Genomic DNA, 72,089 nt, shown 5'->3' with positions numbered 1-72,089 from the left:
CAGAAAAACTGGGAGCGGGGGAGAGTGTATGTACAATGGACAAGACTTGTATTGTGATTCAATGCCTCCAGAGGTTCTACATCAGGGAAAATGGAAGAACAAAACCATACACTGAAAGATGGGTGAATATTAGAAATATGATGATGAGCTTCTTAAAAGCAAGTTCCAAAACACTACATCTACTAGGCCATTTTTACATAGATCAAAAGCAAGCAAATCTAAACAATGTTTGTTGCTCAAGCATATTCTACATATGTGATCAAAGTATATAAAAATCCAAGCAAATAAAATGGTGGTTACTTCATGGGAGGAAGCAACGAGGTGGGATGGGAAGAAACATACAGGTAAAACGCAGGTTACTCCTGATATCCTATTTCTTTTTGGTGTTAAGTTGTATGTGTTCCTTATGTATTTTGGATATTAACCCTTTGTCAGATGTATCATTATTTTTCTCTCCCCCAGCTTTATTAAGGTATAATTGACAATGAAAATTATATATATTTAAGGTATACAACTTGATGATTTGAGATACATTGATAATCATCACACTCAAGGCAATTAACATATTCACACCTCATATAGTGACCTTTTGTGTGTGTGTGTGTGTGTGTGTGTGTGTGTGTTTATTTTTCTTGTATTGGGTGACAGTAGATGTGTCATTGTTTAACATCTTCTCCCATTGGGCTGGTTATCACATTCCCTATGCTGTGTTTTACATCCCCATGACTATTTGGTAACTACAAATTGGTTCTTGTTAATTCCTTCACCTTTTTCACCCAGTCTCCTCCCATCTGGCAGCCATCAGTTTCTATGAATCTGATTTTGTTTTGTTTGTTCATTTCTTTCTTTTTTTAAAAATATATTTTATTGATTTTTTACAGAGAGGAAGGAAGAGGGATAGAGAGTTAGAAACATCGACAAGACAGAAACATCGATCAGCTGCCTCTTGCACACCTCCTACTGGGGATGTGCCCGCAACCAAGTTACGTGCCCTTGACCTGAATCGAACCTGGGACCCTTCAGTCTGCAGGCCGATGCTCTATCCACCGAGCCAAACCGGTTTTGGTTGTTCATTTATTTCATTCATTAGATTCCACATATAAGAAAAATCATATGGTATTTGTCTTTGTCTAACTTACCTCACTTAGCATAATAACTTCTTGGTCCATTCATGTTTTTGCAAATGGTAAGGTTTTGTTTTTATAGCCAATATTCCATTGTATATAGGTGCCACCTCTTCTTTATCCAGTCATCTGTTGTGGGCACTTACGTTGGTGCAATATCTTGGCTATTGTGAATAATATGTCAAGGAACTTAGGAATGCATATATCTTTTTGAGTTCATGTTTTTGATTTCTTAGGATAAACACCCAGAAGTGGGATTTGGTAGCTCTATTTTTAATTGTTTGAGGAAACTCCACTCTATTTTCCATAGGGGTTGCACCAATTTGCAATCACACCAACAGTGCACAAGGGTCCCCTCTTTTTCCACATTGTGGCCAACATTTATTATTTGTTGATTTATTAATGATAGCCATTCTGATAGGGGGGGATGATATTGTGGTTTTAATTTGCATTTCTTGGTGATTAATGACACTGAGCATCTTTTCATATTGGCCATCTGTATGTTCCCTTTGGAGAAGTGTCTATTCAGGTCCTCTGACCATTTTTTAATTGAATTGTTTATCTTTTGGTGTTAAGTTGTATGAGTACCTTATATATTTTAGATATTAATTCCTTATTAGGTAAATTATAGTTGACTATCTTCTTTGACTCAGTGGGTTGTCTTTCATTTTATTGAGGATTCTCTTTGCTGTGCAAAACTTTTTATTTTGATATAGTCCCCTTCGTTTGTTTTTTGTTGTTGTTGTTTGTTTCCCTTGCCTGAGGAGACATTGCCCCCCAAAGTTACTAAGAGCATGTCACAGAGTTTACTTCCCATGTGTTCTTCTAGAACTCTTATGATTTGGGGCAGTGGTTGACAAACTGCGGCTCGCGAGCCACATGCGGCTCTTTGGCCCCTTGAGTGTGGCTCTTCCACAAAATACCACATGCTGGCGTGCACATACAGTGCATTTGAAACTTCGTGGCCCATGTGTAGAAGTCAGTTTTCGGCTCTCAAAAGAAATTTCAATCGTTGTACTGTTGGCTCTGTTGACTAATGAGTTTGCCAACCACTGGTTTGGGGGGTCTTATGTTTAAGCATTTAATCCATTTTGGGTTTATCCTTTTTTATGGTGGAATAATGTGGTCTAGTTTCTTTTCTTTCTTCCTTTTTATTGTTTTTGTTTTTGTGGGGGGTTTTTTGTTGTTGTTTTTTTGGCATGCATCTGTCCAATTTTCCCAACACTATTTAGTATTTATTAGACTGTCTTTTCCAGATTGTATGTTCTTGCCTTCTTTGGCATAGATTAATTGACCTATATAGGCATGGGTTTAGTTCTATGCTCTTTATTCTGTTCCACTGATCTATAGTATATGTCTGTTTTTATGCCAGTACCATGCTGTTTTGATTACTATGCCCTCGTAGTATGGTTTGATATCAGGTAGTGTTATACTTCCAACTTCATTCTTCTTTCTCAAGATTGCTGTGACTATTTGGGGTCTTTTGTGATTCCAAATGTACTTTTAGCTTATTTGTTTTAGTCCTGTGAAAAACACTATTGGTATTTTGATAGGAATTGCATTAAATCTATAGATTGCTTTGGGTAGTATGACCATTTTAATGATGTTAATTCCTCCTATCCATGAGCATTGTATATGCTTCCATTTATTTGTATCTTTTTGTTTTTGTTTTTTGTTAATCCTCATCAGTGCTTCACCCTGTGAAATCAGACAAGCTATAAAAGCTTCCTGATTCTTTTACATTAACACATCCCTCAGGCTCTCTAACTGAGAGGAGACCTGAGCAAAGACGACCCAGTACTAAACTGTTAGGTGCCGAGCCAAGATCGGTTTCCCTTTTATTCCCTTAAACTGAAGTTTAAAAAACTTTTTTCAATTACATTGGACATTCAGTGTTATACTAGTTTCAGGTGTACAGCATAGTGGTTAGACATTGATAAAACTTACAAAGTGATCCCAATAAGTCTAGGACCCACCTTCACGATACATAGTTATCATGATGTTATTGACTCTCTCCCCTATTCTGTACTTCACATCCCTGTGACTATTTTGTTGTCCACTAGTTTCTCTTCTTAATGTCTCACCTCAACTGCCATCAATGTCTCTGTCCCCAGTGGCTGCCACCTAAAACTCCCATGTCCTGCCCTGGGTGTACACAGCACTCACCGGGGTTCCCCAGATATTCAAGCCTGTCATCCGCCAGCCCCAGCCAGCACCCACTGCTCCACTCCTAGGAGCCCCTTTGCTCTGCCCACCTCCCCAACCCCACACACCACCACCTCCAATTGCTATACTAGGCCTTCGCTCCTGCTGCTCTCGTAACCAGAAATGTCCTCATTTCTCTTGGAGGCTCACATTCTAAATGTCCACCAGGCTGGAGCTCATGTACCATCACCTGTTACCATAAGCTCAGGTTCCAAACCCAAATAATGCTCAGAATCTGCCCTCCGGGAACTTAGGTTCTACTCAAGAAAAACAGACATACTGTAGGTTAATGACTTGGAGAACTGTGGGTTTCATGGACTTGGGCTAGAACACAGCTAGCTTTGACTCTCCACTGTCCCCCTCACTTGCTGTGGGCCCTTTGCCAAATTAGCCTCTATCCTAAAAATGGAAGTAGTAATCTAATTCACAGGGTGGTTGCAAAAACTAAATAAGATAATGTGTAGAAAGAACTTAGCACAGTGTCTGGAACACATGAAAAAAGTAAGTATTCAAAAATGAGCATAAAATATGAAATATAGAAAAAAATAATTTTTTGTGTCTCAGTTCTTTTTAAGAAAAATAGCATACCATCACATTTAGGGGGAGGCATCATGCCCCTCAGTGCTCAAAAGTCTGCTCCCCGTTCTTCAGATGAGGGGGAGGGAAGGCCTGGTGGTGCAGCTGCCTCCAGATGAGCAGCCTGGAATCCCAGCTCAGAGCCGCTGCCTGGAGCCCTCCCTCCACCTCCTGCCCCTGCTTCCAGCCCAGCTCCCTTGCTGCCCTCCACAGGAGGCTGCTGAGATTGGCATGGCTTGGCTGGGTGGTGGTCTCCCTCTACCACAAAGCTGGAAATGGGGGTGGGGGAGCAGGTTCTCATGAAATTCTTACATGCCTTTTTAAAATTTTATTTTATTGTTTAAGGTATTACAAATAGTAGTGCATATGTCTCCTTACCCGCCCGCCCTCCGCCCATTGACCTCCCTCCGACCTCCCCTAGCCCCTGGCACTTGCCCTCACCACCCACCCCCCCGAAAAGTGTCTTGAATCTGTTGGCTGTGCTTATATGCATGCATACAAGTCCTTTAGTTGATCTCTTACCTCCCCCCCAAAAAAAAACCTCCCGCTGTAGTTTGACAGTCTGTTCGATGCTTCTTTGCCTCTGTTTTTTGCTCAACCCTTTATAACAGTGGTCGGCAAACTCATTAGTCAACAGAGCCAAATATCAACAGTATAACGATTGAAATTTCTTTTGAGAGCCAAATTTTTTAAACTTAAACTTCTTCTAACGCCACTTCTTCAAAATAGACTCGCCCAGACCGTGGTATTTTGTGGAAGAGCCACACTCAAGGGGCCAAAGAGCTGCATGTGGCTCGCGAGCCGCAGTTTGCCGACCATGGCTTTATAATGTTCTTTATTATCCATAAATGAGTGAGATCATATGGTATTTATCTTTCACTGACTGGCTTATTTCACTTAGGATAATCCTCTCCAGTTCCATCCATGCTGCTGCAAATGGTAAGAATTCCTTCTTTTTTATAGCAGCATACTATTCCATTGTGTAGATGTACCAGTTTTCTAATCCATTTATCATCTGCTGATGGGCATTTAGGCTGTTTCCAAATCTTAGCTATTGTAAATTGTGTTGCTATGAACATAGGGGTGCATATATCCTTTCTGATTGATGTTTCTGTTTTCTTGGGATATATTCCTAGAAGTGGTGTTACTGAGTCAAAATGGCAGTTCCATTTTTAATTTTTTGAGGAAACATCATACTGTATTCCACAGTGGCTGCACCAGTCTGCATTCTCACCAGCAGTGAAGGAGGGTTCCTTTTTCGCCACATCTTCTCCAGCACTTGTCATTTGTTGATTTGTTGATGATAGTCATTCTGACAGGTGTGAGGTGGAACCTCATTGTTGTTTTGATTTGCATCTCTCGGATGATTAGTGACTTTGAGCATGTTTTCATATGTCTCTTGGCTTTCTGAATGTCCTCTTTCAAAAAGTGTCTATTTAGGTCCTATGCCCATTTTTTGATTGGATTGTTTATCTTCCTTTTGTTAAATTGTATGAGTTCCCTGTAAATGTTGGAGATTAAACCCTTATCAGAGATAATATTGGCAAATATGTTCTCCCATGCAGTGGGCTTTCTTGTTGTCTTGTTGATGGTTTCTTTTGCTGTGAAAAAGCTCTTTATTTTGATGTAGTCCCATTTGTTTATTTTCTCTTTAGTTTTCATTGCCCTCGGAGCGGTATCAGTAAAGATACTGCTACAACAAATGTCTGCTATTTTGCTGCCTATGGCTTCTTCTAAGATTTTTATAGCTTCACATCTTACATTGAAGTCCTTTATCGATTTTGAGTTTATTTTTGTGTATGGTGTACGTTGATGGTCTAGTTTCATTTCTTTTACCAAGTATCTGTCCAATTTTCCCAACACCATTTATTGAAGACACTGTCTTGTCTCCATTGTATGCTCTTGCCTCCTTTGTCAAATATTAATTGAGCATGTAGGGTTGGGTTGATTTCTGGGTTCTCTATGCTGTTCCATTCATCTATATGTCTATTCTTGTGCCAGTAGCAGGCAGTTTTGAGAACAGTGGCTTTGTAATACAGTTTGATATCTGGTATTGTGATCCCTTCAACATTGTTCTTCTTTCTCAAGATTGCTGCAGCTATTCGAAGTCTTTTTTTATTACAGATGAATTTTTGGAGAATTTGTTCTAGGTCTTTGAAGTATGCCACTGGTATTGTAATGGGGATTGTGTTGAATTCATAGATTGCTTTGGGTAGCATGGACATTTTAATGATGTTGATTCTACCAATCCAGAAACATGGTGTATTCTTCCATTTGTTCATGTCTTCCTCTCTCTTTTTTCAGTGTCCTGTAGTTTTCTGCGTATAGGTCTTTTACCTCCTTAGTTAAGTTTATTCCTGGTATCCTAATATTTTTGGTGAGATGGTAAATGGAATTGCTTTTTTAGTCTCTCTTTCTGTGAGTTCATTATTGCTGTATAGAAAAGCCATAGACTTCTGGCTGTTAATTTTGTATCCTGCTACATTGCCGAATTCATTTATTAAATCTAGTGGTTTTTTTATGGAGTCTTTCGGGTTTTCTATGTACAGTATCATGTCATCTGCAAAAAAGGACAGCTTTACTTCTTCTTTTCCAATTTGGATGCCTTTTATTTCTTCTTCTTGTCTGATCACAATGGCTAGTACTTCCAGTACTATGTCAAACAGGAGTGGTGAGAGTGGGCATCCCTGTCTTGTTCCTGTTCTTAGAGGAAATGGTTTTAGTTTTTGCCCATTGAGTATGATGTTGGCTGTGGGTTTGTCATATATGACTTTTATTATGTTGAGGTATGATCCTTGTATTCCCACCTGCTGAGAGTTTTTATCAAGAAAGGGTGTTGGATTGTGTCAAATGCTTTTTCTGCATCAATGGATACGATTATATGGTTTTTAATCTCTCAGTTTGTTTATGTGGTGTACCACATTTATTGATTTGCGGATATTGTATCATCCTTGCATCCCCAGGATAAATCCTACTTGGTCATGGTATATGATCTTTCTAATGTAATGCTCTATTTGATTTGCTAGAATTTTGTTGAGGATTTTGGCGTCTATGTTCATGAGGGATATTGGCCTATAATTCTTTTTCTTTGTATTGTCTTTATCTGGTTTTGCGATTAGGGTAATGCTGGCTTTATAGAAAAAGCTTGGAAGTGCTCCTTCCTCTTGAATTTTTTGGAGCAGTATGAGGAAGATAGGTTTTATGTCTTCTTTGAATGTTTGATAAAACTCCCCTGAGAAGCTGTCTGGTCCAAGGCTTTTGTTTGTTGGACATTTTTTGATGACTGCTTCAATTTCCTCCATAGTTATCGGCCTATTCAGATTTTTTGATTCCACCTGGTTGAGTTTTGGAAGGTCGTATTTTTTTTTTTAGGAATATGTCCATTTCTTCTAGGTTGACCAATTTATTGGAGTAGAGTTGCTCATAGTATTTTTTTTTTTTTATGATTCTTCGTATTTCTGTGGGGTCTGTTGTTATTTCATCTCTTTTGTTTCTGATTTTGTTTATTTGGGTCCTCTCTCTTTGCTTCTTGGTGAGCCTGGCTAGAGGTTCATAAATCTTGTTTATCCTTTCAAAGAACCAGATCTAGTTTTTATTGATCTTTTGTACTGTTTTTGTTTGTTTGTTTTTCAGTCTCTATGTCATTTATTTTTGCTCTGATCTTTTATTATTTCCTTCCTTCTGCTCACACTAGGCTTTTCTTGTTGCTCTCTTTCTAATTCTTCAAGTTGCACAGTTAGGTGGTTTATTACCAGTTTTTCTTGTTTTTGGAGGTAGGCCTGTAGTGCTATGAACTTCCCTCTCAGGATTGCTTTCACTGTTTCCCAAAGATTTTGGATTGTTGTGTTTTCATTGTCATTTGTTTCCAGGATGTTTTTAATTTCTTCTTTGATCTCTTTGGTAACCCACTCATTATTTAATAGTATGCTATTCAGCCTCCAAATGTTGAATTTTTGTGATTGTTTTTACTGTAGTTGATTTCTAATTGTATGACATTGTGATCTGAGAAGATGCTTGATATGATTTCAATCCTCTTGAATTTGGAGAAACTTTGCCTGTGTCCCAATATGTGGTCTATATTTGAAAATGTCCCATGTGTGCTTGAGAAGAATGTATATTCTGTAGTTTTTGGGTGGAATGTTCTAAAGATGTCAATTAAGTCCATCTAATCTAGTGGGTCATTTAGGATTGATGTTTCTTTGGTAATTTTTTGTCTCTAGGATTTATCCAGTGATGTTAATGGGGTATTAAAGTCTCCTACTATGATTGTGTTGTTGTCCATCTCTCCCTTGATATCTTCAAGAAGTTTTTTTATGTATTTGGGTGCTCCTGCATTGGGTGCATAAATGTTTACCAGAGTTATATCCTCTTTTTCTATCGATCCCTTTAGAATTATGAAGTGGCCTTTCTCGTCTCTTGTTATGATCTTCATTTTGTCATCTATTTTGTCAGATATAAGTATTACTACCCCAGCTTTTTTTTCATTTCCATTTGCCTGATAAATATTTTCCCATCTCTTCACTTTCAGTCTGTGTCAGTCCCTTGTTCTGAGGTGGGTCGCCTGTAAATAACACATATATGGGTCATGTTTCTTATCCATTCAGTCACTCTATTTCTTTTGATTGGAGCATTTAATCCATTTATGTTTAATGTTATTATTGATAGGTACTTGTTTGTAGCCATTTCTGTACTTTATGCCTGTGTTCCTTCCTCCCTTTCTATTTCTTCTTTTTACAGCATTCCCTTTAGCATTTCTTGCATTGCTGGCTTGATAGTGATAAACTCCCTTAGTTTTTTTTTTTTGTTGTTGTTGTTTTTGTTTGTTTGTGTTTTTTTTTGTCTTGGAAGCTCCTGCTTTCCCCTTCAATTTTGATTGATAGACTTGCTGGATAGAGTATTCTTGGATTCAGTCCTTTGCTTTGCATCACTTTGTATACTTACTTTCGTTCCCTTCTAGCTTGATGTGTTTCTGTTGAGAAATCATTTGATAATCTATTGGGGGATCCTCTATAGGTAACTCTCTGCCTTTCTCTTGCAGCCTTTAAGATTCTCTCTTTGTTGTTAATATTTGCCATTGTAATTATGACATGTCTTGTTGTAGGTCTTTTGGGATACATCTTGCTTTGGACTCTGTACTTGTGTAACTTTTTTCTTCCCCATATCCGGGAAGTTTTCTGTCATTATTTCTTCAGATAGATTTTCTAATTTTTGCTGCTCTTCTTGTCCTTCTGGTAGCCCTATTATACATATGTTACTTCATTTTGTGTTGTCCCAAATCTTTCTGAGGCTCTCCTCCTGCTTTTTAATTTTTTTCTCCAGTTGCTGTTCAGTTTGAGCTTGTTTCTCTACCTTATCTTCTAACTCACTAATTCGGTCCTCGGCTTCTTCTAGTCTACTGTTGAAACCTTCCATGGTGTTTTTGAGTGTAGCTATATCACTTTTGATTTCTTCCTGATTTTTGCATAAGTTGTTGATTTTCTCATCCATCCGGTGTATGAACTGTACAACCATTACTCTGAATTCTTTTTCTGTCATGCCGTGTGCCTCCGTTTCACTTATTTCTTTTCTTGGTGATTCCTCTTTTTCTTTCCTTTGGGTATTGTTCCATTGTCTCCCCATTCTAACTATCACCAGAAGGTTCAAATGCTGAGTTGCAGGGGCCTAGGCCATGTGCAGTGGGAGCTTTGCGCCACTGAGTGTCACTGAAGAGCTCCAACACCAAGATATGTGGCTCCCATGGGTTGGTGGGAGTCACGCTCGCCCAGGATCAGAGTCACCGGCACTCAGTGTGGCCTTGTGCGTGCACGTAGAACAGCCGTGGGCAAACTACAGCCCGCGGGCCGGATCTGGCCTGTTCGGCTGTTCTATCCGGCCCGTGGAGCCAAAAGAGCGGAGGGTTCTCTTGCTCTCCCCTCCGCTCCTTTACTTTGAATTTATATTAGTTCACACAAACACTCCATCCATGCTTTTGTTCCGGCCCTCCGGTCCAGTTTAAGAACCCATTGTGGCCCTCGAGTCAAAAAGTTTGCCCACCCCTGATGTAGAATCAGAGACCCGGACTGCATGCGCTGAAAAAGAGACCCCACTGGCATGTGCCAAAAATCAGAGTTCCCTAGCATGTGCCAGGAGTCAGAGTCCCCCTGTGCCCATGCCGAGAATTGAGTATCAGAGTCTCTGTTGCTTGGTGCAGCCTTGTGCTAAGAATCAGGGTCCCTGTGGGCACATGTGCCAAGAATTGGAGTCACTGGCTCTTAGTGTGCATGCACTGGGAATCAGGGATCCCAGGCACATGCGATGAGAAACAGAGTCAAATCACTGGTGCTCAGTGCTGCCTCTCACATGGAGAATCAGGGTCCCCAGTCTGCTTGAGGGACAAGGTTGCACAGATGCCCTCTGTCAGCAGGAGGTCCACTTCTGTGCTGCAGAAAACAGACTTCTGTGTGCACTTGACTAGAATCAAAGTCAGGTGTCACTGTCGCACTGTGTGGGCGTGGGGTCTGGTAATGTGATTGTGTGCTGCGGGAAATCGATTCCCAGTGTCCGCACACCCAGGCTCAAAATCAGGTAGCAGAGCCACCCTGTGTGGGTAGGAGGCCTGCTTGCAGTGGGTGGGTCTAGCAGTTCCTATGGTGCTGCAGTGAGCCTGCGAGGGGTAGGGGGGTTGGATGAGTTCTGGGACTCACAGAAATCTACAGCCGGGATGTCTGGATTCTTGGTGTCTGTGGGTCTGCAGCTGTGGTTGCCGGTCTTTGTCCCTAGTGGCTGTAGGGTCCCAGTTTGCATCTGAGACCAGATTGGTTGGTGGTGATCCTAGTCTCAAGCAATTCTGTTTTTCAAGATGGCATGGTCTCTGTGCCCGTGCTGGCCACCCCAGATTGTCTGTGGTGGCACTGGTTTTGCTGTCTAAGACTGCACAGTTTAGCAGCTCCTTGGAAGACCTGCAGGATCTAACTGTCCCTAGCTCACACACACACACACACACACACACACACACACACACACACACACACACCACACATCCACACACTCCTTTATTGCTCCCTCACTCTCTCACACTCTCTCCCTCCTTACCTTCTTGCAGGTCACCATCTTTTTTTGATTACCCTTACAAGCCTATTTAACTGGATTGCTATGAAAAAACACATCCCATGAAAAGAGAAACAATAACCTCGCTTTGAGATTTAGCTCCACTCAAGACTAGTCTATGCAGGAGAACCACCTTTTTACATTGGACCCCATGGTCTGAAAAAGCAAACCAGGGCACACCCTGGCCCCACTGGCTCTAGTTTGCCACTTGCCAATTATAGGGATCTGGCAATCAATCATATAAGACTAAGCTCAGCACAGCAGCAGAGACTGGGGTCCACAAAATGGCATCTACAGCTAGATTTTGCTATCGGAAGTTTTAAAAATGATGTTTTCTAGCCAGCAGGAATCACTAGAAGTGCCGAGGAGCACCCGGGAAGCCGCCACCCACAGACTCTGCCCCTTCCAGCAGAACCCTGCCATCATCAGCAAGGCAGCTGCCTAGGTCTTCCCCTCCACTGCCCTACAGGCCCCAAACACAAGCTCTGATCCCAAAGAGGCCACCCATGAGCCCTTCTGCCCTCCTCAGGCCCAACCTGCTGCTGGTTGGAGTCAGTGATGGGCATCAGGCTCTCTGAGAAACCCTGAGCACGGGGCTTGCTGCCCTTGTTCACTTCCTGATGGTAGAGCTGGGGGTGGGGATCATTCCCTGCAGCATCTCTTCAGTGAAGCTTGTTCAAAGGAAGGAAAGCTTAAATTCTGGTATCTTTCAAAGAGGAAATCTTATTTAACACTTTTGTGTTCTATATTTACTTACACACATAGCCTAGAATTCAGTTTTCATTTTAACAATGTGAAAATAGTAAAAGAATCTTGTAACTGTATTTTCTCTATTTCCTTAGAAAATTTAAACCAATTGTATAAAATAAACAACGCTCTGGTAAAGACTTATACAAACACAAAACAGACCTTTACCATAAGCGCTTAATAATCAACTGAGTCCTTAATAAATATGGACTTTACAACTAAGAATATAACACATTTGCAAATGTAAGAAATACCCAAACTTGTGAAGAATTTTTCTGAGTTTATTTCAGCCAAATGCTCTACAATTGCCAAGAAGCAAAATCTCAACAGATTGAGATAATGCTTCAGAGCATGGCAGTTCAGCACATTATGTTATACATTACAATCAAAAGAGGAGACGTATGTGGGTTATATGAAGTTCATTGGTGATAGATTTTGGAGGCGGGACAAAGCAAAGTGGAGAAACCTCTGCGATTGGATAACAAAATGATAGGCACATACTTCTTTTACATAGGTGGGTACATGATAGTTAAGTCAACAATCAACTCAACGACAATGTGGGCATTTGTGCTTGTGCTTTGGGGTGCGGGAAAAAGGAAAACTACTTTGCCATTCCAACAATATCTTATCTTAGATACAAAAAGACAATAGACAGGCTCAGTTAAGGTAATATTGACCTTTGTCAGGGAAGGTATGACTACCCACCATAAGTTGCTTTTTGGCCAAAGAAGTTTTAATTTCAGACCATACTTTGTGGTTACTTTCAGTCTGAGTTTCCAAGTCCACCATGCAGGCCTTCCCTGAGCTTGTCAGGTTAGCATGTGGCCCTTTTTAATCCACACATTTGAAAACAATCTGTAACAAAACAGAAAAAAAAGGGGGGTAATTATTGAAAAAATTACAAAATAAATAAAGCATATCATTATAGAATGTGAAAAATCCTATCTAATAAAGAGGGAATATGCAAATTGACCATCACACCATCACAAAGATGGCTGCGTTCACAGTGGAGGTGGAGTTTCCGTAACACAAGATGGCTGCACCCACAGCAGAGGCTGAGTTCCCTTCATGAGCTTTAATGAGCAACCAGCAGGGACCTGAGGCTGTGTGGCACTGGGACGGGGCAGCGGACCTGAGTCTGCGCCCCCCTCCCCAGTGGGACTTGACAGAGGACCTCAGGCTGTGCCTCCCAACCCCGGCACCAGGCTGCGGGACCCCAGGTCAAACCCCTTGCCTGGTGGGGCTTGACGGGGGACCTCATTCCATGCCACCGGCCCAGCAGGGCTTGACAGAGGACCTCAAGGCATGCCCCCTGCCCCAGTGCCAGGCCAAGGGACCTCATGCCATGCCCCAGCCCCAGCACCAGGCCTGGGAACCTCAGGCTATGTTCCCTAACCCCAGCACCGGGCCATGGGACCACAGGTCACACCCCCTGCCCAGTGGGGATTGATGGGGGACCTCAGGCCATGCCCCTGGTCTGGCAAGGCTTGACAGGAGACCTCAAGGAATGCCCCAGCCCCAGCGCCAGGCTGGGGGACCTGAGGGTACACTTGGGGATCTAAGGCTGTGCCCCCCACTTGGCGGGGCTTTACAGGGGACTTGAGGCTTCTCCCCCACCCAGCAGGGCTTGAAGAGGGATCTAAGGCTGCTCCCCCACCCGGCAGGGCTTGAAGAGGGACCTGAGGCTGCACCCCCTTGCCAGGCGCTGGCCTAGGGTATCTGAAGCTGCAACCCCCCCCTCCCCCCGCCGCCCGGTGGGGTTGACAAGGATAGGGCCAGCTGGGTCTGGATCTCCCCCAATGCAGGTGGGCCAGGCTGGGGCTGGGTCTTGCATGATTTTGAGGTGCTGAGGGTGGGCAGGGACTTGACTCTGGGTCCCATGGACTGCCCCAGACTCTGACAGGAGGAAGATTTTCATATACATTTTACTAATTTTCTTTCATCTCTGATACTTCTACCGTATTATAGAGAAAGGGCAAAGGGCAATATTAAAATATTTCCCCTAATTAATCCCCTTTTAATGTGCATGAATTTCATGCACCAGGCCACTAGTAAAAGAAATAAAGAAAGGAAACCAGGTAACCAAGGCACACATGTTGTGAGGATGTTCCTTGAGAAAGATGTGAAATGCATGATAAACAATGGGCCCATGACTGGAAGAAGCTTCATTTAAAAATTCACAAGACATTTAAACACCCTCATGACTAGCAGTTCAGGAATACTGCCGGATGAACTCTCATGAAAAGGTGCAGTCAGAACAAAAAAGAGTTCCCAGAAATTAAAAATGTACACAGAAAAATTTAGTGTAATTGCTGAATAAGTGGAAAGTAATTGCTGAAAGACTAAGTGAATGATCTGGAAGATACAACTAAGGAAGCCAACCACAACATGAGGAGAAAGACAGAGATGGCATGGGAGAGAAGTGGTGGCGGGATAGGTGCACCTTTGTTTAGGGTTCGGTGCATGCGGGCCCTGATCTGACGCGTTACTTCTGTGAACTCATCTAGTCTCAGACAGCTCTACGAGGAGCATATGGTTCCCCTTCCAGGTATTAGGAGACATGTGATTTTTGTTCATGAATTAAGCTTGAATTTGATCAAATTATTTTATAAAATCTATTGATATCAAAATTTTATACTTTTGTTTGTTGACATGAAGAGTTCCATGATGATATTAAAACACACTTGCATTCATGATATAAACCATACTCCATCATAGTAACATTTGTTTGTCTCTTATCAATTCTAAATTTGATTCACTAATATTTCATTTGATTTTGTAAGTTTCATTCATAATTTTGTATCTGGTTTGGTATCAGCTATAGTAGCCTCTTAAAATGAGTAAGAAAATGTCCTCTTTTTAAACCTTTGAATTCTCTGAGAGACTTTGCTGAGGATGACCTTTAACTTGAAGATGTATTAGAACTAACTCACCATGAAGACACCAGGGCCTGGCATTGTTGTATTAGCAGAGAGACAATACTGGCTCTCATGTTAATTTCTTTAATGGTTAATGGTCTATTAGTATTACCAATTTTTTGAGTCAGTGTTAGTGCTTGACATCTATCTAGATAACTAACTGTCCATTTAATCTAACTTTTAAGAAAATAATGGCATCTTTCGAGGTTGTCCCCTAATAAATTATAAAATATCTCCTGTATCTCCTTCATATGTCCTCCTTAAATTTACATCAGTATATCAATTCTCTATCTCTCTATCTCCCTCAACACAATGGTTTGGAGGTGAATGCTATCTCTCTATGTCTCTAAACAAATGGTTTGGAAGTGAATGCTACAGGATGGAGAGAAACGTGTAATAAAGATCCTCTCCTTGACCAGACTTATTCAAGCTCCTCTGAGCCCTCTACTCAACTAAGACTGGCCTTTTGCTTCCATCTCCATCCTTGTAGAGCCCAGATTTGCAAGAATCACCCTAAATAAGTTTAGACAGCATCCCCTGCCCTTGGTATCTAATCAGCCTTCATATCTGACCTCACCATTTTTTATCATGTTGGCCTGCCTCCAATAAGAATGCTGTTAGGTCCATTTAGCAAGAATTACTCCACCATCCTGGTAATTTTTCATCCACTGATGGCCCATCCTGCTCCTTAGCTTTAAATCCCCACTTTTCTTTATGGATTCAGCTTTGAGCCAAATCTCTTTCCATTGCTGCAAACCCCAGTGCAGTAGTTCTTCTGGATAGTGTGCCTTACCGTCTTTCACAAGTGAGAGAATAATTTGTGATTTAACACATGTAGACAAATAAGTGCAACATGGTTGAGGAGTGCTATAAAAAGTTCATAAAAAGGACCATAGGGTTACCCCGGAATCAATTAAATGCATGGTAGGGTTTGTGGAGGTCTAAGAATTTGGAAAATATTGAGAAAGGTGGTAGTACCCAGTCTTGGTGGGGAGTTGGGCACAGGCAGTGCTAGGCACTGTTAAGGCCAAACTGATAGAGGGTGTTTGGGGAAGTTCAATAGCACTCAGTTACACATGTGCACATCCTAAGAGGGAGCAAATACACTTGTAGACACTGCCTCACAGAAGGAACAAGCACGCCGCATCAAACATCCATGGAGTTCACTGCAGCCGCATCTGAATGGTCATTGAATCAGTGCCACTTGAGTCCCAGATACAGCAAACAGCATTGAGCATTTGCTGCTGCGCAACAAGGCATCCCGTTATCAGCCTGTGATGGAGGTGTGGCTGCTAACCCCAAACTCAAGCCTTTGCACATTTTAGGGTTCTGTCCTGAGGATGAATTTCTGGGTCAGTTAGCACCTACATTTGTTTATGAATAACCCAGCACAAGCTGATTTTAGCTGCAAAGGGGACTGTGTCAGTTCATGGAACTGGAAGTCTGGCTACGAACTGCGCTTGGGCATGTGGATGTGGTCCAAGCAACTCTCCTCCAACAATCTCACTGCCTCTCCTGACAGTAGGGGAGGTGGTGGATCATAGTATTAAAAAAAATTGTTGGCGGGAATGGACAGTGTGGAGCGAAGGACAGGAAGAGGCTATAAGTCTTTTCACCTTGGACTCTCCAAACTCTGCATCACTTTGTTTCCGGTCCTTCCTTTAGTCTCAGTGCTGCGTGCACTTCATCCTGTGACATGGTGTTGATGGTGGATGGGTGAGTCATGTGGCTGAAATTTTAGGAACTAGCGGTCTCCAAGGACATGACCCAGGATGTGGCTCCTCGAACCTCTCCAGACATGATACTGGAGAACTACAGGCACCTGCTCTGAGCAGCTAAGGACAGATTCCACATCCTCACACAGCCCCTTGTGGTGGGGTCTCTATCTCCTCGGGTGTCAGGGCTGTGGGAGGCTTGAAGGGCCCATAAAGGTCACAAAGTCCCAATCTCATAACTTTAGGTCTAAAATTGAGAGACTACGGTGTATGAACCCTAACAAATAGAGGAAGAGACCTTCTTTTTCACACTTGGGCAAGGATTTTTTTTTGGTAAAGTTGTAATGGGGCCATATCACTGGATTGCTTCTGAAGCCTTATCTTACCTGTCTTGTAGAGATTTCAAAGATCATGTGTGGCTAGTACTACATTTGGGTAACTTGTCTCCTGCATGCTTTCCCAGGCCCTTATGGCTTCCCTCATTCTCAGGGAATCTACTCTTTACAGCAGACTTTGCATCCCAACTGGTCCCAGAAGAACAGCTTTGCATGTTGGAGTGAGAACCCTCCCAAGAAACATGACCTGGTGAGAACCTTAGGCTGAGAGTTCTGTCAGTTAACACTCAGGTCAGCCCTGTCCAGGGGAGGAGTCACTCCCTACATGTGGTTACTGAGCCCTTGAAAAATGGGGGCTTCAGAGCTGACAGTAGTATTTTTATACCCTATGAATCCAGGTATCTCTATTTCATTGCTTGGATATTGTGGGTTTGTTTTATACATTAGGATAAGCAGGACAAATTTGTAGATCCCCTGTATCTCATAATATGGACACATCTGACCTTCTGGTGGAAGTTGTGAATTATACAATTAAGGGAAATGTTTCTCAAATTTTCAGTGTTCTTGAAATTACCTGAAGGGCTTTTTGATATGGAGAGCCCTAGATCTATGTCCTTAGGGCCAAGCCTGAGATAAATGGGACTGGGGTGGGGCTGTGTTGCCCTCTAGTGGGAAGACCTGTAAGGGGCAGGCAAAAGGGTGGGTGTGTCATTCTAATGTAGAAGGCAAAAAAGGTAAGTCATTCCTTCTACAAAGTGAGCCTTTGTTAATTAGATGTAGAAGACCTGACCATGAATCCTTGCATTTAAAATAAATATTTGTTGACTGGCTCTCAAATCCCCTTACCTTTAGATTCACAGGTGTGCAGAGGTACATCACACAAAGAGGCATGCGCATGCGCGCGCGCACACACACACACACACACACACACACACACACACACACACACACACACACAAAACACTCCAGGAACCTTCTTGTTCATGGACAGCACCAGGCAGCCAACAGGAGCAAACAAATTGAGTGAATGGCCCACATGATGTGCCTGGAGCAGACAGCTCAGAATCTGCTCTGAGGGCTGAGATGGGGCTGGGAAGGTGCAGCGCATGCAGGAAGTGGGGTGGGGACCAGGGAGCTGGGAACTGCTGTCCAGAAAGGAGCGCTATTTTAAACAGAGAACACATCTCTCTGCAGCCCAATGAATACAGAGGGGCCCCTGGAACTGGCTGTCCCTGCCTCATTCCAACACCAACCCTGAACCAGGGTGCTGAATTTGCAGTGGGTGGGATGGAGGTTAATGGTGACAACCAGGGAAGCATGTAATTCCAAACTCAAAAGCATGCCCTCCAAAATAAGAAAATATCCATGCATTCTCTGTTAAATTACAAAGGCATACACTCCTGACATCGAAATGAGCAGGAAGTTCTGTCATTCCCTGGGTTCCTGCCCCACATGTCCACTTGCAGACACACAGGACATGGAGCCTGAGAGCCTGGTCTCACAGCTGACCTGGGAGACAGGACTGGGCCCCCACACTGGTGGGGTCAGGGGCAGCACTGACCATTCTGCAGCCCTGGGGGGACAGGGCAGTTGGGCAGACAGGACTGCCCGAGGGTGAGGGGGACAAAGAGTTGATGCAGGACTGAGTGGGGAAGGACTGAGGCCTCAGCTGGGAGCACTGAAGGGGAGGGAATGGAATGTTCACAGGGAAAAGGCTGGATTCTGCAGAGGAAACGCTCTGGCGCAGACTCAGCTGCAGTGGCTAAGCAGGCTGTGTGCCTCCTGCTGGGCATCATCACACAGCTCCCACTTCTAGGAATAAGGCTCTCTCCTCACATCCACCTGCCCTCCCTCACCTGTGCTCCTTCATGGTCCACTCTACATGAAGGGGCTATGGGTCCCTGTCCTATACTGCTGGGCGGGGGAAGAAAGGCTGAGTTCCCCACAGAGAGCCCAGCAGTGGTGTCCTGAGGAGGGTGGGGAGGGTCAGGGAGGTCCTCACCCTCTCACCTCCTGGGTCCTGATCTGAAGTTGATGGCAGAGTCCAACACCACCTGCTCCCTGAAGTCCTGAGAGAACCTCACTCACTACCCTGAGCAGACCTCTACCTTGACTGCAATCATTTGGTCACCTTCTCATTTCTATGGGGGTCAGCAGCTTTCTGGCCCTTAGGGAACATGTGACTCTCTGTGTACAGGAATGAGTAACAGAAATGGGCAGAGAACTTGCTTTACTGTTCACAGAAGATGATCTAGCTCAGTGGTCGGCAAACTCATTAGTCAACAGAGCCAAATATCATCAGTACAACGATTGAAACTTCTTTTGAGAGCCAAATTTTTAAACTTAAACTATATAGGTAGGTACATTGTCATTAACTTAATTAGGGTATTCCTAAGCTGGCCTTTGCTAAAATCTCAAGGGACCAAAGAGCCGCATGTTTGCCGACCACTGATCTAGCTGACCCTTTGAAAGCTTAAAATCCTAGGAGTGTCTACATAAAATCAACATTTTGAGATAAAACACGAAGGTGGCTTTCACCATTTCCTTAAGAGCACAACTGCCAAAAGGACATTAATAATGAATTAGACGTATATGCATCACAGTTATTGGTAAAACAAACTTATTTCTTTGTCTTTAAAAGAGCATTCCAGTGCATTATCTTCATGTTCACCATGTAGAAAGGGATTGCCCCAGTATGTCTTCCCACCATCCTGATGCAGCTGGCTCTCTGTAACTGTTGTGACTGCATAGAAGTGACCCTTTCTCCTTTAAATATCAAACACAAGACTAGAGGCAGCTCTTGACCCATCTCCCAGAACCAACTTCCTGCGACCATGTTCTTGGGGTACTGCTGAACCCTGATGTCTCTGTGTCTGCCAGGTACCGGCCTGGTCAGTCCTAAGCACCATCCTATAGCCCACAGTCACCAGAACCCTGCCCACCTCACTCAGGGCTCATCCAAGCCCTTGGGACTTTCTGGAAGCCAAATCCCTGCACCAAGGCACGCACCCCGCCACCTGCTCCTCCAGGTCAAGGTCAACAGCAGAAGTGAGGGTCCTGTGCCTGCCTTTCCAGACAAGTGGTTGCCACCTAGGCTTGGAGGCACTTTTCAATGCACGGGTCTGATCCCACAACCCAGATAGGACCCCAATGCTGGGAAGGTTACTAGAGTCAGAGGGTTTGGTCTGCTCTGCACCAAGAGAAGAGTGCGGAACCTCAAGCTCACTCGTCTGAGCACAGAGGGGCCCCTTTCCCTGTCCTCGGGGAAGGCACCCAGATCTGTAGGGCCTCCACTATCAGAGGAGCACCCAGACCTCAGTGCCAGGGAGACTGTGCTGAGCGCTCAGGAGCCTGAGGTTTGACCAGCAATGGCTCTTCTTCCAGAACCCATTGGCGATGAAGCCCCAGATGAGAAAGGGGCGGTCCTTTCCTTGTGCCCTGAGGGGTCTCTGAACAAAAGCCTTCACACCTGTAAGGGAGGATGAGACCCAAACTGCTGTGGGACCACACCAGCCCAGGCCCCAATCCTCAGCTGGTTGAGGACTCAACTCGAGGGCCTGGGGCCTGACCTGAGTCTGCAGTAGTGGCCACAAGTGGGGACCATTGTCTGCTAAGAACACCCACCTGCCAAGTCCCCCCAAAACCACCCAAAGGTCCAGCCCTTCCAGGCACCTCTGGAGACTCCAGTCCCAGCTGCTTCACCTGCTGGGCCTGCATCTCACCATCTCACCACCAGGGGCCACTGACCACCACGGGCACCTGCACCAGCTCCCACTGACAGGCTGCCTACCTCTCAGACTCCTGTCCACCTCCTGTGGAGCCCTCCAAGGAAAGGATTTTGTTTGGAATTATGAGATCTCAGTCCCCAGCATCCTGCTCTGTACTTCCTCTGGGCACTCTGCTTCTCCCATTAGAATTCACATTGGGGCCCCTCAAAAGAAGATTGGGAGCCGCTTGTCATCTCCATCCAGTCCCAGCCACAGCACCTCGCAGCCCTGCCCTCCCACCCTCCTCAACACCTCAGCCCCTACCTTTGCCAACCCCAACGGCATCACACCACCAGGGGCCTGTGTCCCTAACACACCATCCCCAGCTCAGACCTCAGCTGCTGCAGCCTCTTCCGGGTCTGTGAACCGAGCACTCCCAGGTTCCTGCCCCAGCCATCAAAGAGGTAGTGCTCACCACAGGGCTCCTCACTCATTTGTCTAGAAGCTGGAAGGCCTCTGTGTGAACCCAGGCGAGGCCAGATAGGACCTCTTTGGATATGAACTCTCCTCTTGTGCACACTGGGGAGAGTTGTTCCTATCAAAAGATTTGCCATCTGCCTGCCTGCCCCCTCCTTCCTGCCTTCTTCCTGGGGAGCAAACTTGCCAGGAAGACTCACTTTCCCCACCTCTCCATTTGCACATGGACAGTCTCAGCCAACAGACACAGAGAGAGGGTCTCCCTGAAATTGTCCTCTGTGGACCAGGGAGCCCACAGCCACATGACCTTCCACCAACATCTTTATTCCCAGGACATGATGGGCACCTCTCCCTTCACACCCGGGAACTGCAAGCCCTTCTGAGACACCCAGGCCAGGAAGTAGAGGCCTGGCTGCTGGCATCTGGAAATAGAAGTTAGGTCCCATTTCAGTTATCACCCAGCTTTCCCTCTTCGCACTCCCAGTATCCTCTCTGGGCCTTCCTGCTGGGAGGAAATCCAACCTTCTCAGAGCATTTGAGAACACAGGGAAGACCCAGTGCCCAGCTGGGTTGAGTGTTACAAATGGAAAAAAATCGCCAGGTTAGGGGGCCAGAGGGGCTATCTGAGTGGTGCTGACAGACCCAAGACCAGGACACAGCAGAGGCCAGTTCTGGGGTGAGGGGGACATCCTCTCAGGTGAAGGGGTCTACATGAGCCTTGCTATTTCAACTGTGTTCCAATGCTCTCATAATGTTTAAACAAACAAATTTAGATGTTTACAAAAAATGTCAAGTGAAACGCTCTCATGGATTTATTAATAAACATTGGATTTTCACTTCTATGTTATGTGGACTTATGCCCAGCTATAGTGCTTGGGAGAGCAGTATAAACTTAATAAATATGGGATAAATGACAAAAAAAGAAAGACAATGGGCTCCACAGACCAGTAAGATCCACCTCCCCTGAGAGTTGTTAGATGCAGAGTCTCTGTCCACTACACACCTGCTGAGTCAGAATCTGCATTTGTCTTTGGCTTTTTTATGTTTTTTTAATTGATTGACTTAAGAGAGAGAGGAAGGGAGTGTGAGAGAAAAATCGATTTGTTGTTCCACTTACTTATGCATTCATTGGTTGATCCTTGCAGGTGCCCTGACCTGGGATCAAACAGGCAACCTTGGCATATCAGGAGGAAGCTCTAACCAACTGAGTTCCCCAGCCAGCGCTCTCAGAATCTGCCTTTGAACAGGATCAGCGACACTGCTGTGCACAGGAGAGGGGTGGGGCTACCCCACCCCCAGTTCACAGAGTCTCGGCTTGGTGGGCTTCCAGATTAGCTGGGCAGCTGATAAGCAGCATTTCTACTGTGTCCTGTAGGCATCTCCGTCTTTACCAAGTTCCACAGGTGATCCCATGCACAAGGGGGTGACATCCCCGTGACAAGAGTTCCCCATGTCACCCCAGGCCAGAAGGGATAAGAGAGGCCCCAGGGGGCACTACTGGGCACTCAACTTGAGCTCTAGGGAATTCCCCCCCCCAACCTCCATATCCAAGGCTCAAGCTTATCTCAAAAGGTAATGCGCCTATGGGGGTGGGGGTGTGGGTGGGGTGGAGAATCACTGAGGAGAAAGAGGCCTCAGCAATTCCCAGGATCTGACATTTAGGTGGAAGGTAACCAGGAAGGTGGGAGAGCTGAGGCAGAAAGGAGGGGAGGATGAGGGAGGGTCCCAGGAACCGACCCCGCCTTCTGCCCATGTGACCAGGGAAGTGATCTTGTTCCTAGAGGAGGCTTAGCTGGTCCCACCAGTAGGGAGAGCAGTGCCTGTGAGTGAGTGTTTCTGGATCTCAAGCTCTTCTCACAGAGGGAGGAACACAACAGACAGCAGAAACCATGGAGTCCCCCTCAGCCCCTGCTCACAGAGGGTGCATCCCCCCGCAGGGGCTCCTGCTGGCTGGTAAGGAGGGAAGACAGTCCCTGGGGGTGGACAGAAAAGGGGAGGCAGAGACTGGCTGGGGTTTCCTGGGGGGCACAGCGCTCAGAGAAGGGACAGAGGGCTTCTGTTTGGACCTGAGGGGAGAGGACAGGGGAGCAGAGTAGGATGGGGAAGGGGGCTCAGCAGCAGGACAATCCCATGATCTGGAGGTGGTGAGGGGCGGGAAAACCTAGATTATGGTAAGTTTTACAAGTTATTCATCACTGAAATTCTTTCTGAAAACTAATTATAATAATATGAATTTGTGTCAGGGTGACACAAGAAAAAATGAACCTGGGGCACTAAGCGTTGTCCTTACCACCAACCTCAGAACTGGGCACATGCACCCAGGGGGTGCAGGACCCAGGGAGCACTCATTCATTCACCCACAGGCATCTCAGCTTGCTGCAGGCCCTGGGGGTACAACAGAGCAGACAAGCCCCTTCCCCCATGGAGCTTACCTTCTATGGAGAGGAGACAGAGAAGGAAAGATCTAGATGTGAGGTCAGGTCCCCACAAGTGCCATGAGGAGAACAGAACAGGGACAGGTCAGAAAGTGGAGACACGGGTCTTTAGTGTCAACAGGGGTCTGAGCAGTGCCTGTGAGCATTTCTGACCTCAGGAGCCAGGAGCCAGGAGCCAGGCAGCCACCTGGGAGTTTACAAGCAGGAAATAAGGTCAGAGGTGCTGAAGTCATGGTGGCCATGCTGCTGCACTTCACCACAGAAGATACACACACACACACACACACACACACACACACACACACACACACACACACACCAAGGCTGAGAGATGGAAAGACCTGCTCAGAACCCAGGGCCTCATCTCTCCATCCCAATACAGTTCTCCAAATATTGATCAACTTCTCTCTTCCCTCCTAGCCTCACTCCTCACCCTCTGGAGCCTGCCCACCACTGCCCAGCTCACTATTGAATCAGTGCCCCCTGATGCTGCCGAAGGGAAGGACGTGCTTCTCCGTGTCCACAACCTGCCTGGGAATCTTGGAGGCTGTATCTGGTACAAAGGGGAAAGTATAAAAAGCGACCTTAGAATTCTATCATATACAGCAGACACTCAAGCAATTACCCTCGGGCCTGCATACAACCATCGAGAGACAATGTACCCCAATGGATCCCTGCTGTTCCAGAAAGTCACCCTGCAGGACACAGGATACTACACCCTACTAGCCATAGACAAAGATTATGAGGGCAAAGAAGTAACTGGACAGCTCCGTGTATACCGTGAGTGATGGCTCTTTGTCCTCTGGGTGTCGGGTGGGGCATATTCTACTTCAGACACAGGACTGACAGCCCTGGACTCACTCTGCCTCCATCCCCCTCTGCCTCACATTCCAGGTTGGGTTTGGGCACTTAGTGCAGGACTCACACAGTGGAGACAAACTTCCTAAGGTCAGAGTTCCCTTTCTGGATTCCAGCCCTGCAGACATTCTCCCCAGAGAGAAGGGCCAGTCTGAGGGGAGTGACTCAGCAGAGGGAGACCAGTCTCATCCAGGCCCCTGGGCTTCTCCCAACCATGACCCAGAGAACAACCCTGCAGGGCTCATACAGGGCCTGGCCTGGGGGGCCCTGGGATCCTCACAGAGAAGTTCAATCCAGGCAGCTCCTCCTCCTCCTCTCCCAGACCTCTGTCCCAGGGCTCCTGACTCCAGGAAACCCAAGGAGCCTCTGGGCAGTTGGGTTTGATCTGTGGGCAGGGCTGACTGGCAGCAACAATTTCCCAGGTGCCCAAGTCACAAGGCTCCTGAGGTGGTCACCAGCCAGGGCTCAGCCTCAAGAGCCACATTGGGGAGGGATGGAGCCTGCTCCTTCACCTGAGACCATGCCTGGGGAGTATGTGGACAAGGTCCCCAGGCCATTAGCTAACTGCCCTGGGGGACACAGGAAGGAAGAGGAAGATAGTCTCCCCAGGGAGGAAAAGAGAAGATGTTCCTCGAAGCTCCTAGTCCACCAGGGCTCTGCCCACGGCATCCTCTCTCACGGACACAACTGATAACAGAGGCTGTTAACTTGGGCAGCTCCTCTATTCCAAGCTTTAGGTTAGGAAATTGTGAAAGATTTAAGGTTCATTCACGGGCAACATGGCAAACCTGAGACCATTTACCATTTATCCTGTTCTATTCAGGGAAAACTGAGTTACAGTCACTCAATCAGAATCACACAGATTGTGACTCACCAATGTGAGTTATGCCAAGGTCTCTCTTCTACTTGAAGGGCTTTATTATGCTCACTGCACCCCTGACTCGTGACTCACAACCTCGTCCTGGTGTGAGGCTCCCATTCTTCCCAGCGGCTCCTGAGACCTTTCCACGGTGGGCTGGTGACCTGGCACGATCTGACTGGTTCACTGCCTGTTTCACACACATGTTCTCATGATGACACCATGACCACAGCGTAGGATCCTCTCAGAGGATGAGATCCACCAGCCACTCTCCTTTCTCTTAGACGCTGCCCAATTTGAATGAATTTGACTCAACTCCAGTTGTTTCCTGAGTGAGAAGGAAAAGGAAGAGCACATGCCACATGCCGTGTGGGGGCTCCTCCCCATCTGCCTGACTGTCCATAGAAACAGGGAGGGACCTTCTCCCCAACTTTACTAACATGGCACATGTCTTTTCTACCATTTTGGTGTCATCCCTCCCTTTATACAGCAGAGACAGTTGGACTTGCCTCCCGATCACTTCTGTTCTCTTAGCAGGACTCACCTTCTCTCCATCCCAGGGAGTCCCTCATTTCAAACCCAATGTGGCATCTTCCTTTTTCACAGTGTGACCTGGTGGGACTGCAGAACTTGGTCTATGACCTTCGTGCTCTCTAGACAGAGATTCCTCCAAAAACTGGTCTTAGATCTTTGGGGCATGAATAATGATTTCACATATTCTTTCACCGTTTAATTCAAAATCTATTTCATAACTGCCAAACACAAATGGTCCATGAGGGCCATATTTTCAGTAAGTTCATGCTCTCCCACCTTCCACAAGTCTCCCTTCTGTGCGTGCTGCTGTCTTGAGTTTTGAGGAAGGATCCCTGCCTTCTGCAGTGGCAGAAAGGACATTACAGACCAAGGGCAGAGAGCATGGCTCTGCTGCCACCACCAGCCAGCTCCCCGCAACCCTCACTCTTTTCTAAATCATTCCTGGACTCTGCTCTTCCCTTTCTGGGGTCACTGTCTCATGTCAGTCATCAGTGAACTGGGCAGACAGCCACACCTCATGGCCCTGCAGCCTGGGTACTGAACTGACAGCCAGATTTGCTTCTGGTCTCCCGTGTATTGTTTCTGCTCAGACACCCAGTTCAGGGCCACCCTGCCCAGTCCTCTGGGGTTTAAGAACTATGCTGTGGCCAATCATTACTCATCTTTAGGTTAACCTTGGCATGTGAAGTTTCAGGGAAAACACATCTCGACCCGGCAATGCAGGTCTGTGTTGCTGGAGGGGACTCAGCACCTGCAAATTCCAGCTGAGACCCAACATCAGCCAGGCAGTCAGCTGGTCAGTGAGGAACCAGGATAGGTGCCAGGTGGTCTCTGACTCCCAGTACTGTGTCTTTCTGTGATCAAACCCTGATAGTTGTCTGACACCTGAGAAAGCCTGTGCTTTTTCTCCCAGATATAAAGCAGGTGGCCTTACAATTTCTGAGCGCTCAGATCCTCATGCATTTGTTTGTCTTGTGATGCACAGACCTGCCTTATTCTTTTAAAAACTCGGGTTGGCTGAGAGGCAAGAGGTGTCAACTCTGATGAAAGAAGCCTTTGGAGGAATCCAAGGTACCACACAGGGCAGTGCTCTCTCTGTTACCTGCACAGAGGACTTCCCCAAACCCAGCATCACAAGCAACAACTCCAACCATTGAGACAAGGACCATGTAGTGTTAACATGTGAACCTCAGGCTCAGGACACCACCTCCCTGTGGTTGATCAACAATCAGAGTCTCCCGGTCAGTGCCAGGCTGCAGCTGTCCAAGGACAACAGGACTCTCACTTTACTCCGTCACAAGGAATGACACAGGACCCTATGAGTGTGAAACCCAGAACCCAGTGAGTGCCGGCCACAGTGACCCATTCACCCTGAATGTTCTCTGTGAGTACCTCTGTCCCTGCCTGGGCCAGGCTGCCCACCTGAATCCACACTGCCAGAGGCCAGGCTATATCTGTCCCTCTCAGGTCCACATACACAGACACGAACTCCAAACACCCAGTGTGGCCAGGAGTTCCTATACTACATCTGGGCAGCTCTTGGGACTGGGACAAACTAGTTAATGTCTCAGGCTCAGGTTTAGTAAACACAGGGGGTTATGGTCGGGGCTTTATATATATATATATATATATATATATATATATATATATATATATTTATGTTTATTGATTTCAGAGAGGTAGGGAGAGGGAGAGAGATAGAAATATCAATGATGAAACAGAATCATTGATATTTCTATCTCTCTATTTCTGTGTCTTCAGATCGGCTGCCTTCTACACATCCCACACTGGGGATAGAGCCCCCAGCCCAGGCACGTGCCCTGACTGGGAATTGAACCGTGACCTCCTGGTTCATAAGTCAATGCTCATCCACTGAGCCACACCAGCTTGGCTGGGACAGGCATTTTAAAACCAGGCTGGGGTTGGGTTTGGTGTGGGGTGTAGGGGGTCAATGGAGAACAAGGGGGACACTATAGTATTTTCAATAGTAAAGATAAATTTGTATAAATATAATGGGAGATGGAAGTTTCAGGATAGCTAAAGTTGACCACCAGCGCCTTCTTCTTTTTGTTTGGAGGGGTAGGGAGAGTTGTGTGTGGGACATATACATAGAGGGTTTTGCACATAAACAGCCATTGCTTCATAGGAGGGCAGTTATTCTAACTCGTTTTATAACTGCTCTCAGAGCAGAAATACTTGGCAACGATGCTATCTACTCAGAAGGCAATATCACTGAGGAAGTGTCAAAAGGCAAATCATTCTCTGTATTTCAGTAGCAAAATCAAGGAGCAGAGACATGTATTTAGGTAGAGTTTTCTTATGTTACATGCATCCCAATAGCTGTTTGATTTTTTGCAAGTTGTGAAATGCATCTATCAAACAGCTGCATACATATGAAAAATATTTTATGTTTTTCCCCAATAAGGAAAAATCAATTAATTTCACATTCACACTAGTGTTAGGAAGTCTTCTTTAGACCCCAGAAGGAGAAGTTGGGCAAGCATTCTGCATAACACTTATGTAATTCAAATTGATTGTTAGTGTGAATTGAATTGGATCTAAAAACAAAAAACAAACAAACAAAAAAATGGGCTGAAAATAAGCTCAGAGGGAGAGTGTGGCCCTTACAAGACCAGGAGCTTCCCCTTCCCTCTGATTACATCATGTGTGGCTTTGTTCTCTTTGCTCCAGATGGCCCTGACCCCCCACCACCAATTCCCCCTCAGAGGACCCTTACCTACCAGGGGCAAACCTCAGCCTCTCCTGCCACTCGGTCTCTAACCCGCATAAAGAGTATTCTTAGTATATCATTGGGAGGCCCAGCACCCACACAGGAGCACTTTATCCCCAACATCACTGCAGGTGACAATGGATCCTATAATTGCCTCACCCATAACTCTGTCACTCATCCCTATAGGACCAAGTTCAAGACTCTCACAGTCTCAGATAAGTGCCTCTTGCATTATTAGCACCAGGCTGTGGGGTGCAGGGCTGTATGGTTTTCAGAACAGAGCCTGGAGGGTTGTTGTCTCCCATCCTGTGGCCATGGACACAAGCAAATCACAAAGTCTTCCCCTGAGCCCTCCCACTACATCTCTGTAGACTCTCCTCCATTAGTCTTCTTGTTTCACATGGCAGAGCTGGGGTCCAACCTTGGAAAGTGAGGAGGGGGCTCTCTCAGCCTGAGAAAGAGTCAAGTGGTGGAGGGAGGGAGCTTCCCAGAGGGGAAAACAAAGGTCCTCAAGGTCAAGTAGCTTCTTCTGTCACTAACACTTTCCTTCTGTCCCCTCTTGTCTGTTACCTGCTCCATGTGCTACAAGGAACATACAAGGCTTTGAACAAGCTCACCTCTTGTCCCCAAACTAAAGGAGGACACCACCTCTGAGGAGGGGTGAGCAGGACAGACCCCTGTTCCCTGCGCTGCTCCAGGCTCACCTGGTGACTGGCTGCTCTGTGCCCTCTGTGGTGGGACAGGGGTCTGTGGTGAAGGTGCATGGGTGGTCTGTCCTCAATCTGGCCATTTTGAGTCACCCTCCAACACCACAGCCTCCCTCAGACCAGGCTGCATGGAAATGTAGAGAGAGTGAGCCACAGGGGAGCCTCCTCTGAGCTGTGTCCTGACTCTCAAGTCACCAGCTGTACAACACTGTGTGACACGAGCGCATGTGACATTGCTGAGGACAGCAGTGAGCAGTGGTGCATACTTGACAAGTAGGTAGATTCATCCACGAAGACCCTTCATGGGACAGAAGGAGCAGTGCCACAGAGTTTGTAGTTTACGGAGGACGCTAAGAGTACCAGCCTTTTGTTCAAACTGTGACTACTTCTCTGCAGGCGTCCTCAAACTACGGCCCGCGGGCCACATGCGGCCCGCCGAGGACATTTATCCAGCCCGCCGGGTGCCGCTGCCTGTCCTGCTTAGCAGCCGACTCGTCCTGGGCCCGCAGTGCGCAAAGGAATTTGTTCATAGTTTTTTTTTTTAAACTATAGTCCGGCCCTCCAACGGTCTGAGGGACAGTGAACTGGCCCCCTGTTTAAAAAGTTTGAGTACCCCTGCGAGTCTAGGGGTTTCCTTCTCTGTGATATTCCATCCACAGGCCAGGAAGTGAAAGCCCTATTCAGACTGAGAAATCCTTCAGATTGAAACTTCTCCAGGTCCTAAGGTCATGGCTGGGCCAGTCTCATTCTCTAATAAATTATTTAACAAAAAGGGAATGCCTTTCCATCTCTGTGTGTAGCCACCATACTAGAGAGTGGGTGTGAGTGTTTAGAAATTCACAGGAAGGTCTGGGAAAGAGTCACACAAAAGTCAATGGGTGGAGCCCATCTGATGTGGCTCAGGGGTTGATCTGTGACCATTGACCTTGAACGAGGGGGTCATGGTTTGATTCCTGGTCAGGACGCATTCTGGAGCTTGATCCTGAGTAGGTGATGTGAGGGAGGCAGCCAATCAATGATTCTTTCTCATCATTGATTTTTCTCTCTCTCTCTTTCCCAGTCCCTTTCCCTCTGAAATTAGTAAAAAAATATATATTTTAAAAGTCAATGGGTGGAAAATTTCACCTGATGATGAGGATACTAGATACACGGTCTGAGAAGAGGTTCCTGGTACTGATACTACAGATGTCCAGGAAGACAGGTCAGGGGTCATCCTTAGGTGATCTGGAGGGAGGAGGGGAGGCATAGCCCTCTCCTTACAGACTGTCACCTGAACAAAGGTCCTCACCCTGCAGAGGTCAGAGTCCTCCTCTGGTGACCTTTACAAAGATCACTGTGGTCTGTGAGTGGCTGACATCTCTGAGGAAGGAGCCCACTCTCAGTCGGTCACCTCCTCTGTTGTCCACAGAGCCAGTGGCGAAGCCCGTCCTCCGAGCCAGGAATGCCACAGTCACAGAGCATAAGGACGCCGTGGTCCTGACCTGTCTCACAAATGACATTGGGATCTCCATCCGGTGGCTCTTCAAGAACCAGATTCTACCTCATAAGGACAGGATGAAGCTGTCCCAGGGCAACAGCATCCTCACCATCGACCCCGTCAGGAGGGAGGATGCTGGAGGTTTTCAGTGTGAGGTCTTCAACCCTATCAGTTCCAGCAAAAGTGACCCTCTCGAGCTGAACGTACAATGTAAGTGATCCCTTTCCTCATCCTACATCTGCCTGGGAGGATTGCTCTACCAATGGTGTGATAAATGGACAGAGGACACAGGGAGCAGATTGTGAATCAGGAGACATTACAGTAAACAGAATGGCAAAGTGGTTAAGAGCTCAAGTTTCCGACCCTGGGTCTGGCATTCACTGTGACCTTGCACAAGGCTGTTTTTTTGTGCTCATTTTTTATGTGAAAAACTATACATAAAATTTACCATTTTAACTTTTAAGTGTACACCTCAGTGGCATTACAATCATTACCACTATCAATCGGGAACTTTTTCATCTTACCACACTAAAACACTGTACCCATTAAACAATAGCTCCCCAATCCCTAACTCCAGTCCCTGGAAACCACCATTCTATTTCTCTTTCTATGAATATGAGTACTCTAGATTCTTCATATAAGTGGAATCCTATCTAATAAAGAGGGAATATGCTAATTAACCATCACTCCATCACAAAGATGGCTGCACCCACAGCTGAGGCCGAGCTCCCATATGGAACCTTAACAAGCAACCAGCAGGGACCTGAGGCTACGCCCTCCCCCGCCCCCGTGGGGCTTGACAGGGAATCTCAGGCTGTGCCCCCCCACCCGGCAGGGCTTGACAGGGGACCTCAAGGTGCGCTTCCCATCCTGGTGCTGGGCTAGGGGACCTCAGGCTGCTCCTCCCGCCCCAGCACTGAGCCAGGGGACCTGATGCTGCACCCCCCTGCCTGGCAGGGCTTGACAGGGGACCTCAAGGTGCACCCCCAGTGCTGGGTTGGGGGAACTCAGGCTGCGCCCCCTGCCCATGGGGGACCTGAAGCTGCACCCCCCAGCCTGGCAGGGCTTGATGGGGGACCTCAAGGCACGCCCCCCAACCCTGGCCTGGGCTGGGGAACCTCAGGCCACGCCCCCCGTCCTGGTGCTGGCCAGGGGACCTGAGGCTATGTTCCCTGCCCGGCAGGGCTTGACAAGGGTGGGACTGGCCAGGTCTGGATCTAGCCCAATGTGGCGGGTGGGGGGGGGGGGAGCCAGGCTGGGTCTGGGTCTCACGTGATTTTGAGGCACATGTGCGTGGGCGGGGACTTGACTCTGGGTCCCGTGGTGTGCCCCAGACTCTGTCAGGAGGAAGGTTTTCATATACATTTTACTAATTTTCTTTCATCTCTGACACTTCTATTATAGAGAAAGGGCAAATAGCAATATTAAATTATTTTCTCTAATTAATCCCCTTTTAATGTGCACAAATTTCGTGCACCGGGCCACTAGTCATGTGATATTTGTCCTTTTGTGTCTGGCTTTTTTTTTTTATTTTTAAAATAAATCTTTATTGTTTAGATTATTACAGGTGTTCCTCTTTTTCCCCCCCCATAGCTCCCCTCCACCTGATTCCCCACCCTACCCCATGCCCTTACCCCCCACCACTGTCTTCATCCATAGGTGTAAGATTTTTGTCCAATCTCTTCCCGCACCCCTCACACCCCCTTCCCCCTGAGAATTGTCAGTCCACTCTCTTTCTATGTCCCTGATTCTATTATATTCACCAGTCCATTCTGTTCTTCAGATTTTTTATTCATTTGATTTTTAGATTCACTTGTTGGTAGGTATGTATTTTGTTGTTCATAATTTTTATCTTTACCTTTTTCTTCTTCTTTCTCTTCTTAAAGAATACCCTTCAGTATTTCATGTAATCCTGGTTTGGTGGTGATGAACTCCTTTAGCTTTTTCTTGTCTGTGAAGCTTTTTATCTGACCTTCAACTCTGAATGATAGCTTTGCTGGGTAGAGTAATCTTGGTTGTAGGTTCTTGCTGTTCATCACTTTGAATATTTCTTGCCACTCCCTTCTTGCCTGCATAGTTTCTACCGAGAAATCAGCTGACAGTCGTATGGATGCTCCCTTGTAGGTAACTCACCGTTTTTCTCTTGCTGCTTTCAAGATTCTCTCTTTGTCTTTTGCCCTTGGCATTTTAATTATGATGTGTCTTGGTGTGGTCCTCTTTGGATTCCTCTTGTATGGGGTTCTGTGTGCTTCCTGAACTTGTAAGTCTATTTCTTTCACCAGGTAGGGAAAGTTTTCTATCATTATTTCTTCTAATAGGTTTTCAATATTTTGCTCTCTCTCTTCTTCTGGCACCCCAAAAATTCGGATGTTGGTACGCTTAAAGTTGTCCCAGAGGCTCCCTACACTATCTTCATATTTTTGGATTCTTTTTTCTTTTTGTTTTTCTGGTTGAGTGTTTTTTGTTTCCTCATATTTCAGATCTTTGGTTTGATTCTTGGGGTACGTTGATCTACAGTTGAGTTTCTGTATATTCTTTATTTCAGACAGTGTATGCTTAATTTCTGACTGGTCCTTTTCCATTTTTTGGCATTCTCATTAAGATCCTTAAAGGTCTCACTAAGTTCCTCAGCAGTTTTTAGAAGATTCTTGAGTAACCTTATAAATGTGGTTCTGAACTCTATGTTGTCCAGTAGTTTGCTTTCCTCCATTTCTTTCATTCGTGACATGTTTCTTTGTCTCCGCATTTTGCTGCTTCCTTGTGCTGATGGAGTGGCTTTGTGTGGTAGGTGACCTATAGGGGCCAGTAGCTCAGCTTCCCCAATCACCTGAGGTGGACGCCTTTGGTACACCCCTTTGTGGGCTGAGTGCAAAGTCTTGGTGTAGTTAAGCCTTGATTGCTGTTGGTACACTGGGAGGAATTGACCTCCAGGCCAATTGGCTGTGAGGACCTGCTGTGTCTATAATGGAAGAACTGCTGTGCTGGAGACACGCTTATGGTGCAGGACTTGTTTCAGTGGGGCTTTGGTGCTCACTGAGTCTGCCTCTTGAATGTGTCACTTAACGGATGTGAGGAGTTGAAATCTGGTGTCTCACACTGACCACTAGGTACACTGGCTTCTGGATCTTTAATGGGGTGCAAGTCAGCTACTGTCTGAGGCTACCCAGCAGGCGCTACAGTGAGAACTATAGTTTTCTCCTCTTTGCTTGGGGTTTGGAGGTTTTGGAGCTGTCTGACCAGGGCTGCAAGTTTGCTAGGTTAAGCTGCGATAAGGCAGGTCATTCATATGCTAAAGCCGCTGCTTGGAGCTTGGGTGGGTTTGTAGATTGTGCGGGGAGGTTTCTCAGGGCGTGACTAGGCTAGGGCATGGCAAACAGCGATGGCTGCCAGTTAGCCTGCTCTGTGTCTCCAACCGCGTCCCCGCGTCCCGCGCCCCAGCATAGTAAATAGTTATTCCTGCACGCAGCCCTGCAAGCAAGCCACCCTCACTTTCCGACCCCACGGCAGACAGTCCAGCTTCTCTCCGTAGGAGTTTGGGTCCCCCGCGTCTCCCCAGAAACTGGAGTTTGGAGTAATCGGAGCTTGTCTCCCTTCGGGTTGAAAAAAGCAGCGCTCCCAGTCGCCCTTCGCTAGCACAATTCGCGCGTCTCCGTACCTCAGCTTTTCAGCGCCTGTGCACCTCTCAATACTGTTTGCTCTTTCCTTCTAGTTGTAGAACTTCCACTCAGCCAGCTTTCCCGTGGTTCTGGGTGATAGATGTTTTGTCTTTTAGTTGTAGTTTTGAAACTGTTGTGCGAGGCAGCAGTTTAGGTGTTTACCTACGCCACCATCTTGGATCCTCCCCCTGTGTCTGGCTTTTTTCACATAGCATAATGTCTTCAAGTTTCATCCATGTTGTAGCATATATCACCACTCCATTCCTTTTTAAGGCTGACTGGTATTCCGTTGCATGTATCCATCACATTTAATTTATCATTCATCTGTCCATGAATTCTGGATTGTTCCTACCTATTGTCTGTTGTGAATAATGCTGCTATGAACAAGGGTGTACAAATATCTGTTCAAATACCTGCTTTCAATTCTTTTGAGTATTTACCCAGAAGTAGAATTACTAAATGAAATAGTAATTTTTGTTCACTTTCTTGAGGAACTGCCATGTCATTTTTCATAGTGGCTGCACCATTAAATATTCCTGCTGGCAATGCACAGAAGTTCCAATTTTCCCCATCCTTGCCAACACATTGTTTTCTGGGTGGTTTTTGTTTTTTTGTAATAGCCATCTCAGTGGGTGTGAGGTGGTATCTCATGGTGGTTTTGATTTGCATTTCTCTAATGATTAGTGATGCTGAGCATCTTTTCATGTGCTTTTTGTCCATTTCTATATCTTCTTGGAAGAAATTTCTATTCAGTTCCTCTGGCTATTTTTTTAATCTGATTGTTTTGTTGTTGCTATTGTTGTTGAGTAATAATTACTTATATATTCTGGATATTAATCCTTTATCAGATATATGATTTTCAAATATTTCATCCATTCTCTGTGTTGTCTTTTTTCTTTGTTAACATTGTCCTTTCATAAACACAATTTTAAAAATTTTGATAAAGTCCAATTTATCTATTTACTAGAGGCCTAGTGCATGAAATTCTGTGCAAAGGTAGGGTCCCTAGCAGCTGCTGGCTGTCAGCTGGGACCTCCCTTCACCCGGCTACCTGCTGCCACCGACCAGGACATCCCTTCACACCTGCCTTGGCCTGGCACCGTCCAGTCATCTGCTCCACCATCCCTCCGCGGTCCCCCTGTTCTCGGCACCCATCGGGGCCGGCAGAGTCTCCACTGCTGCCCACTGCAGTTGCCACATCACCTATTCTCTCCATGTTCCGAGCCACCCCCTTGTGCTTAGCATACATCGAACTCCCAGTTGGTAGAACCCACACCCATGGGGACAATTTGCATATTAGCCTTTTATTATATAAGATTCTTTGTTGATTATGCTTTTAGTTTCCTATCCAGAAATGCATTGTCAAATCCAATATCATAAAGCTTTCATCCTATGTTCTCTTTTAAGAGTTTTTTTAAGTTTAGCTCTCACACTTAGATTTTTGGTTCATTGTGAGTTAATTTTTTGTATATAATATTAAGTAGTTCCAATTCATTCTTTTGATCGATATACCATTTTCCCAGTACCATTTCTTAAAAAGACTGTGCTTTCCTTCTTATATGGCCTTGGCACTTTTTTTAAAAATTGATTCTAGAGAATGAAAGAGAGAGAGACCATTGCTGTTAGAGTGAAACATCAACCGGCTGCCTCCCGCACATGCCCTGCCTAAGGATCAAACCAACAACCTGGGTAATGTTTCCTGACCAGGACTAGAACGCATCATCTTTTAGTGTATAGGACGATGCCCCAAACAACAGAGCTACACCTTCCATGGAAGGTCTTGGTACTCTTGTCAAAATCATTTGACCACATATGTGAGGGTTTATTTCTGGGCTTTCTAATCCATTTCTATATGTCTGTAACCACACTTTTTATTACCCCAGCCTTGCAGTAAATTTTGGAATAAGGAAGTATGAATCCTCAAATTTTGTTCTTTTTCCAGTTTGTTTTGGTTATTGGGGGTCTGTTGAAATTCCATATGACTTTCAGGATTGTTTTTTCTGTTTTTGTTCCAAAAATGTCATTGGGATATTGATAGGGATTGCATTGAATCTGTAGATCACTTTGGGCAGTATTGTCATCTTAACAATATGAAGTCTTCCAATCCATGAACACAGAGTGTCTTCCCATATTTTTCCAGCAATGATTTTTTTGCAGTTGTTCAGTATATAAGTCTTTCACGTCCCTGGTTAAGTTGACTCCTAAGTATTTTATTCTTTTTGATGCTATTGTAAATGGCATTTTCTTAGTTTCCTTTCTGAATTGTTCATTGTTCATATATAGAAGCACAACTTATTTTTACCTGTTGATTTAGTATCCTGCAGCTTTGCTGAACTTGTTTATTAGTTCTAACAATTTTTGTGGGACTTTAAGGTTTTCTACATAGAAGATCATATTATATGCAAACAGACATAATTTTACATCTCCTTTTCCAATTTGGATGCCTTTTATTTCTCATTCTAATTGCTGGCTAGGACTTCCAATACTGTTTTGAGTAGAAATGGCAAACGAAGGCAGATCTTTGTGCCTGATCTTAGGAAAAAACTTTCTGTCTTTCACCATTGAGAGTCATGTTAGGTGTGGGTTTGTCATAAATGGCCTTTATAATGTGGATGTAGTTTCCTTCTATTCATAATTTGAGCATTTTTATCAGGAAATGATGTTGAATTTTGTCAAATGCTTACACTGATTCAATCTCCTTATATTTATAGGTCTATTCATATTTTCTGTTTCTTTGTGATTCCATCTTGGTAAGGTTTTATGTTTCCAGAAATTTGTCCATTTCATCTAAGTCATCCAATTTGTTGTCATATAATTATTCATAGTACTATTATAATTCTTATTATTTCCATAGAATTGGTAATAATGTACCCAATTTCCCTTCTGATTTTAGTAATTTGAGTGTTCCTACTTTTTTTCTTAGTCAATCTAGGTTAAATTTTGTCAATTTTGTTAAACTCTTTTGAGGAACCAACTTTTCATTTCATTGATTGTCTCTCTTGTTTTTTTATTCTGTAATTTTTCTATCTCCACTCTAATCTTTATGAGAATTTAGTTTGTTCTCTTTCTCTAGTACCTTATGTTGTAAAGTTAGGTTGCTTATTTGAGATCTTTCTTTCTTTTTAAAGTAAGCATTTATAATTACAAATTTCATTCACAAGATTCTCAACTTCCCTGAGCCTCAGATTCCACAAGAGAAAATTACAATAAGAGTACCTGCTTCATGGTATTGTTTGAAATATTTAATGTGCTGCTGAATTAAACCCTTAGCAAAAATTCACACACAGCAGAAATGTTCCATGGTGTTAGCTGCTATTATTACTTCTGTTATCACCAGCCTCTATGAAGTCAGGTGGTCCTAGAGTCAAGGATCCACCGCTTACTAATCATATGACTTTGGGTAAATTTTTCACCACTCTAACCCTCAATTTTTTCATCAGTAAAAAGGAAATAATGTCTATATGACGGGGTTATTATATGAATCAGATGAGATGTAACTAAAATATTTAGCACAGAGCCTGGCACATAGTAAGTACCCCATAACAGCAGCTAAAATTAATATTAATCCTTCATCTTGAGTTGCCTTCTAGTGAGGGCAACAGAAATGAAAAAAAGACACAGAGATGCAAAATGATTTAAATTCGGGATTAGGGAGGCATTACACAAAAAATCATTGGGACATGTATACAGACTAAATATAGAAAAAGAAAAGAGGAGTTGAGTGCAAAGTCTGAAGCCTGGTTTGTTAGTTTTCGTCCCCTGAGAGGCAGCCACGATGGGATTAGACATACAAATATTTATTTGGGGGAAAGAATCCCTCTGAAGGAAAGAAAGTGGGATGGAAGTGGGTGGAGCCTGGAAGATTCCTCTGGCAAGGATGCAGATCTGGTTATTGTGTAGGAGAAAGAAAAGGAAGATTTAGGTTGCGGTGCCATCTTTGTTGTTTGCTTGTTTGTATTTACCCATCTTTGTGAATTAACCTGGGAAGACAGCAAGCCATCTGAATGAGAAGTTTTGAAACTATGGAAGATTATTAGATAAGAATACTTAGAGAACATTTAAAAGATAGAATATTACTGTTTAGGATTCACTTGGCAAACTGAAGAAGAAAACTCCTGACATTAGGCCCCTTTCAGACAATTATTTTCAAGCTTTAGTTTGCACAGGAAATCTTTAGGGTGCTTGTTAAAATTTCAGATTCCTAGGCTCTGCCCATAAAAGATCTGACTCAGAATGTCTGGAGTGGGACCCAGAAGTTTGCATTTTTAGAAAACATCCCAAAGAATTCTGTTGTAGATGGTCTTTGAAATACAACATTTGGACATACTGTTTTAAGGTCTCAAATTACTCTACACAACATCTGTAGACAAAACATAGGCCATGGTAGTGAGTGTGTTCTTCCTAGAATCTCTGTGGATCTCATGGAAAAGCCAAAGGAACACAAACTCGTAGGATTCGGTGACTATGGAGCTAAAGATCCCTCTAACCTAAAGAGCCCTCCCAATTGCCCATAAAGATCATCCAGGATGAATATCTGTGATGCCCAACCCATTATTTTCACAAGAGGAAAGTAGGAGACTGCCCTTTAGCTCTGCTTGGGCTTTTGGAAGCTCCAAGAGGCTTCCTAAAATGTGATCTTTCTCCATGAGCCGTGGGCCTATGAGATGAGAACCTATCACTTCCCAATGCACCATCTCTCTGCTAGGTCCCCTTGAGCACCTCTGCTTTCCAGGATGGAATGCTGTGGAACAAAACAAAGGTGGGTGTTAGTGGTGACTGTTTGGGATGGAATCATCTACTTCTCAAGGAATTACACATGCCCCTCTCAGGATGGTTGGAGAGCATATGCCTGTTTGAGGTTAGAAAAGGGAGCTGGGGGTTCACAGACTGCCTAAACAGCAACATTTCCACAACCTATGCTCAGTGCGTCTCTGGGTTTGCCACCACCCTCCTTAAATGGAAACTCTTTTTTCACGGACCAGGAGCTGGCAGAACTTTTTGCGCTAACAAGAATAGGAAAAAATTCTCCTGCACAAGACAGCTTTCGGTTTATGGGGGGGGGGGGGGGGGGGAGGTGGGGCGGGAGGGGCGGGGGGGCGGGGGCGGTTTAAGCCTCAGGAAGAGACCTTTTTAAATTTTTTTTAAATTCACCCCGGAAGGAGTGAAGGGAAGCAGGGTGGACGATACCTTTAGTTTTCCAGAAGCTCTCATTTTAAAGCATGTTGGAAACACCTCCAGAGCCATCTTTTTTTATTTCTTTCTTTATTGATGAAGGTATTACATATGAGTCCTTATCCCCCCATCTCCCCCTCCCCCGCTCATACCCTCATCCCCCTGGTCCATTGGTTAGGCTTATATGAATGCATACAAGTCCTTTGGTTGATCTCTCCCCCTTATCCTCTCTCCTCCTACCTTCCCTCTGATTGATGCTTCTCTGTCTCTGGATCTGTTTTTGTTCATCAGTTTATATTATTCATTATATTCCACAAATGAGTGAGATCATGTGATGATTATCTTTCTCTGACTGACTTATTTCACTTAGCATAATACTCTCCAGGACCATCCATGCTCTTGCAAATGGTAGGAGTTCCTTCCTTTTATAGCAGCATAGTATTCCATTGTGTAGATGTATCACAGTTTTTAATCCACTCATCTGCTGATGGGCACTTAGGCTGTTTCCAAATCTTAGCTATTGTAAATTGTGCTGCTATGACATAGGAGTGCATAGGGGTGGTATATGCTTTCTGATTGGTGTTTCTAGTTTCTTGGGATATATTCCTAGAAATGGGATCACTGGGTCAAATGGGAGCTCCATTTTTAGTTTTTTGAGGAAACTCCATACTGTTCTCCATAGTGGCTGCACCAGTCTGCATTCCCACCAGCAATGCATGAGGGTTCCTTTTTCTCCGCATCCTCGCCAGCACTTGTCATTTGTTGATTTCTTGATGATAGCCATTCTGACAGGTGTGAGATGGTACCTCATTGTCATTTTGATTTGCATCTCTCGGGTGATTAGTGACTTTGAGCAGGTTTTCATATGTCTCTTGGCCTTCCTATGTCCTCTTTTGAAAAGTATCTATTTAGGTCCTTTGCACATTTTTTGATTGGGTTCTTTATCTTCCTTTTGTTATGTTGTATGAGTTCCCTGTAAATGTTGGAGATTAAACCCTTATTGGAGATAACATTGCCAAATATGTTCTCCCATGCAGTGGGCTTTCTTGTTGTTTTGCTGAGACCTGACTGGCACATATTCATGGCAGTCACACCTGGTACAGAAAAACACGCAACCATGAAAGGTGGGAAGTTATAACTTACTAAAATGGCCTTCAGCTTTCTCACATTTCCAAAGCTCCAAACATATCTCCGTGCAGAAAGGCCAGGATGGAATTGTGGCAAGTCTGGGCACCAACCTAGAAATGCAGTGAGAGAAAGAATTACAAGGATAGAGTGAGCTATTTACCTCATAGCAACCCTCCCAGGGGAAATTTCTTCCTTGAAGGAACAAGTAGAGATGACTTCATGTTGAGAGTTGTTTCCCAGGGCACCCTCACTGTAGAATAACATCTCCTCCACTCTTTCTCCTCTTTCTATCCATGACAGATAATCCAACACTACCAAGTACTGGCCTCTCCGATGGGGCTATTGCCGGCATCGTGATTGGCGTCCTGGCTGGCGTAGCTCTGATAGCAGCCCTGGTGTGCTTCCTGTATATCAGAAAGACTGGAGGGTATGATGGCCTTCCCTCTTGTCCTGCTTCCTCCAAGGCTGACAACCATGCTTGGGAGAGGGAAGGAGACTTCCCCTCTGTCTCTGGGCCTGGATCTGCTCCTCCTCCTTTCTAAACCCCTGCTTCTCAGCACTGATTCCTGAGGCCTCTTCTTCAAGCTTCCTGTACCCCTCTCTCTTTGGGTAATGGTATTCCCATCCCCCTCTGGTTTAGAGGGGGAAGATCTGATTATGTTCCTTGGTCCTAGAGTCAGGGAAACCAAGGTCCAAGAAGGAAAACAAATCAGTAAACAAATCAGTAAACGAAAAGAGGAGCAGGAGAAAGCGAGTTGTGTGCTCTGTCAACCATAGAAAGAGGAGAAGAGAGGGGCAGGACAGGAAGAGAACCTTAAAAATACGTGAAACCAGCCTGGCCTGTGTGGCTCAGTGGTTGAACATTGACCCATGAACCAGGAGGTCACAGTTCAATTCCCAGTCAGAGCACATGCAAGGGTTGCGGGCTCTGTTGCCAGAACAGCACATGCAGGAGGCAGCTGATGGATGATTCTCTCATTATTGATGTTTTTATCTCTCATTCTCCATTTCTCTCTCTAAAATCTACAAATATACATATATATATATATATATATATATATATATATATATATATATATATATATTTTTAAAGCTGAAACAAAAGGCCTTTTAGGAAATAAATGAAGAATGAAAACAGAATCAACGAAGTCAAAAGGTGCCCAAGTAGAAATAGGCTCAGAAGCAACTGATGAAGAATAGACCTTTATGCCCTGGCCAGGTGGCTCGGTTGGTTGGAACATGGTCCCATAGAAAGATTACAGGTTACATTCTCAGTCAGGACACAAACCTACATTGAGGGTTCTAACACCTGATGGCGTGTATCTCTCTCTCTCTCTCTCTCTCTCTCTCTCTCTCTCTCTCTCTCTCTCTCTTTCTCTCTCTCTCTCCCCCTCCTCTCTCTTCCCCCTTCCTCTTTCTGAAATTAATAAATATCAGATGAAGATTTTTTGAAAAGGGATGGACCTGTGTGAACGTTAGTGCAGCAGGAAAGGAGTGCACTCTGGAAGGGTCGGTGGGTACACTGAAGAGGAGCCCTAGGAGGAAAGGCAACACTGACTCTGGTATAAATGAGCTGACAGTGTCCTTCCTACTTCAAGGAGCAAAGAGCCTATGCTTGTGAATAGCAGTCACAGTCTCTGATATTTGTTTAGGGCAAGCAACCAGCGCGATCTCACAGAGCACAAACCCTCAGCCTCCAACCACAGTAAGTAAAGCCATCACCAGTGAGAGCTCAGTACCTTCTGAAATTTTAGAGGGGATGTCCATTTCCCAACCTTAGGTTGCCATAGGTCCTCCCACCCTTCTAGTCACAAAAGATCCCCCTGAGACCCAGCCCTGGAAGAGACTCCCTCACCCAGACCTGGCAGGCCTGAGTAAGATGGCCATGTTTTCCAAAGCCATTCCTCACCTTACCCCTTCCCCTCTTCCTCTCTTACGGTGTGGGCCCTCTCCTGTGGTGAGACTTTCCCTGTCTTGTGGTGCTCTGGGTGCTCTGGGTGCTGCCCCTCCTTGCCACGGGTGCCTATTGCTGAGAAACACAACTGGGCAAAAACAACGCCTTGTGAACTGGAAAAAGAAATTCAGAAATGGACTGAGGCCTCCCTGTCACTATTGCTGCCCCCCTCACCCCTCAAGCCCACCCCCTCCTGCTGGTACTAACACCCTAGGTCTGGACCACAGACTCTGAGAGAAGCGATTTCCTTAAGTTATCATGGGCCACATCCCACCTTCCTCCCGCCACCTGCCACCTCCTTCAGCTAGAAATGACAACAGCTTAGGAACACCAAGCCTGTAAAGCTATAAGTCAATTTAGCATTTTCATGGATTGCTAACTCTTCTTTCAACTCCGAGGTGAGGGCCTCTCTGACAACTCACCTAACAAGGTAAGCACAGCCAGTTTCACTGGCTCATTTTCTCATGGATACACCTCTATAGAGAATGGGGTACTCTTGAAGACAGAAGTGCGATCAAGTTTGAATCAAGGTTCCTCAATGTAGCAACAAACCAAGATGTATTGGTTAACTACTCCCATGAGCCTACATCATGCAAGAATGTGGGCTCTGGAGTTAGCCCCATCCTTTGTTTGCATCCTGGCAGTAACTCTTAGTTCCTCTGTGACCTTGGGCACGTAAATTGATCTCTCTGATCCTCACCCTGTCATCTATAAACATGAAATGCTGCATACTTCAGAGAGAAGCTGAAGGAATGAAATAACATAACACATGCAAAGCACCAGCACAATGCCCAACGTAAGGAAGGCACTGGGTCATTCTCCCTTCTCTACCTTCTATCTGATCCTGTTCTTCCTGTCAAAGGATAATGTCCATTCCAATGGGTCTGAGGTCTTCGTTCCTTCACTTTATAATAACTTTACTGAGCTTCTCTCATTTAGCCTTTCAATAGAGCACACATATGTGTTGAAAAGTGCTTAAAGCATATGTATATGTTAACAATGTATAAATTACCATGAGTTGAGCATACCCTTGTAAGCAGCACTGAAATGAAGAAACAAAACATGTCATCTCCCTGCAAAATGAAACCTTCCAGTCACTTCCCTCCAAAGAGTAACCATATCCTGACTTCCAATGCACTAGATTATTTTTGCCTGTTTATGCTCTTACATTAAAAAACACAGTATACTCTTTTATGTGTGTTGTTTCTTTCATTCAAAATGTTTTCATGAGACTTATCCATATTGTGATATGCATTTGTAGTTGTTCATTCTCATTGCTGTATCCTCTTCCATTGTATGAATAGCATAATCTGTCTTCTAATGATCATTCAAAGGATGTCAGCAAGCAGAGAAAATGGAAACTAAAAATCCTCCAAAGCTAGAAGTTTCAAAGTGGTGAGAGCAGGTGCTGCCTAATCACAGGAGGCAAGGTGAGGGCCTGACCTGGGACACTGAGTTAATTGAACACTTCTCATCCCTTTCAGATCCATGAATTTACATATTCTTTGCTGAACTTCAGTGACCAAGAATCAAAGAAACCAACGTCAGCCTCCCCATCCCCAACAGCCACAGAACCAATTTACTCGGAAATATAAAAGAAGTAATGTAACCAGCCCTGCTCACCACACTGCTGACTGATTCCAAGTCTCATCTCCATCACCAGGAGACCCCTTTGCCCTCAGGGAAAAGGAGAAGATGGGACCAGATCCCTGGAAGAGCACACCTGGAAAGCCTCTTCCCCCCTCACTCTGTCATGAGGCACCTCCCTTTGGTGTCAACAGGCGAAAGGGAGTCTGTAGGAAGGCCAGCCTTCCTTTGCATTGAAATTTGGTTCATTAAATTAGTACTAGAACCAACAAAGTCTAGAGATGATTCTTTAAAAAGCAAACTTCTGGATGAATTATTTTTAAAAAGTGAGAGTGGGCACAATAAGCAATATTAGGAGTAAAAAGGGAAACAATGACAGCAGGCAATAGGAGGACATCAGGAACATCCTTATTGCAAATATTTGAAAAATTAGATTAAAAGGAATAAATGCTTAGAAAAACAAAATGAAACCAGAACTGAGTTAAAAAGGAAGAAAAGTATGAGTAGCCCTATTAACCAATAGACCAACTGAGTTTCTGTTTTTAATCCTTCCAATAGAGGATACATATAACCTGGATTATTTGACAGGAAGTTTTCCAAACATTCAACCAACAATTAATTCTTTTTTTTTTCAAACAGAAAGAGAGAGGGAGAGAGAGAGATACATCAATGATGAAAGAGAAACACAGATTGGCTGCCTCCTGCACACCCCACACTGGGGATCAAGCCATAACCTGGGTAACATGCCCTGACCAAGAATCAAACCATAACCTCCTGGTTCATGGGTTGATACTCAACCACTGAGCCAAGCCAGCCAGGCAAGGATCAATTAATTCTAATCTTACAGGTGCTCTTACAGAAAACAAGAGAGAGAACACTTCCCCAGCTGTCATTGTGTGGCTAGTATAATGTTGACCACCAAATCAGAAGAAACTTGCTAGACATGAGCAGAGCAGGGACAATGAGTCAGGTACAGAGACTCACCAGGGCAGAAAGCTCCAGATGACTAGCAAGGGGCACAATTGAGAAAACAAGAAGCTATGCTCACCCCTCTGCCCTCTCCCCCGCATCTTTCATATTGCTTTTCAGGCAGTTTGGACCCCCTAACATTTTCCTCCCTAAAGATAACATCTGGGTTTCAGATGTATTTCAGCTCCAGGCCCAGAAAAGCAGAAAAAACCAAACAAGTGACACATGGCAGCCTCAGGACCTATTACATTGACTAATAACTTCCTGTCCTGGCATCGACCAATCAGTGGAGACCACAACCCTGAAAGAGCACACCTGGGAAGCTGATGAATATTCTATTAAGACCCTCCCCTGAGACCTCCCCTAAGATTCCACCTGCAAGAAAGAGATAACTATGCTCATGATAAAGGACCCAGTGTGCACTCCCTCCAAGGAGCATGCCCTTCCCATTCCCCCACAAGCATGTCTTCCCCCAACCTCTAAGGGATCCCATAAGGCCTGCAACCAGGAGAGCAATGGGCAGCGGCAGCTCGTCCCCAGCTAACCCCCTGAACCTTTCTCCAAGCACCCTTTTCTCTGACTTCTCAGAGAGTCAAAGCAGCCCAGCCCAGGCTTCTCTGTTGCTTCTTCTATGCCCTTCCTTGTTTCGCAGTCCTAAGTACATTTTTGCTGCCATCACGGGGTACAGTATCTTTTGCTCAATGTTGTGTAGTCCTTCCAATTGTATATCCTCATCTCCCATCCCCTTTTCCTGAGGTAAATTCAGTGTTCTTTAATCACTGTCTGAGCCCTAACTGGTTTGGCTCAGTGGATAGGGCATGGGCCTGCGGACTGAAAGGTCCCAGGTTCGATTCCGGTCAAGGGCATGTACCTTGGTTGCGGGCACATCCCCAGTAGGAGGTGTGCAAGAGGCAGCTGATTGATGTTTCTCTCCCATCAATGTTTCTAACTCTCTATCCCTCTCTCTTCCTCTCTGTAAAAAATCAATAAAATATATTTTTAAAAAAATCATTGTCTGAGATGGTTATTTAGCCTGCCGGAGCACCACCCACTTTAATCTCTCAAAACTCAGAAAGGAAAATAACAGGCTTAATATTCTCATGTCTGAATATCCTTCATGAACAGTAGCACAGTAGCAATGAATAAAAACGATAACGTGCAGGAAATGTGGGTTTATTTCAGAAACAGTTTAACAGTATAAAAGTCACTGTAATTCATGGCATTAAAGGTTTAAAGGAGAAAAACCATGTAAATTTTTCAAGACACTTAAAAAAAAATCCACCTAAAATTCAGCCTCTATTTATGTTATAACTTAATAAGCCAGAAATAAAAGGAACTTGCTAATTTGAAAAAGAGTGTTTACAAAATGTTATGGTAAAGTGTGGACCCAAAGGGGTCACACACTAAAGATAACAAGCTCAAGGGAGGCCTGGGCAGTGGCCTTGCAAACTCAGGGACCTAAACGACCACAAAGGATGGTGTGAAATTAAAACTTTTAACTAAAAGCAGTTTATGGCAGCTAGTAATGTCCTAGGCTAGAGTCTTCCCTAGCAAAAGTCAATCTTGACCTTAACTGACCCTGTCTAATGTCCCTTGCATCTGCTATAACATTCCTATGGAATGTCAGGGAAACTCCCCTTTCTTTTGACTGTTAATTATCCTGTACCCACCGAGGTAAAAGATGTGTATCCTTTTTCATCCAGTCCCAGGGGTCCCCCCATTTGCTTTCTCCCACCTCCCTCATCTATCACCAATGGATTTCAAGGGACCCACTTGCCTCTGATCTTTTGATTGAAATGTATAAAATAAGATGCAAAACTGCCATTCTCTGGGACATTATCTCAATCCATTGAAATTTTGCTCCCCAGCAATTGTCGATAGTTTGGCTCAAGTAAACTCACAAAAATTCTTCCCCAGTTTGAAGTTTCTTACTTGGACCTTTACTTGTTATAGTGTGGCAGGATTCCAAAGAAGCTCACCCAGGACCATCCTGCAGACCCAGACCCAGTGCTAGGATCCAGCAAGGGGTCCACTGAGGCCACTAACCCCTTGGCCCTCCTACCTGGTAAACTAGATTGAGTTGTCTCTTGGATCCAGGGCCTTTCCTTGCTTGTGATAGGGGATCTGACTTTATTTGAGCTGTATTTTAAATCCTCAAGGTGGAACTAAGTAAGGTTAAATGTTGACAGAACCAAGGCTAATGCGTGACAGAATGAAAAATGGGAGGCTGGTGTTTTTTTTAACTGAGGCATTTCAATTGGAATTGTTTTCTGAGAGTCTGAGCAAAAAATCCCTCATGGTATAAATGAGAGCTGAAGTTGTTCAGCTTTGAAGATAAGGGGCACATCCTCCCTCCAGCCCAAATCTCAGGTGTTCTCAAAGGCTGGGCGGGAGCCTTGACTTGCAAGTGATTTATAGAAATGGGGAGATTTATCTAGTAATTACATTAACTTCGATTGGTCAAAATCACCTGGCTGGTGTGGCTCAGTGGTTGAGCACTGACCTATAAACCAGGAGGTCAGCTTTAGCCAGTTTGGTGCAGTGGATAGAGTGTTGGCTTGAGGAGGAAGGTCCTGGGTTCGATTCCAAACAAGGGCACCTACCTCAGTTGCAGGTTCCCCAGCCCTGGTTGGGGAGCATGCAGGAGGCAATCAATCGATGTGTTTTTCTCACATCAATGTTTCTCTTTGTCTCTCCCTGTTTCTTCCACTCTCTCTAAAGATCAATGGAAAAATATCCTCGAGTGAGGACTAAAAACAAAAAAACAAACAAAAAAGCCAACCACACTAAATCAGGAGGTCATAGTTTGATTTCTGGTCAGGGGACAAGCCTGGGTTTGGGGCTCAACACCCATTGGGGGTCATGCAGGAGGCAAATGATCAATGATTCTCCCTCCTCATTAATGTTTCTATCTCTCCCTCTCATTTCCTCTCTGAAGTCAATAAAAATATGTTTTAATAAAATAAAATGGTCAAAATGCAGTTGCCTTTGGGTGCCTAAATTAATGTTTTCATGCAAAAATCAGGAAAAAATGGAGGCTCTAAAATTAAACTGAATGAATGAATGGGAAATATGTCTTGGTTTGGAAATTAAAAGTTCCCAGTAGATAAGCCTAATCAATGGACACAGACTACAGGGGGGTGGGGTCATGAATGGGAGGTGGGGGGTAATGGGGGAATAAGGACACATATGTAATACCTTAATCAATAAAGAAATTTTTTAAAAAAGTTCCCAGTAGAAGCACAGATCAAATTTTGGGGAAAAATAATAAATATTAGAGACTGTCTCTGACCTCTTCGGAAGTGATAAATGCTTACACCTCATTCTTCCTTCTCCTCTACCTCCTCCACTACATCCTTTGCTCTCAGAGCTTCCTTGTTCAGACTTGCCCTTCCCCTCCCTTCTTCCTTCCCCTTCTGTCTCCTCCACCTCCATTCCCTACTGACATAAAGGAATCCTAACAGCTCCCTTTGGAGAAAAGTTGGTCTCCGCCAGAGAGGAACAAGCAATTGTTCCCGATTTTATCTGGGAACCTGATGGGTTCACAAAGAAATTTAACTGTTAGAACGTGTAATCCTGGCTATTCTAATTTATTTCAATTAATATACCTACTGATTTCTCGAACTAAAAACAATAGAATTACTAAATAAGGCTTGCAAGAAAACTCCTGTAGAGAAGTCTACCCACTTTAAGGATTATAAGAAACCGAAATGGGATTTAGGAAAAAGAAACAGAAATAAGCATAAAGCTGCTCTGTGCAGTACAAGAAGGCATTTCCCCTTCTTATTAATAGTTAAGGTGAAATTAAAATTCCCATGAATAAGGGGGAGCTTATAATTCCTTGTACGAGCCCCTGTAATTCTTCTATCCTTCCAGTAAAGAAAATGAATGGTAAAGGGAAATTTGTACAAAATCTCAGAGCTAGAAATAAGCTAGTTATCCCCAGACATCCTGTCATTCCAAATCCACAAATCTTATTATGAACCATTGCTATGACTCCAATATTTTTCAGTAATAGATTATGTAGTGCCTTTTCAGCATTCCAGTAGAAAAAGACAGTCCATACCTCTGCTTTCACCTGGAAGATTAAAGATTACTTGGACAGTAACGCCCAGGGATTATATGAAGAGTCCTACCTATTGTCTTAGATACTAAAAGCTGATTGAAATTATGTTAAATTTTCTAGATATTCCACTCTAATTCTCCATGAGGGTGATTTGGTTTTATGCTCTAGTCTAGAAAATTACTAGACTCCCAAAAAGACACAATATCCCTATTACAACAGAGAGCTGTAAAGGCACATGGATACCAAAGAACAAGCTCTGATTCTGTTTACCCCAGTAAAATACTTTGCTTCTAATATTAAAGATGGGCTACTGATTAGCCGAGAAAGACTAAGAGGAATCCTATCTTTTCCTCTAACAAAAGCAACAAGAAAGCAGGTTAGAGGATTCCTGGGTTGGACTGAATATTGTCACAACTGGCTTCCAAATTTTTCATTAACGGCCCACCCTCGAGATGTCTTATTAAAATCAAAGTGACCTGATCCAATTTAGTGGAACTAAAAAGAGAAACAAACTGTAAAATCTCTAAAGAATTATCTAAAGCTTCCACTCTCAGACACATTATTCATAGAAATATTAACTAAAAAAATAAAGATTATATACCTATAGGTTGTTATAGTCAGCAACTAGACAAACTAGACAAAAGGGCCCCTCCCTCCATAACAGCCATTTCTGCTACAGACATCCTATGCAAACAAATTAACAAAAGATAGTTATGGTCTCTCTTTAGTTTATGTTCCTCATTCTATTAAATCTCCACTGAAGTCTCATCACATTCAACTCTTCTGGCAGCTGATTGGCTCCTGCCTTCTGCAATTAATTCCACTTAAGCTCAATGTAAGTCTTAACCCTGCCTCTTTGTTACTTTCTTTGCAAGATAAAGACCTCCACAATTATGTTTTGGTTATTGACCACATTCTTATTTCTAGAAATGGTTTATAGGAAATGATTTAATAATACTGAATGAATTGGTTTACAGATGTTAGAGGCAGAAATAGAATACTGGAGATTAGCTAAAATGATCTAAATATTTAAAAGCCTAAGCGACCATTACAACCCAATGACCAGAACGACCGGTTGCTATGATGCCCACTGACCACCAGAGGGAAGATGCTCAATGCAGGAACTGCCTTCTGGTGGTCAGTGTGCTCCCACAGCCAACCTCCCGCGGTCCCTCCCCCTCCCGCACCCCTCTCCCCCCAGCTACCCCTGTGCACGAATTCGTGCACCGTGCTGTTAGTAAGAAATATTAACCATTCTCTATTAACCATTATTGTTCTGTTCTGATTAAAGAAAGGATATTCTAACTTGGCTAGGAGTTTACCCAGGACCTGGGGGCTCACCTGGTAATGCAGCCCATCCTCTTCCTTTGAGAGTTGCCTATTATCATGGAAAAACTAACAAACTTGTGCAGAAACCAGAGGAGCAGCCCTTCACAAACCTTCAGTCCTTTGCCAATATTTGGGTAGCAACCCATTTGTTGAGGTATTTAAAAATAGATAAATTTTAAAAATTAATGTCCTTGATTTACAAATGCAGTCTTTACAGGGCCAAAGGTGTGGTTCCAGAAAATCAAAAGCCCTCCAAATCCTTTTACCTCCCCTATTCATCTCAAGAGTCTGGTAGATGTTAGGTCCACACCTAAAGGAGGCAGGCCAAGAGACATTGTGAGAGTTAAAAAATTTCATTACATTGTCTCACAGTGAGCTGAGAGCAATGTGTCGGTGTCAGCCCCAAGGGGGTGGTTAGGTTCTCTTATATAGGGTAGAAGTATGCAATATAGGGTCAGGGTGTGCGTGCATGAGTACTGAAAAGAATTAATAAATGCCCCCATGTGTGGATTTCAAACTTCTGGAGTACTACTGCCAGATGCCTCTAATAGGAAACTATTACTCTAGGCTTTGTTATGCACATTCTTGCACTCCATTATGCTCAGTTTGGGCACTAGCCCCTCCCTGGAATGTTATGTACATTCTTCGGCTCCATTATGCTCCTGGAAAACTTTTATCCCTCCCAGTGATTTTCCAGTTATTCTCATGGCAGGTTTCAGGATTAATGGTCTTCCGTTTCCAGTAAACAGCCTCACCCAGTTTCCAGTGAACGCCTACAACTGGCCCCCATATGCACTGGGTCCCACTGGTTACTCTGACTGACCTTTACAAGAAAAAAAAATATCCCGCTCCCCCTACTCTGTGCTCCTGATGCCGTTTTGGCCTCAGCCCTTCTGTTAGCAGATATTACAATTTATACTAATAATAGGGTAATGTGCTAATTACACCAGACATCTTTTGGATGTCCTTCCGGACAAAGCCATGGTAGTGGGGGCCGAGGCAGAGGTGGTTAGGGGTGATCAGGCCAGCAGGGGAGCAGTTAAGGGGCAATCAGGCCAGCAGGCAGAGGCCGTTAGGGATGATCAGGCAGGCAGGCAGGTGAGCGGTTAGGAGCCAGTGGTCCTGGATGGCAAGGGGGATGTCTGACTGCCTGTTTAGAACCGATCCCTCACAGGGATCGGGCCTAAACCAGCAGTTGGACATCCCCCAAGGGGTCCCGAATTGGGGAGGGTTCAGGTCAGGCTGAGAGACCCCCCCAACCTCCATGCACAGTTTCGTGCACGGGGCCTCTAGTCTATATAAAAGGCTAAGCGACCATCTGATCGGCTGGTAGGTATGATGTGCACTGACAACCAGGGGACAGATGCTCAATGCAGGAGCTGTCAAGCTACAAAGACTGGGCAGCGGCGGTCCTCGGGGGATGTCGGAGAGTTGGTTTTGGCCTGACCCCCGCAGGCCAGGCCGAGGGACCCCACCTGCTGGAGGCACCCTACTCACTCCACAGATATCCTTTGAGCCGCGGCATTGCCCCAGGTGCGGCCAGCCAGGGATAGACCACAGGTTGGCTCCAATGCATGTCCGGCTATTTCACTCAGTCCCACCCCACCAGCCACCTTCTAATTAATTTCTTTTTAATGTGCACTAAACCGTGCACTGGGCCACTAGTAAGTTTTTAATTCTTTACCCCTTTTGGCTGGTGGGTTCCCTTTGGCGACCCTAACATTTGGTGCTAAAACTTAGGAGGGTTCCACTGGAAGGGAAGCCATAACCCAGGCTTTGGTCACCCGAGTTTGGTACTCAGAGACCAGGAAGCAGCAGTGGCTCATCCTGGGCTTACCTCTGAAACCTACTCGGGTGACATGATTGCTGACCTCAGTTAGGCCTCCTTGCTTATGGACCTTCCCGAATCAGCCAAGGAGGACATTGGACTGGAAGCCTCGCCTTCCCATTGCTGACCCTGCACTCAACACCGGCTTATGTCATCTCCAGTAAGTAACAATTGGATCACCCTTCTGGATTTCTGATTTGCCATCTCAGACAAAAGACCTACTGCGAGGCCAGAAATCCTCTCCAGTCCGGCCTCAGCCTCTGGACCAGGTCCCATAGTCTTTCTTGTTGCAGGGACACCTGCCACGTGACTGTCCTCCTCCCTCCAAGACTGACTAGAGTCCCAGGGGTGGGCAAACTTTTTGACTCCAGGGCCACAATGGGTTCTTAAACTGGACCGGAGGGCCGGAACAAAAGCATGGATGGAGTGTTTGTGTGAACTAATATAAATTCAAAGTAAAGGAGCGGAGGGGAGAGCAAGAGAACCGGGTAGAACAGCCGGATCCGGCCCGCAGGCCGTAGTTTGCCCACGGCTGGACTAGACAGTGGGACACCCACCTTCTAGTCTTGCTCCCCAGTTTCCCCCTGTTGCGTACCTCCTCTTTCTAATTTACACCATGAGGAATTCTTTTTCTGTCCCAGCCCCTCCCCCCCCCAAAAAAAAAAACACCACTCTCTGGGATGTCTCCTTCGTCCTGTCCATGGAGATCCAGCCAAATAGCCTTATCCACTATATAAATTAGACAAGGACTCACACTGGCCTGAGAATGGGACTTTCCATTTTAATATTCTCCAGGACTTAAACAATTCCTGTCACCACAGTGGGAAATGGTCCAAGATCCCCTTATGTCCAAACCTTCTTCCTTCTCCGCTGTCACCCTTCTCACTGTCAGGACTGCACCACTGACCAAATTCTTCTTCATGCTAAACCTTCCTCGATGTAGTCCCTTCCTGATGAACCTTTCTTTGACCGAGCTGATCATGTAGTCCCAACACCTACTGCTCTCTCTTAACCATAGCACCATTCTCTCCTATAATCTCCTCTCTTCTCTGTCAGATAGAAAACCACAAGATTTGTCTCTTAAATAATTAGAAAAAATCTGAGAGTCAAACTTGAAAAAGAGAGAAATATTTTCATCCCCAACATCAACTCTGGCCTATAAAGGAATCTCTAAATTGTAGAGATTACAATTAAATTTGGTCTTCAATTAAATTTGTTTTGCTAATGCTTACAGCTCTCTTACCAAGATAGGAATTTAAGGAAAACTCTCCTCACAGTCCCTGCAAACTGCCTGCCTCTCAAGAAAGGCAGAACAGCTACTTTCCTCCATCCTCCACCCACTCTTTCCAGGGAGCAGCAGCTGTTTAACCCTTTCTTTGCAGGCACTTGCCTAACAGTCCTGCCACTAAAAGGGGTGGAGCTCATTATCACCCAAACCTTAGCATCTTATCTCTAAGGAAAGTAATACATTTTTTAAAAAAAGGAAAAAATAACATGAAAAAGAAATTATTTGGGTGCGTTAAGGGCCCAAAATTTTTGGAATACATTTTATCCAGTAGACTGCCTCAGGCATTAGAAAAAATGACAAAAGCTAGCCTTAGGACCCCAGGCCCCCACTGAGCAATTAACAGATGTAACTGTCAGTTTTTTTAAACACCTAAGACTGAGAAAGGGAAGGAAGCCCTCCTGTCCTCCAGCAGCCTGTTGGGCCCAGCACCTCACCCCTGGAGGCTGGCTGTGTGCTCTCTGGGCAGGGAGGATGCAAGGACAGGCAGGGAGGAGCCAAGGACCAGGCCTTGTCCAGGAGCTGGTGCAGGTAAATGCAGTCAGACTTGAAGGGTCAGCGGCCATTCCCACCGCACAAAGTACCAGCATCAGATCTGTCTGGTCTGAGCCTTGAAGTTCCTGATGAGTTGCTCCTTCTCGGCCCCCTCACTCACCCAGAATTTGCGGGGGATGATGTAGCTGGAATGGACACGGCACTGGAGACAGGTCCTAATGACATCCAGTGGGAAGTCCTGGTGGCTCTTGCTCAAGGGCTGTGCCCCCTCTGCCACAAGTTTAGCCACTGGAAGAGGGATTGTTCTGGGGACTGGAAGATGCCCAGGACCAGAGTCTACCCATACAATGGCCTTAAGCTGATGGGGCCCAACACTCCAGTCAGCCCCCTCTAAGAGCATCACCATTAAAGGGATGGAGCCCAAGGTAGCCCTCAATGTGACAGGTAGGAATTAAATGTTTCTGAAACACGGGCTGCTTACTCTCTTACCAAGGCCTCTTGCTTCCAAAGCCTTGTTTGATCACTGTGGTCAATACACATCCTCAACGCTACCCTTTCGTTCTACCCCTTTAACTGCAGCCTGGAGAATCTTACTTTTAGTCATGCCTTTCTGAAACTGCAGGGAGGAATACAGCCCCTCCCCTCATAAAGAAAGAATGTGGTGTTTTTGAATCCAAGCAGATGACAAGCATTAAGGCCTGCATCTCTCACCTCCCCCCAACCTCCTCCCCCCTACACACACCCACACACACAACTATTTCTGCATTCTAAACAAAAAGGCTGCTTATAAGGCAGTCAACTGTGACAAACGTAATGAAATCACTCAGGGCCCTGATGAAACCCAGCTCTCTTCCTTTCCCACCTCACAGAGGCCTTACAGAAAGTTACCACCTTGGGCCCCACCTCCCCAGAGGAAACCATTCTTCTGATTCCATCTTATATCCCAATCAGCCCCCAACATATGCCACAAACTTCAAAAAATATACACGGGTCCACAAATCCCTCCTAAACACCTCATTAACCTGGCCTTTAGAGTATTTAATAATAGAGACAAGGAAACCCAAATCCAAAAACAAAGGGGAGATCAGGCCAAGGCTGAGGCCCACAAAGAGGCCTTCCAGCTCCTAGCCACCGCTCTCACGAACCCCAAATGAAGTACCGGTCCTCCAACCAAGGGTAAGTCAAGGGCTAAGCCTCCTCCGGGCCATGCTTCAAATGCAGCAAGGATGGACCCTGGACCAAGTCCTGCCCAACCTGAGACCCCTGCCTGGGCCCTGCCCAAGGTGTGGAAGGGAAGGCCACTGGAAATCAGACTGTAGTGCGATCCCCCCAGTTCGCACCTTGGCCAGTCTAGCAAGTTTGGAGTACCCAGAAGCCTGAAGTTGCCAGGCCCTGACAAAACCCCACAGAGTTACCTCACTGGGTAATGACTGTGCTGGCAGGTAAGCCCGTCTCTTCTTTCATTCACACAGGGGCCAGTATTTTGCCATCTCCAAATTCACTGGGACCCTTGTCCCCTCCTCAGTCTTATTAGGGGTTGACAAACTAATCTCTCAGCCATTAGCCACCTCTCCTCTACACTGCATCTTACTAGACACCCCCTTTCTCCACTCTTTTCTCACTCTATGTAGGTGCCTGACCAGGGCTGCCACTCATCCCCTCATAAAGCCCAATTGTCCCAAACCACAGTCAGCTACCTCGGTTTCACTCTCACCCCACAAAGCTGAGCCATTACCTTGGACCATAAATGCCTTATGCTATCTCCTCCTCTAAACAAGAAATACTCTCCTTTCTTGGGCTCACTAGGTTCTTTCACCTCTGGGTTCCCAACTTCAGTCTTCTCCCAAAGCCCTTCTATGACACAGTGAAGGGACCCCCTCACTGAACTTTTAGATCCCAAGGCCAGCATTTTCACCCCCTTTAATGCTCTTCCTGGCACTCATCTTTGGTCTGTGCATCCTAAGAGCTCTCTTCTTCCTCCAAAACCGCATTCAGGCAATTACCAATAGATCCATAGGGGCAATGATGCTATTCCAGATGTACACTAGACATCATCCCCTCCCTCAAACACCAACTAATTAGGGACATCTCTACACTCCACCTAAGCACGAAGAAGCTACGGAAGAATGAGACTGGCATCCCTCATCAACCCCAGCTTGCAGGAACCCCACCTTACAGGAAAAAAAGAAGAAAAAAAAAGGCTGGAATGTTAGGCACATTCTTACACTCCATTATGCTCTGCTTGAGTCCCTCGCCCCTTCCTAGAATGTTGGGCACATTCTTGCACTCCATTACGTACCCTCTGATGGCTCTTTCCCCTCCTGGTGATTTTTCTGTTATTCTCATTGCAGGTTTCATGATTAATGGCCTTTGCTTTTCCCGTTATTCTCATTGTAGTTTTCATGATTAACAGCCTTCGGTTTCCAGTAAACCATCTCACCCAGTTTCCAGTAACCAGCTACACCTGCACCCCACCTGCACCTGGTCCCCCCGGTTACTCTGACCTTTAGAAGAGACAAAAATAACCCGTTCCCCCTACTCTGTGCTGCTGATGCTGTTTTGGTGTCAGCCCTATTGCTAGCAAATGTTATAATAAATTTATCGTTTTTTACCCATTTGGCCTCATGCGTTCCTCCTTCAGCAACCCTAACAGGTTTGTCCAGTGTCACCGACAGAATACCTGTTACTGCAAAGAATCTCCTCTTTGAATTCAGCTCTGAATCTTTGTAAGTTCCTTCCTAGAGCAGACTGAAATTTCCAGAACATTAATTGTAATATTACTATATGTATATAAACATAGTTATTATTATTAACTAGAGGCCCGGTGCACGAAATTTGTGTGCTGGGGGGGGGGGGCGCGGGGGAAGGAGGGTGTCCCTCAACCCAGCCTGCACCCTCTCCAATCTGGGAGCCCTCGAGTGATGTTCCACTGCCCGTTTAGGCCCGATTCTGGTGGGATCAGGCCTAAATCGGCAGTCGGACATCCCTCTCACAATCCAGGACTTCTGGCTCCCAACCACTCACCTGCCTGCCTGATTGTTCCTAACCGCTTCTGCCTGCCAGCCTGATCACCCCCTAACCACTCCCCTGCCAGCCTGATCGACGCCCAACTGCTCCTCTGCTGGCCCGATTGCTCTTCACTGCCCTCCCCTGCCGGCCTAGTCACCCCTAACTGCCCTCCCCTGCTGGCCTGGTCACCGCTAACTGCCCTCCCCTGCTGGCCTGGTCACCCCCAACTACCCTCCCCTGCAGTCCTGGTCCCCCCAACTGCCCTCTCTGCAGGCCTGGTCCCCCCCAAGTGCCCTCCCCTGCAGGCCTGATTGCCCCCAACTGCCTTCCCTTGAAGGCCTGGTCCCCCCCAACTGCCCTCCCCTGCTAGCCTGATCGCCCACAACTGCCCTCCCTTGTCGACCATCTTGTGGCGGCCATCTGGTGTCCACGTGGGGGCAGCCATCTTTGACCACATGGGGGCAGCCATCTTGTGTGTTGGAATGACAGTCAATTTGCATATTACTCTTTTATTAGATAGGCTTTTTATTTGGCAAAGATTCCCATGTAATGTTTCAGGCATCTTTTGAAATTTAAACTTTGGGAAGTTTGTCAAATATACTTACTGAAAAGATGATATTATAAATCTTTTGTAAATTTAGGTAAAAACAATGTATAGCCATATGGTAATAACTTTAAAAGATATTAATTATACTTAAACCAGTTTTAATAGTAAATATTTTGTCTGGAACATTGAATCTTATTTAATTTTTTGTAGGCCAACAAGATATTATATCCTAGAGGATTTGAACATGGCCACCAGCAGGACAGTGGTGAGGAAGAGAGTGTGAGTGAGTAAAGAAGTGAGAGGGGACTGTGTGGACATGTGTGGTATATGTGCAGAGGTCCACTGATCCCGGCAGGCCAGGCCGAGGTACCCCATCGGCGCACAAATCCGTGCACAGGGCCTCTAGTTTTAAATAATAGCCTTGCTGGGTAGAGTAGTCTTTGCTTTAGGTTTTGCTTGTCATCACTTTGACTATATCATGCCAATCCCTTCTGGCCTGAAATGTTTCTGTCGAGAAATCAGCTGATAGTCTGCCTTTGTCTTGCTGCTTTTAAGGTCCTTTCTTTGTGTTTAACATTGGACATTTTAATTATGAGATGTCTTGGTGTGGGCCTCTTTGAGTGCCTCAGCTTGGGACTTTCTGAACTTCCTGGATTTGAATATCTATTTCCTTTGCCAGGTTAAGGAAGTTTTCAGTCATTATTTCTTCGAATGGGTTCTCAATCCCTTGTGCTCTCTCTTTTCTTTCTGGTACCCCAATGATGTGAATGGTGTTATACCTGATGATGTCTCAGAGGTCCCTTAAACTATCCTCATTATTTTTTATTCTCTTTTCTTTTTTGTGTCTGATTGGGTATTTTGCGCTAACTTGTCTTCCAAATCAGTGATCTGATCCTCTGTTTCATCATATCTGCTATTAATTCCTTCTAGTGTAGTCTCCATTTCAGTTATTGTATTTGTTTCTGACTGGTTCTTTTTTATGTTTCCTTTCTCCTTGTTGAAGTTCTCACTAAGTTCCTTGCATATCCTTATAACATTGTTTTGAATTCTGTGTCTGGTAGCTTGCTAGCCTCCATTTTGTTTAGTTTTTCTAGAGATCTCTCCTGTTCTTTCATTCGGAACATGTTTCTTTGTCTCCTCATTTTGGCTGCCTGTCTGTGTTTGTTTCTATGCATTGGGTAAATCTGCTATATCTACCAGTATTAACAGGGTGGCTTTATGTAGTAGGTGTCCAGTGGGTCCAAGAGGCACCGTCTCCTTGATCATCTGAACTAGGTGCTGCAGAGTGTCCTTTGTGTGTGTAGTGTGTGCTCTCCAATTGTAAGCAAGCCTTAATCACAGTGGGTGGGATTGACATCAATGGGTGGGATTGACATTCAAGTTGACTGGCTGTGAAGATTGTCCATGACCACAGCATACAAACTGCTCTGTGGGGGATGACCCCCAGAGTTGGCTTTGTCCCTGTTGGCTCTGGTGCCTACTAAGACCACCCTTTCTATGTGCCACTTGTGGTATGAATGTGTTGGTTTTAGGGCCTTGTGCAAGGGCTCTAGTGCAGGCCAATGTCAGCCACTGCCGGTGACTGGCCCAGGCTACCTGGTAGGGGCTACAAAGTGATCCATAGTTGCTACCTGCCCGAACTGGAACTGGAGGAATGTGTGAGAGGCCATGCCACAATCTTAGCCTGGTTGCCACCAGCACCGGGACTGGAGCAACTCAGAAAATGGCACAGGGCACCCCAAGTCCTGCTGCCACCTGTTGACTGCCTGTAGACTCAGCCGGTGAAAGAGGCTCAAGAAGTACAGTAATTGGGTGAAGCAGATTTTCAGGGAGCCATCAGGTGGAGACAGTGGAGTTTACCAGGCTAATTCATCTTTAGATTTGGAAGATGGTATCTACCTGCCTGCTGTGTAGTAGATGGGCTCAACGTAAGGACAATGGTAGCTGTCCCTACAGCCCTCACCTTGAAGACACAGAACTCAGTTTCTTCCTATATGTCTCTGGCATCCTCCACCTCCACGCCACCGTCCCTTCACTGCAGCCCAGTGTGAATGCCTATAAGTGACTGAGTCTGTGCACAGGCCCATTAAGAGGACTCCTGGATTTCTGGCAGCCTCCCATTTAACGTAGCCAGATAGAATCCCCCACTGATTTGCACAATTAGATATTGTGGGAGCTCCTCTTTCTGGCACTGGTGCTCCACACTGGCGAGCCCCATGTGGAGCTCAGACCCCTCACTCCTCCAGGGTGACCTCTGCAGCTCATATATCCCTCCCAATTTTCCATAACCTCACATGCGTGGGGCCAGCACGTGTGTGTCACCACCGCCCCCCCCGCCCCGAATCTCAACATGGGTTCTTCTTTATATTCTTAGTTATAGGATTTCTGTTCAGCTATTCTTCAGATGGTCCTCTAGGTTGATTGTCCAATAATTTAGTTGTCATTGTGATGTGGTCATGGGAGGAGGTGAGCACAGTGTTTACCGACTCCACCATCTTGGTCAGAATCACCACGCTCCCAGTCTAATATCCTATTTCTTGGGTGAAGTGGTATGTTTTGGAGGTTCATTAAGTCACTCCATATCCAATATTTTTATTACATATAATCTTTTGTACATAGGAAATATGTCCCATCTCTGATATCATGATTGGGGCCATCCATTTGGAACAACTAAGGATACCACCATTGTGGACTTTCCAATTCCTTTTGAAGGTTATTGATGCCCTCAGCACCTTGGCTAGTGTGATTAAGGGAAATATGTCTTGTCCCACCAAGGCCTCAGCTCAGCCCTCTAAAATTTTCAACTAGGAAAAACTGGTCAGAGGCACAGGATTTGTGAAGCCCACTGATAAAAACTTGCCCACAAAACCTTCCCTCTGTTACCTAACAGCCTCTTGCCACAGGATCCCAGGTCTTCACTCAGATCTAGTGCACTTACCATGACCTTTTTGGCCTCTCAACCCCCTTCCAAAACCTGTCCATAGTAATTAAAGTCTCCATGCCAGTGCCACTTCTGAGGCCAATTGCAGGCACCTGTGCTTCAGATCTCGCCCAAACTATTAAGAAAGGGGGCTCTGGGTCCCCAGGTAGGTAAGCCTGTTTCGTCACCTTTATAGTGGAATTAGAGAAGTGACAATATCTATTTAATAAGGTTGTAGTCAGAAAGATTCAAGTAAAGCACAGAAAATATTTAACCTGAAGTACTAGTAAAAGTACCCTTGATGCTGGCTTCCCCACAACATAAGACTGTGGAATGAATTAAACTGAGATCACACAAAAACATGGTCCAGTGCAGAGACGCTCCCTTTTCTATTCCCTATGACAATGTACACGTGTGCAAGCATGCATGTGCGCACACACTCACACACACACACAAACACACACACACACACACACACACATACACACAATTTGAAGGCATCGAATGGCAAGATTGTTCTATAATTTAGTTGTATCTGCTGTCCCTTTTATGGCCAGAGAGAGGAATTACACTAGCATTCTTCCTTTTTCTCCTTATTTACCAATTTACAAAAGAAAACAACTACTGGGCAGAGGAAAGTAGCTCAGGTCTTCAAATGTTTCAAAATTACCTCAGCAGGAAAAGTGATCTGCAGGGGAGGTAAGAGGGATTCATCTGGGGTCAAAAAAATTTAACCTCTAAAACCAGTTTCTTCCTTGCAAAATAGTCTTGTGAGGATTTAAATGAGATCCTAATACTAGCACTGCAAGGGACACATACCAAGTAGACAATAAGGGATCATGTTCTTAAATCACCCTGATGAGATTCAGCTCTAATTCATAAGGTGCCTTACTTTAAAGGGGAGGAAGCTGAGGCCCAGGAAAGCAGAGAGATTTGGCCAGGGTTTCTCAGTCAGTGGCTGAACCCAGGCTAGCACTCAAGTCCCCACAGGAAGTGGGAGGAGAAAAAGAGTATTTGGGTTCCCCTGGTTGCTGAGCATGACAGTCACTTTGCCAGTGATCCTCCTGCCTCCACCCGCTGCTCCTGCTCACTTCACCATGATCACTGCCCACTGCCCGCCCCAGCTCTCCACCTCCCTGGACGTGTTTGGCCCTCCTCACACCTTCCACACCTCCATAATCCTCATGGACCACAGGACAAAGCAAAAAGGCAACTCTGTGACCTTATTTGGTTATGTGAAAGGGTCTGGGTGTTTGTCTGGTCCAGTTAAAAAGTCCTTAAAGGCGAGCAGAAGGCCTGAGAGGATGCCCCAAGCAGGACCCCGACTGGAGGGCTCTGCACCAGCAATCTGGGCCTTCTGTAAGATGTTGAGGACCTCAGTCACTCTGAGGGTCCCAATATGGCGAAAATCTGCTAAAAGTTTGTGACACTCATGGGCACAGCCCATGAGGAGGAAGGTGGTATTGAGAAGCCCTGCAAGGAAGAGAGGGAGGAGTCAGGGACACTTACATAACTCAGATACCCTGCCCCTCCTTCCAGACACCCCTCACAAACCAGGACACCTGCTCTCCCGTCAAAGACTTGGAGACCGGGCACCTTACTTCTGCAAATTCATGTGCCTGATGCATGCAACCCCAATCCCCCTCTCCAGATCCCACCAGCCATATAGCATCTGGCATCGAATACACATTTTGTTGTTGTTGTTAATCCTCAGCCAAGGATATTTTTCCATTGATTTTTAGGTACCCTGGTAGGGAGGAGGGGAGACACTGAGAGAAAAACATCCATTTAACAGAGACACATCAATTGATTGTCTACTAAACGAGGGCTGGGAATAGAGCCTGCGACCCAGGTATGCACCTTTGATCAGAATCGAACCTTGCACCTTTCAGTCCTCGAGCCAATGCTCTATCCATTCAGCCAAACCGGCTGGGACTAAAGTAGGCACAATATAAGGCCTCTCTCCTCTCAGCTTTCTGAATTTTTAAGGTGGAACTGTAACACTCAGGGACACTGTAGGGGCAATATGGCAGGTTATGTGGAAAAACACAACCCCCAGCAGTCTTTTTTTTTCTTCTTTTTTTTTTGCCAGTTAAATATTTATAGAGAGATAATCAATCCCCTGTCTTTAAAGAGTTAAGTACATACAAATATGAACAAACTTACGAAAATACCAACCCTTGGATCATAAGGGGGTTGCCAGGAGCCCCTTTACCCTTCCCCCTCACCCAAGGGCAGAGGGCATGAGTCTGATTTTTAAAATTATTAGTTTGGCCATCCCTGCAGCAACAAGCATGAAGTTGGGCAGTTACCCACAAGGTGGCAGTCAGTGGAAAAATTCAGAGTTCCCACTCTCTGAACTCTATCTCCTATAATTAAGGTTACATGTTTTCTTATTCTGTCTTTTAACTAGTATATTGGGCTAACTAGTGTATTCAGGAGGGTCAAGAAATAAGATAGACTCATAGTTTAAAAAGAGGGGAATGTTGAGGATCTCAGTCACTCTGATCCTCAACATCTTACAGAAGATGTTGCTGTAGAAGCAAAAGACAAGACAAAGACATACAGACCCTAGTTCCCACACTCCTCTGGGAGTTATTGTCCAGCCCAGGTCCAGGCCCTAGGCGTAGGCCCTTTGCTCTAGCCACCCCCTATTTCTTTGGTATTGTCAGAAGACAAGATTCTGTTCCCAGGTACTGGTGGAGGAGGGAGAGTGGTTCTGGGACTTCCTACTGAATGAACAATTTGAGCTTAAAAGTTGCCCTTTTTAAAATATTTAAAAATAAACAAATCAAACTCCATCCTGTGCTGTACACAGCCCTTTGGACTCCCTGACACTGATTTGAGGAAAGAAGAAAACAAGTGTCAACGTTGGAAGGGCCTCCTCACTTTCTTCCGCCTCTTGCGTTTGGCTTCTCCCTTGAGTGCTGTGCTGTTGGGCTTCGAAGCTGCAGTGGCCCAGAGCCAGAATGAGGAGCTGCAAACAAGTTCCCGTTGGACCTGTGTCCTGGGGGTACTTGGAAGATCCGGCTCAAGAAACCCTGAAGGTCAGTAGGAGGGGCATCTTGAGTGGCTCTCTGTCGCCCATGGGTGCCTGGTGTCCGAGAACCAAATGAGATGTGATAGGGGGCTCTATGAGTATCTGGGGAGATTCCCACTTGCTGACATTGAGCCCACTCTGTGATGTCATACAACTTTCCATCCATCAGTGCAAAGTAGGTGGTCTTGAGCCCCAACATCCTTTATTCTGCCCCAAAGTCTCCTTCTTCAGTAGGATGCAGTCTATTACACTCGGCACAGTATCTGGCACTCTTAGGTTCCAGGTCCATTTCAAACCTCCTATGCTTTCCCTGGCATCAGCTGCACATCATATTATTCATTGGCTCTTTGAGGTCATCCTGCAGCTTGGACAGAAACTCATTCACTGACCAGCTCAACTCATTCTCTACCATTCGTTTCATCTCATATTCCTTCTGCCTTTCAGGATTGCTGACAATGTCCCAAGCTACCCGCAAAACCTTGAAGGCCTCCTCAGCTCGGACATGATGATTTTTGTCAGGGTGAACCATCACTGCCAATTGCCTATTGCCTATATGCCTTCTTCATTTCAACATCTGATGCTGTGGCTTCAACGCCTGACACATAGAAAGGGTTTAGCTCATCTTCAGAAACCCCAGCCATGGTCAACAGTTGAGTCACATCCTCTTCAGGCTGGCAGTAGCGACCACTAGCTACAGGTGCATTCTCTTTTCTGTTAGTCCTCTGTTTGACCCAAGGCAACTCCAGCCAACCCCATTGAACCATTCTTACCATCTGCTGCCCATGGCCTGCTATCTCTCAGCACAATCAGACAATGCTGCAAGGTGGGAAGATCCAGCCAAGAGAAGAGCCAGGTGGCTTTACCCCTCCAGCTTAACTGTCACCCCGTCTCACAAGAAACTACCAGACCAACTGCAGACAGCCCAACAAGAGGTCCTGGGCCAGGAGGAGCAAAGCACCCAGTAGCCTAAGAAAACGGGTGATAGCCCTGCCCCATAGCAAAATCCCTGGTTCAGAAAAAAACATTACCGGGGCCCAGGCATCCAATCACCCTGCTCAGACTCCTGCCCAGATTCAAAAAAGGTCCAAACCACTGCCTTTCAGCTGCCTGCATGCATAGATGAGATGGCCACAAGTTTCCACATACTCTCCCACCAAATCCAGCAGTTTGATCAGCCACCAGAAGCCTGCTTGTCAGAGCTGACACAGTTCTGCTCCCTATAATCCCAAGCCTCTGTGCTTATCTGCTTGACTTCATTTCCAGCCCAGCCGATGTCGATCAGGCAACCTGGGATCCCTGCATCCACCCTCCCAAGTATCATCCTTGGCTGAAACACGGTGCTGCTGTCTCTGCTTTCTCTGGGGTGGAGGTTTCTTTCCACTGGGAACATGTGAAAAATCACTGGGGAACTTGGGTTCCTCATCATCATATTCCTCTTCCAACACTACATGTTCCCCTAAAGCTGGAGAGGTACAAAGGGGGTGAAAGATGTTAAAAGAGCTGTCTCCTCCCCCAGAGTAAGGCTCTTCAGGACTCCAGGGGTTCCCTGGCTGTTGCAAGCAGATGGAATGGAAAGAAAAGGAGGGTTTTTTTTATCCTTCTGGTGCCCAGCCTCATTCTCTCTTGAGAGTTCCTGGTCCACTCCTAACTCCTTCTGAAGATGCCTCACTCTGATCTGGGTCCTCTCCATTTCTAGGGTGTCCTAGACCTGTTGGGGGCCATGGCCTACATCTGACCAGTGGGCCGTGTTTGGGGACTATGTAGACTTAGGACTAAAGTGCTTTGTGAGGCAGTGGATACCATTAGGAGCAGGCCTAGCTGACTCCCAGAGTCCTGAGGATGAAAGTATTTCAGGGTCCACAGAGGGCCCTAAAATCCCAAAGGAGGCACCACCACTGTGGTGGGCTCCACACTACCCTCTTTCTCCAGGGTGCTTTGGGCCAGGACCCCCTGGCTTCCTGAAGATTTTAGGTCACAGCCATGATGGTAAGTTCTGATGCCAAAGAGGGGCGGTAACTCCTTTCCCTCGAGCTGCTGGGCACAGAGCCAGGGGAGCTAATAGAGCAGCTCCCTGGCTCTCCCCAGCAGTATTTAGCAACCCCCTACTCTTTCCACAGCCATCAAACACATAGGCTCTGGATATAAAATCATTGCTGGCTTACTCTTCCCTGAGACTTTGCTGCCTCAGGCCATGGGTGTCTGCAGAACAAAGGCTGAAGCATTAGTCCTTCAGAGTAGTGGGAGTCCCAGGGAGGGGAGCAAGTGTTCAGGAGAGACTGAGGACTTCAACATGGGGATGGAGTGGGGAGTGGGGGGTGCAGGTCCACCCTAGGAGGACAGAGTCACTGGAGCTGGAGGATAGGGTTGGGGAGGAAGAGGAAGCAATTCTTCCAGACCTGCATGTGGTCTTGATAGGCAGGATTGCTTTTGGGAAGAAAGAATAAGATTCTTGAAGACTCAGATGAGTACCCTTGATTCTGGGAACAAACATTTGATTTGGGAAGTCCATAGTGGAGTGTGCACTTGCTCATACGGGGAGAAAAGACAGCAAAGCACTTAAAGAAAAATGGAAGAAAACAGAACATGGGTTGGAGTGGGAGTGGCAGACATGGTGTGGAGGGGGAATGGAACCTTAAAAGAGGTAGCCAAACAAATGTGGGGGCACTTGTGACTAGAGGCTTAGGAGTCTGAGGTTTAGGACTTGTTGGCCTCAGAAGAAGGGGGATGGGACACTGGGAGTGGTGTGAGAGGGAGACTAGCAGCCATTGGGGACTGGGAGTCAGGAGAGCAAGCGGGGTGAGATGGTTTGAGGAATTTTAAGGCAGGCTGAAGGCTGGAGAAAAGGCAGGAGGAGATTCTAAGGAGGAAGAAAGTTGGAGTATCCTGTGTCAGATCTGAGGAGGGTTACAAATTTCCAGGAACTTTAGCCTGGGGGGAGGGTGGGAAAGGTGGGCAGGTGGAAGATGGGGGTAGCACAGAAGCAAGAGTCCAGGGATCCATCTCGGTTTCTAGATTGAGGGCCAAGTTTTTCAGGGCTCTGACTAGGGTGAGATTGGTGCTGCTCCTTCCTCGACGCCAGTCTGGGTCCCCTAATTTCCACTTCACCAGGAAACACCATAGAAATGCAAAATGTCCCCTTCCCAGGACCCCAAGGCTTCTGATCCTGAGGCTGCAATTGGGAGCAAATGCACAGGAAGGCGGCACTGAATGAAGGCTGAGGAGCAGCCTGGCAGTGGGTGTTGGGGTGCTTGATGGAAGGGGATAGAGAGGCAGGGTTTCCTTGGAGCTTGCAGAGCCCACAGGAGTGACTCAGGTTGGGGACCAGGACCTTAGATGGCTGCGGTAGACTGGAGGCAGGGTCCTCTTCTGGGGTCAGACCTACTTGCTCACATACAGTTCATCTGACATAAAGGACCTCCACAGTGTAATGTGCTCTTCACTTGTCCTCTGAGCATGCCCGTTACTGCCTTATTTTCCCAAAAGGGCTGGTTGTAGGCTGAACCAACTAGGATTGAACAGTTGTATATTCAAAGGAACATGCACAGATCAGTCCACTTTTCAAGACTTTTCCCCACCGGGAGCATGTAGCTCACGGCTCCTCCAGCCACCTGAGGATGTGCTGACAATACTTTAAGAACAAGAGGATCCAGGCTTCTTGGCACCAGTGACCAAAAAGATGCCATCTGGAAGCCTTTAGAAGGTTTCTCTGCACCCTATGTATTCCTTCACTGTACCCCTAGGGTTTCATTTCTACTCTGATCCCTTTCCATGTCCCTCCCTCAGTCAGAGATTATCTCTTCAAACCACCCACAGTGTGGACTCAGCCTCCCTGGAGGTTCTCCTATGAGGCAGGTGGCCAGCCAAGCCACTCAGGACTCTTAAGTCCACCACTGTGGCCTCTGGCCCTGCCCTCCCCCACCCTTACCACTTCTCTAATCCTGGATCCAGGCTCAAGTGCCTGGGCTGGCAGCTGTTCTCCCCCAAAGAGATGCCCTTCCCACCCGCTCTGATCCAGTGTGCTTTCTCCATCCAGCCCAGCTGCCCCCCAGGGTCCAGAGCAACGACTTCAACACAGAAATAATCCAGACAATGTTTTGGGTTTAAAGAAATGTATTCAATTTTTATGCTTTTATATCTTCCTCCATCTGCCCTATTGGATGGTATGTAAGCAGATTGTTGTGGAAGTAACTTTGGAATTAGTGGGAGAACCAAGATGGCAGCATAGGTAAGCGCCTGTACTTGCTGCCTCTCACAACCACATCAATACCACAACTAAATGGCAGAACAACTACCACCCAGAACCGCGGGAAAGCTGGTTGAGTGGAAGTTCCACAACTAGAGAGGTGAAGAAGGTGCATTGAGACTGGTAAGAGGTGCAGAGGCAGGGAAAGTGCTGGCACCTGAATGTGTTGCTCTTTTAATTGGGAGGGAGATACAAGCTCCCACTTGCTCTGAACTCCAGTTCCAGGCGAGACTCTGGGGGACCCAGGCACATACGGTGAGAAACTGGACTGTCTGGCATCAGGACAGGAACACAAGGGTGGCTTTCTCTTAGAGGTGCTCTCAGCGATTATTGTTCCTGCACATGAGCACGGAACATGGAGCACCAGGACTTCTCAGGTTCAGGGCTGACTGGCAGCCATTGCTGTTTCCCGCACCCTGGTGATTCCCAGAGACCCCACCCCACCAAAGCTGTGTGCAACACTTTTGCATGTGAATGGCCTGTTCTTTCACCTAAAACCTGTCAAACTGCACCTGGGTCAGTGAGCCCCAGAGCTTCCAAAAGAAAGCCCAAGGCCCTGCTGGCCTTGCTTCACAGCTGGGCCAAGTCTGGGCACTTCCAAACCTCATATAAAGAAGAGGAATCTGCAGATGTCTCTTTACTTCCTGCTGGGCGGCCCCAGACAGTGGCTGACCTCGCACCTCCTTGGAGATCCAAGAGCCAGTGTACCCAGTGGTCAGAGTGAGAACATACCGGATTACAACTCTTCACATCCATAAGAGACACACTCAAGAGGCAGACTGAGTGACCACCAAAGCCGCACTGAAGCAAGTCCTGCCCCATAAGGGTGTCTCCTGTGCAACAGATCTTCCAGTGTAGACACAGCTGGTCATCACAGCCAGTTGGCTTGGAGGTCAATTCCTCCCAGTGATACCAACAGCAATCAAGGGTTAACTACAATAAGACTGTGCAGACAGCTCACAAAGGGGTGCACCAAGAGCATCCACCTCAGGTGACTGAGGAGGCTGAGCCACTGGGCCCTATAGGACACCAACCACACAAGGCCACTCTATCAACTCAAGGAGACTTAGCAGCTACCCAGTACATAGAAACAAACACAGGGAAGCAGCCCAAATGCGGAGACAAAGAAACAAGTCACAAATGAAAGAAATGGATGAAAGCAAAGTACTGGATATAGAGTTCAAAACCACAGTTATAAGGTTACTCAAGAATCTTCTAGAAACCTCTGAGAAATTTAGTGAGACCCTCAAGGATATGAAAAAGAACCAATCAGAAATTAAGCATACACTGACTGAAATAAAGAATAATATACAGAAATCCAACAGCGGACTAGAGGATCCCAAGAATCACGTCAAAGATTTGAAATATGAAGAAGCAAAAAACACCCAAGTGGAAAAGCAAAAAGAAAAAAAAATCCAAAAATATTAAGATAGTGTAAGGAGCCTCTGGGACAACTTCAAGCCTGCCGACATCTGAATTATGGGGGTGCCAAAAGAAGAGAGAGAGCAAAATATTGAAAACCTATTTGAAGAAATAATGACAGAAAACTTTCCCTACCTGGTGAAAGAAATAGACTTATAAGTCCAGGAAGCGCAGAGAACCCCAAAAAGAGGAATTCAAAGAGGGCCATACCAAGACACATCATAATAAAAATGTCAAGGGCAAAAGACAAAGAGAGAACATTAAAAGCAGCAAGAGAAAAACAGTTAGTTACCTACAGGGAAGTATCCATACCACTGTCAGCTGATTTCTCAACAGAAACTATGCAGGCCAGAAGGGAGTGGCAAGAAATATTCAAAGTGATGAATACCAAGAACCTACAACCAAGATTACTCTACCCAGCAAAGCTATCATTCAGAATTGAAGGTCAGATAAAGAGCTTCACAGATAAGAAAAAGCTAACAGAGTTCATCACCACCAAACCAGTAGTATATGAAAAGCTGAAGAGTATTCTTTAAGAATAGGAAGAAGAAGAAAAAGGTAAAGATAAAAATTATGAAGAACAAAGTGACAAAAATACATATCTATCAACAAGTGCATCTAAAATTCAAGTGAATAAAAAATCTGATAACAGAATAATAAAGTGGTGAATATAATAGAATCAGGGGCATAGAAAGGGAGTGGACTGACAAATCTCTGGGGGAAGGGGTGTGGGGGGTGCGGGAAGAGATTGGGCAAACATCTTACACCTATGGACGGGGACAGTGGGGGGTGGGTAAGGGCATGGGGTGGGGTGGGAACCTGGTAGAGTGGAGCTATGGGGGGAAAAAAGAGGAACAACTGTAATAATCTGAACAATAAAGATTTATTTTAAAAAATCATAAAAAACTTTTGAATTACTGATATTTCAGTTAAGTAGTATGGAGGAAGGCAAGTATAATTAATTGATTATACATATTTAATTTCCTTAAACCATATTTGTACACGTTGGTTCTCAAAGCTTCTTCTTCTAAAACAAATGTGATATTTCCTACAGTGTTAATGATGAAAATGTTTTTTTCCATAGCAGCTGCAATCATTCTCATTAGAAAGATAAGAAGATCTTCAATGATGCAAGTATACATCCGTTTTATGTATGTCATTGACTCCTCCTTTAGATATGTTATTAATTCCTCTGGCAAAAATTAGCATCATCTTATCCATGCGAAATGTTGCTAGGTTATGCCCTAGAAATTGGGTTAGGTTTTTCATATTTCTTAATTTCTGTAAGCCAATTAAGCAGATGTGTGTGTTTTTTTAACAAACGAATTCTAATTATTTCCTGCAGACTTGAATATAGAGACATATATACTGACAACACAACCAGCAACCTACTTTAAAAATAGTTTCATTTTTAAAAAATTAACATTCTGAGAAGATGGCAAAGATCTGAGAGCTTTATGATGTCACTTAGAAAGAAATGAGAGAGAAAATGGAGAAAAGAAATAGTGAGAAATTGTGGAAGTTGGACAGGAATTAATTAATGGAGATGCTATTAAGCTTGGAGATGATATTTGGATCTATATGAACAGGTGATGAGTGCAGCCTAGACAACGGGCAGGAAGATTTGGCTTGGCTTTGCTAAGGAGTTGGGAAGATGGTTCTGTGGCAGTCACAGAGTCAAGCACTACCTGGCATGGGATTTGAAGCCACGGAAAGATACGATGATGCTGTACAGCTGCATGATCGAATTGTACATGAAGTTCCAACTAACACTGCACCTGGAAAGCATAAGACTGCCACTCTAAACTTGGGGTTTGGGGCGGAGCCCAAGCGTAATTGAAAAGACTTGCATGGTGATTCAATGCCATCTATAATAATAAAAGCATAATATGCCAATTAGACCAGATGTTCTTCTGGAGAAAGCCGTGGGGCCCATGGTGGCAGGCAGGGATAGAAGCAGATGTGGCCTTCATGGCGGTGTGGGTCAAAGCCCTTGCACAATTTTGTGCATCGGGCCTCTAGTAGAATATAATACACCAGTGAAAATGAAAGACAAAACCATACACCGAAAACAGGTGAATATTAGAAAGATGATGATTAGTTTGTTTTTTAAAAATGTATCTTAATTGTTGAAATTATTACAGATGTCCCCATTTTTCCCCCATTGACCCCCTCAACCCTTGCTCCGACCCCTCCCCAGGCCTTCACTGCACTATTGTCTGTGTTTTTAAAAAGCACGTTACAGAACACTGCGTATGATATACCTTTTTTACATAGATCAAAAGCAAGCAAATCTAAGCAACATTTATTATTCAAGCTTATTATATACTAGAGGCCCGGTGCATGAAATTCGTGCATGGGGGGCAGGGTGTCCCTCAGTCCAGCCTGCACCTTCTCCAATTTGGGACCCCTCGAGCAATGCTGACTGTCCGTTTAGGCCTGACCCAGGTAGGATCGGGCCTAAACGGGCAATCGGACATCCCCCTCACAATCCAGGACTGCTGGCTCCCAACTGCTCACCTGCCTGCCTTCCTGATTGCCCCTAACTGCTTCTGCCTTCCAGCATGATCACCCCCTAACCACTCCCCTGCCAGCCTGATTGATGCCTAACTGCTCCCCCACCAGCTGTTTGCCCCTAACTGCCCTCCCCTGCAGGCCTGGTCACCCCTAACTGCCCTCCTCTGCAGACCTGGTCGCCCCCAACTTCCCTCTTCTGCCGGCCTGGTCACCCCTACCTGCCCTCCCCTGCAGGCTTGATCTCCCCCAACTGCCCTCCCTTGCAGGCCTGGTCCTTCCCAACTGCCCTCCCCTGCTGGCCATCTTGTGGCAGCCATCTTGTGTCCACATGGGGGCAGGATCTTTGACCACATAGGGGCAGCCATCTTGTGTGTTGGAGTGATGGTCAATTGGCATATTACTTTTTTATTAGATAGGATAGAGGCCTGGTG

The 72,089-nt window shown here is 45.5% G+C and overlaps 1 protein-coding gene and 1 pseudogene across 2 annotated transcripts; one reads left to right on the top strand and one right to left on the bottom strand.

The window, feature by feature from the left end:
• Positions 1-22,690: 22,690 nt before the first annotated feature.
• Positions 22,691-44,255, top strand: LOC308236152 (cell adhesion molecule CEACAM21-like). Its single transcript, XM_080645512.1, has 5 exons — positions 22,691-22,843; positions 23,746-24,105; positions 30,423-30,701; positions 40,748-40,874; positions 43,886-44,255. The coding sequence occupies exons 1-5, from the start codon at positions 22,780-22,782 to the stop codon at positions 43,911-43,913; spliced, it is 858 nt and encodes a 285-aa protein (XP_080501638.1). The 5' UTR covers positions 22,691-22,779; the 3' UTR covers positions 43,914-44,255.
• A 19,046-nt stretch (positions 44,256-63,301) lies between these two features.
• On the bottom strand, positions 63,302-65,166 carry LOC308235935 (dnaJ homolog subfamily C member 14-like; annotated as a pseudogene). Its single transcript has 2 exons — positions 65,146-65,166; positions 63,302-64,693 (listed from the first exon to the last, which is right to left on the bottom strand). The product of its transcript is annotated as a dnaJ homolog subfamily C member 14-like (transcript).
• Positions 65,167-72,089: the final 6,923 nt, after the last annotated feature.

Source organism: Plecotus auritus (genome assembly GCF_963455305.1).
Source record: "Plecotus auritus genome assembly, chromosome: 10".
Classification (NCBI taxonomy): Eukaryota; Metazoa; Chordata; class Mammalia; order Chiroptera; family Vespertilionidae; genus Plecotus; species Plecotus auritus.
This window is presented reverse-complemented; position numbering and strand designations above follow the sequence as displayed.

Bases quoted from the DNA above. Each gene is read 5' to 3' on its own strand.
- LOC308236152 (XM_080645512.1), top strand. From the start codon at position 22,780: ATGGAGTCCCCCTCAGCCCCTGCTCACAGAGGGTGCATCCCCCCGCAG. The intron at 24,106-30,422 runs GTGAGTGATGGC...TGTTGTCCACAG, and splicing joins TGGACAGCTCCGTGTATACC to AGCCAGTGGCGAAGCCCGTC. The intron at 40,875-43,885 runs GTATGATGGCCT...CATCCCTTTCAG, and splicing joins TATATCAGAAAGACTGGAGG to ATCCATGAATTTACATATTC.